This window comes from Cornus florida, unplaced genomic scaffold, assembly GCF_030987335.1.
Source record: "Cornus florida cultivar Cherokee Brave unplaced genomic scaffold, ASM3098733v1 CherokeeBrave_3.0.0_Hap2_Chr06, whole genome shotgun sequence".
Classification (NCBI taxonomy): domain Eukaryota; kingdom Viridiplantae; phylum Streptophyta; class Magnoliopsida; order Cornales; family Cornaceae; genus Cornus; species Cornus florida.
Window position 1 is genome coordinate 18413728 of NW_026775576.1, and position 71712 is coordinate 18485439.

The window sequence follows — 71712 nt, forward strand, 5'->3', positions numbered from 1 at the left end:
TTAATTGAATCTCATAAGGCCTTAAGTCAGTGCGTTGTAAATTTAAGAGGCTTAAACCCTAAGGAACCTTATAGCAGCATATTTATAGTGACATTGAATTGCACAAGGCCTCACACGCCACGGATATACACCTATCACCTTTAGCTAATGATTGAGAGAGCATAATTCAGATATTTTCAGTGCAATGGACCAATGCAGGCCTTCCACCTCAGCTAATTTTGTCACTATTCTACCAGCTACAACAGGTTACAAGTTTGAGTACTGAATTCCATTTATGTCCAAACTTAGCGTCTAAGGAATGAAATATTTTTCCATATACTAGCTCTCTAGGACCCCTGAGACGTGTCACATTCTCCTCTAGGACCACTGAGACGTGTCATTTGAATATTCATTGTATAGCCTTATGTAATGACCTTGTGGGCGGGTGTACTATGGGCGGGTGCGAGAGACACTGTCAGGCTACCACACTAGCGAGTTACAGGTGCACAAGTCCCACATCGCCTGGGAGAGGGAAAAGTGAAGTGTTTATATGTAAGTGTGTCATCTCCAATTGGTATGAGGTATTTTGGGGTGAAGCCCAAGAGCAAAACCGTGCCCGCTCAAGCCCTAAGCGGATAATATCATACCATGTGGTGGAGTGGGTCGTTACAAATGGTATCAGAGCCTGACCCAGTCGGAAGTGTGCCGACGAGGACGTCGGGCCTCCAAGGGGGGTGGATTGTGATGACCCTATGGGTGGGTGTGCCATGGGTGGGTGCGAGAGACACTATCAGGCTACCACACTGGCGAGCTACGGGTGCATAGTCCCACATCGCCTAGGTAGAGGAAAGGTGAAGTGCTTATATGTAAGTGTGTCATCTCCAATTAGTATGAGGCCTTTTGGGGTAAAGCCCAAAAGTAAAACCGTGCGGGCTCAGGCTCAAAGCGGATAATATCATACCATATGGTGGATTGGGTCGTTACAAATGGTATTAGATCTTGACCCAGCTGGAAGTGTGCTGACGGGGACTTCGGGCCTCCAAGGGGGGTCGATTGTGATGACCTTGTGGGCGGGTGTACCGTGGGCGGGTGCGAGAGACACTGTCAGGCTACCATACTGGCGAGCTACAGGTGCACAAGTCCCACATCGCCTGGGAAAGGGAAAGGTGAAGTGCTTATATGTAAGTGTGTCATCTCCAATTGGTATTGCTGTCGGTTTCCTTGATGGAGTCGCCACAACCAACAAAGCTTGAGAGTTGTGTGTGTTTAGGAGGTGGCCAAGTTTTACATTTATAAAAAGCCACTACTACCTTTCTCTATATAAAATATAGATAGGGCGAGTAGGGATCGTCCCAAGGGATTTGATGGTGTATCGAATTGTGAACTATGGTAATTAGGGTTAGTAGGTCAAGTGATCACACAATTGGTTGGTTGGTTGATTAAGCTAAATTGAATTTAACAAAATAAAATAATATGAGGTAAACAAGAGAGAGAGAGGTCTTGGGGTGTAGAGATCACCACCAAGCAATACTTTTCTATACTACTAACAAGTGATCAATTGAGGGTAATGGATGTGTTGCAATATGATAAAGGTGTGTGTGCATTAGGTTGATTCAATTGGCAAGGATGACAAATCAAGCAAGTATTGTCTAAACATCATGTGAAGAGTACAATATATCTAAGTAATAGAGCATATATTGTTTAGACAACATGGGGATAGCACAATAGATCAAAACAAGTCATTAATCCTTCATTAAGCTCACAATCCACATGCAACACAATATTAGAGGAATATGCCATTTGGACTCACAAGCATGGAACATCAAATATCAAGAGTAGATTGTCCTCCCATCTAACATTATACTACCACTACACTAAATCTACACTACTAGCATGAAAATAAAGCTATCTAGACTAGGGGAGAGGCACAAACCATCAAGAATAGGCATAAACCATCAAATGAACCAAAATAGCATTCATTAAGCATATCATCTTGATAATCTCTAGATCTATAGCATCAATACACATAGACATGCATCAAAAACACTAAATCTAGAGATAAGCACATGAATATCCTACTTTAGTATACATAGACATATGGGTAGCATAGAATAGTCAATTGGAAGCATTAAACCATACAAACCATGAAGTAATCAAGATTTATATATATATGAATATCAAGATGTATCACACAACACTAATCCCTCAATAATACACAAGATTAGAGTATAGAAAGCATGCTTGGGGCTAACTCTAGCCCCAAGAAGATGTCTAGCCACTCATGGTAGTGATGATCCAACCCTCAAGGGCTAACTCCATGGCTGCTCCTTGTAGATGAAGATCTCCTCCAATGGTTGCTCTAGCTTCCTCCCTTTTTCCTCTCCAAGAATAGCCTCCAAGATGATTTTCAATGTGTGACAAGAGACTCTAGACTCCTCTCCAAAAAGTGTATCATATTCCTTATATAGGTAGGTCAAATACACCCTATGATGAGCTGTGGTCGTGCAAGGCATATTCTCCAATGATTGGGTGGAGGACGGAATAAATGAGCTGGACTTTAACTTTTTCTCACTGGAGGAAGTTCGATCGATCGAACCTTAACTTGGATCGATCGAAGATGGGTTCGATCGATCGAACTGCATCTTGGATCGATCGAAGTGGTCTGACTCCTCCGGATAAGGACAAGGCTGAGATAATTCGAAGATATTTATGGGGAAAAGGACAAAAGTGGTTGGTAGGCGTACAGCTGTGGATAAGATCAATCATTTGAATAGGACAAAATAGGGTTCGATCGATCGAATGTGATGTTGGATCGATCGAACTTGGAATTTCAGCAAAGGCCAAGGTTGGATCTATCGAGAAGTACTGTGATCGATCATAGATGTTCGATCGATCGAACTCTAAGTTAGATCGATCGAACTTTTCAGCTGCACAACTTTGATTTCTTTTTGCTCCTTTCTTTCTCCACTTTGCTCCCTCCTTTGGTTTATCTTAGGATTGCTTCAATTAAGCTCTTATTTAGCTGAGTTAGCTCAATTTTGGGATTAGTGCCTGAAAATATAATTAACACGTAATAAGTCTAAAACGGCAAAGTAAGATAGATAAAGGTACTAGAATGCTTAAGCTTAACGGGTTTACACCTTGTGACCACAATTGTATATGGTCTTCCAGAAATGCCCTTCAACTTGACACTTGTTGTGCATACAAGAGACTTAGTACTTCTCGGCCAGTTGATACAATGTACCTTCATACAAGGGATTTAAATTGTCTCTGCTAACTAAATTGACCGAGATACCTATGAGGATGTAGCTGAGATTACATAATTGCCCTTCACAGTTGACACTTGTCACTTAAACCAGATGTTGTTTGCAGTAGGATGGCACTTGTCACTTAAACCAGATGTTGCTTACTACAGCCCATTTAACCTTCAGCCTTCGGCCTTCAGCTTTGATAGAAATGCCTTCAGCCCATTTTGCCTTTGGCCCATTTTGCCATCGGCCTTCAGCCTTGTATAGAAATGTCTTCAGCCTTCAGTCTTGTATAGAAATACCTTCAGTTTTCAGCCCTCGGCCTGTACCATTTAGCCTTTAGCCTTCAGCCTTATATTCAAGAACAAACCTCAAGATAAATGATACCATTTAGCTACAGGACTGGTATTTATCATTCAAAGAGCAAACTACATCAATAATCTCCCCTTTTTGCCTTTTAATGAAAAAAACCTAGTCTTCTCGCCCTTTTTGACATTAAAAGTCAAAAGGGCCAAATATCAGAGCCACCAAGATAGAGAGATGATACTAGTAAACTTAAACCTTCAGTGCAGCAGATAGGACAAATTTCATTTGAGGGATCAAAATAAAGAGACAAGGGCCCAGCAATTATGCGAGGCAATGAAACAATTTCAGTAACAAATCATGGTCATGTTGAGTTTGGTGAGAATACGGCTATTTCCAGTGAATTCTTCAGAATAAGCTTTTCAAAGTCATACACAGCATTTGAATAGTAACATGTAGATGCTTAAATGATGAACTTGAGGTACTGAACAACATACCAAGAGATGAAAATCAATTCTTAAGTAATACCATACACTTGAACCTACTATTTGAGAATGCTGCCATCCAGAAATTTTTCTTTGAGTTAAGAGCTCCGAAAGGACTTCCATTGACATGAAACAGCAAACCACTCATGTGAGAAACAACACCAATCAGTGAACAGCAGTTAAATTTTAGAGTTCTTTGTTAAACCAGTCTTAGATTTTGATTTTGTAGCAACAAGTGATTTTCCAAGACAATTTGAATATTTCACCACAGCAAAGACATATAAGTCTGTTCCTTCGATCTGACACCAACTGAATGCACACTCCAAGGAGGATTAGACGAGAAGAAATCTAACTGAAAAGATTTAAAAACCCCATGCTCATATGATAAGAAGCATTAGTAAAACATGGTAGAACAAGGGCAAGTAAAGATTTTTCACCTCACACCAGTTTTCACACAAACTCTATAGAATTATAGTTCAGAGTGCAAATTTGCAATTAAGCTTTAGAGATACCCCAAACATCACTCCCCTAGCCTTCAATAGGCAATATACATATGCTTAGAGAAGTGGAACACCAAGTACAGCAATAAATTGCAATGGCAATACCCAACACAACCTTATAACAAGGTGAACACATGAGTTGGTGTAGTTCAACATACCAGAACCAAAATAAGTTATACCTTAGGCAAAACTTCAACATGTATAGTCACAAACTGACAAATAAGGCATGCTCAGATAATAAAGACTTAGCCCTCAGAAGAATAGTCACATTCACAATCCAAACATAAGAATATATTACAGCATACAACTAAGTATAGTAGGTTTAAGATGCTGAATTTACCTTCACCTTGAGCAAGATCAAGCATATCACTACAATAGATGTTGATTGATGGCTTGCACTAGAATTGACCATGAAGAAGCTCTAAACTTACTTTAAGATTATTTAGCTCTGCAGAACACGTATTAGCACCAACAAATAGCAGTAAGAGGTATTTGAATAACATGAAACAACTTATCTCTGAGAGGAGGTGGCCTTGAGGAGATTTTAAGTTGACAGATAATAGAAAAGCATTGATCATGAAAAGCCTTATCTCTGAGAGGAGGTGACTTTAAGTATGTTGCATTCATAAGGATTTCTTCATTGCAGTTCTGAGAGAGGTACTTATTATAACACTTCTTCTTCATCATGGATTGAATAAGCCTTGAATATTTGACACTTGAGGTTGTGCCATTTCCATTTCTTGATATAGACATGTAACTGATCCTGGAAACAATATGTACCAACATACTCATTGGATGTGCCTTCAAGGGTGACCTCATAATTTTGAGATTAATGAGGAGCTTTTTGTCTTTAACATTGTGGTTGTGTTTGAACAACCTTTTGAACTTGACATCCTTCTAACCTTCTTGAACGATCATTGATTTTCCTTTTGAGGTGTGAGGGAGAGAGCACTTCAGACACAACATTTTGAAATTTGAACAACTTTTAAATGAGTATTCTGTCTTTTTTTTCATCGACCTTAGAGCTTTGCAACCATCCTCAACATCTGAATTAAGTTTGAGTGAATTCTCATCTGTCACAGGTAGTGAAAGACTTTCATTTTTCTCCAAGACTTTCTCTGATCTGATCTTCAATATGTTGAACACAATAAGTGAGAATGAAATCAAAACTAAAACTTTAGTCTTGAACACTTCAGTACAAACATTTTCATCAATCTCATTCCTTTGAACCAAAGACATAGTATTTCTTCCAGTATTTGTTGTTGCAGGTTCTTCAAGCTCATCATGGGTCTCATAAACAGCCCCAAGAATATCCCAAATCTCCTTGGATGAATTATAATCCTTGATAGCCATGAAATCTAGTTGATTCAGCCCTCTGACCAACACTTGTTTTGCCCTGAGATCATTTATAAGATAGTCTTCTATGCTTTGAGATTTGGTACCATTGATTACTGCATCCCATGTATCATAAGAAAAATACATCAAATAAGCTTCCATTCTAATCTTCCAATGATCATAGTTTAAACCGTCTAAGACAGGAGCAATATCTAGATCAAGTCTTTCTTCCATTGATAGGATCTTAGCTGCAGGTGTGTTAAACCTTAAGATAGCAAACCCGAGGCTCTGATACCAATTGTTAGACCAAGAGGGGGTGAATTGGTCTTATAAAACTTTTTCTTCAATGAAAGCAACACAAGTTAAACACCAATTAAGCATTTAACACAAGGTATACAAAGAAACCCTCTAAATAGGGAAAAACCTTGGTTCTTGGCCTCAGCCAATAAAAGCATCCACTAGTTGTATGTATCTTGTTACACACTCAGCTGTCTCACTCTCTGCACATACCCATGCACCAAAATAGACACTAGTTTTCACAACCAATACACACACACTAGTGCACCACAGTGCATCCATGCACTCCCCCTGTCCTAAGCAACCACGCTTGGACTCAATAAGCTCTCAATAGCTTAATCAACAATGGGGTGAAGGATTATGTCTCACTACCATTACCAATAATAGGGTGAAGATGTAAAGCCTCACTACCATTTACAATAAGTGTCAACACACTAACTCATCAACAACACTTACTGTATGCAAGTAGTTACTCACTCAGCTACCCCACTTTCCAACCACCTTATACTCACTAGGACACTGACTTTCACTTCACCTCCTCACACACAAGCTTTAACAATATGCACATATGCACTCCCCCTGTCCGAAGCAACCCTGTTTGGACTTACAGGCTCTTATTAGCTAGATCAACAATGGGGTGAGGAATTAAAGCCTCACTGCCATTTACAATAAGGGTCAATACATAAACTACAATACACTTAAGCTACAACACAACGTAAGAATGCAATACACAGCCTTAAGTGGAACAACGTGATACCCTATTTAACTTCCTTCTGTATTCAATGGATACTTCTTCAATGACACAATGCAGTTTCAACTGATACTCATACTAGGATCCCACAGTCTTGGTTCAGCTTTGCAAACTTGCTCAATTAAGTATTGGACAGTGATTATCAAGTTCCTTCAACAATTCAGCTCAATTAGACTTCAAACCCTCTTCAATGGGTAAATCAGTCAACTCACAAAATATCTTCTTCAGGGCCCCTTTTTCTGACTTCATAGCTTTATAATCTTAAAACACACTTGCACAAACAATGTCTTCAATAAGCTCAGCAAGATTATCACACTTCAGCACAAAAAGCTTTAGTACAGAATATCCTCGGCACAGAATAGCCTCAGCACAGAGTAGCCTCAGCACAGAGTAGATTCAGCACAAAACAGCTTCGGTACAGAATAGCCTTGGCATAGAATAGCTATGTCAACCTTCAGAACAGACCACAGCAGCTTGAAACCCAAAGTCACTACTCAATACTTCCTTTGCATCAGTTAATTTGACAGCAGTCTCATCTCAGTAATCATACGCTCCTCAGAGTTAATTCAATGAGTTTTTCTTGCATAGATCAGCATCAAATAGTAGAGAAAAACTTGCTTGAGCATAGCATGGTATATACTCTTCAAGGCTCAAGTATCAGTTTTTAGGCTTAAACCTCTAATAACATAGATTTACAAGGTCGAACACCAACATGGTTAGGTTTATGGCAACTTTTAAATTTTAATAGCCTCAAATCAGTGATTGAAACTTGCTAGAATGCTTAACATATAACTCATAGCAAGTTATAGGCAGTGTATACTCAAATCAGTAAGCTAAATCATAAAACAGGCTTGACAAATGATTTAAGATGTCAAAACTTACTTCAGCTCAACTTTGTATAAGTGAACAACTCCTGCAGATGTAGAAATCACATACAAACTTGCATGAGCCTTGTTCAAACCACAAAAACCTTCACAGCAAATTTTGAACCTCCACAACCCCTTTCTTACACCAGAAAATCAGAAACACCGGATCTTCAATGCTTTGGTGATTTAGTGTCCTTTTTCTTGTTGATTTCAGAGATTAAATTCAGCTCAGAACCTCACAAATTTTCTCCAAAAATCACTCAACATCTTAGCTCACGAGACTCTCATTCACAGCAGTTCAATTGAATCTTATAAGGCCTTAAGTCAGCGCGTTGTAAATTTAAGAGACTTAAACCCGAAGGAGCCTTGTAACAACATATTTATAGTGACATTGAATTACACAAGGCCTCACACACCATGGATATACACTTGTCACCTCTAGCCAATGATTGAGAGAGCATAATTCAGATATTTTTAGCGTAATGGACCAATGCAGGCCTGCCACCTCAGCTAATTTTGTCACTATTCTACCAGCTACAGCAGGTTACAAGTTTGAGTATTGAATTCCATTTCTGTCCAAACTTAGCCTCTAAGGAATGAAATATTTTTGCATATACCAGCTCTCTAGGACCATTGAGACATGTCACATTCTTCTCTAGGACCACTGAGACGTGTCATTTGAATATTCATTGTACAGCCTTGTGACCACAATTGTATATGGTCTTCCAGAAATGCCCTTTAACTTGACACTTGTTGTGTATACAAGAAACTTAGTACTTCTTGGCCAGTTGATACAATGTACCTTCATACAAGGGATTTAAATTGTCTCTGCCAACTAAATTGACCAAGACACCCATGAGGATGTAGATAAGATTACTCAAATACCCTTGAGGATGTAGCTGAGATTACATAATTGCACTCACAGTTTACACTTTTCACTTAAACCAGATGTTGCTTGTTGTAGGATAACACTTGTCACTTAAACCAGATGTTGCTTGCTGTAGCCTATTTAGCCTTCGGCCTTCAGCCTTCAGCTTTGTATAGAAATGCCTTCAGCCCATTTAGCCTTCGACCCATTTAGCCTTCGTCCTTCAGCCTTGTATAGAAATGCCTTCACCTTTCAGCCTTCAGCCTTCAGCCTTCAGTCTTGTACAGAAATACCTTTAGTCTTCAGCCTTTAGCCTTTGGCCTGTACCATTTAGCCTTTAGCTTTCAACCTTGCATTCAAGAATAAACCTCAAGATAAATGATACCATTTAGCCACAGGACTGGTATTTATTTTTCTAAGAGCAAACCACATCAACATAATGCGCGAAATCTATGTTGGATATTTGACCTCACGAATAAACCATACCTCAATAAATTTGTTGGGTTTTTCCTCTAGCCTTGGAATTAGCTCTGGACGGAAGAAACGTTGAGACTGCTTAATTGGATATGTCCCATGTTTAACAGCAAGATTGTGCACTGTAATTTTAGGGTCAAGACTGGGCATCTTTTTGTATGTCGAAGAAACGACATCCTTGTACTCAGACAATAATTAAAAGTAATCATTTTCTTCTGAGGGATTTAGGAATGTACTAACGAAAAGTGGTTTGGGTTGATCATCAATTCCTAAGTTGATTTCCTTGAGTTTATAAATAGTAGCCTACCCACCGTCTTCTAGTGTTAGTGGAGCTTTCTCGATGTCATCTGATTGTTCAGAATCAGGTTCCTCTTCAACAGTGATGTGGTATGAAGTAACACAAAATGATTCGCCAATGTCTTCCTATCCACTTCTTCTGATTGATTAGTGAATACAATGGTTCGCCTTTGAGCTTTTATTGTAACATCATTGGTGACATCTACCTCTGTTTTACGTTTCATTCGCGAGGGCACCAAGCTCCGAACTCCACTATTTTCACCACGTCGATGTTAGCTTTCTTAAACTTTCCACTCTTGCTGCTTTTTAGCGGTACATCATTGTAGTACCAATTCGAGAAAATATTGACTTTTGAGATTGAGGTTGTGGAGATTTTTTTCCTTGGTCATGAAAGCTCATTCTATTAAAAATAGAGGTATGAGGCAAACTGCTGACTTGAGAATTTGAGACATTTGACCTTTGGCTTGACAACCTATTAAATACAGATATTCGATCACATGGAGCTTCTATACGATCGAAGACTAATTTTTGATGCATAGTCTATTAGTCTTGTTCATCCTTAACTTCTTCAAACCCAATGTAAAAAGTATTTAACTTCTTATCTTTTTTGTGATTTGAATTCGAAGTGGCTCAAAAGCTACGAAACCGAGACCGGACTTGGGTGGAATGATCTTATACCTTTGTTCTTTTAACTTCTTCTGTGTCTTATTGAGGCCATGCACTTTCTCACCGGTGACCTCATAATTCAGTTTTCCAAGGCTTGCAGGATTTGTAAAATCATACCTCGACTTAGCCATGAGTTGGCATGCTATCAAATCCTTCATCAGTCCTTTATTTTGGAAGTGATCCATGTTCAACCAGAGATTGAGAAGGCTGTACGAACCTTTTTAACAGAGGCTTGGAAAATGAAGATTTTTGAATCTTAGTGAGAGGAAGAGTTAACTCTCCCTACAGCTTTTGTAGATCTTCTTTTTCTTTGGTTTGTGACATCTTCAATTTAAATTCCTTGGTTTCAAGTATCTCGATGATAGGTCACTACCCTTCTTGTCATTGAGATTTTAGAGCATACTTTAAAATAGGTTTCGTCCGATGTGCTTTTATCGAGACCCCTCGTGTTTTAGCTACCTTTATAATGTCTGTCACTGAAACATCTAATGGATCACTTAATGCTTCTTTTATTTTCATAGATTGAACCTCTTGTGTATACGGATGGCTTAGGATGGGCACTTCCGAACGTGTATCAAGATCGATATAGAACTTGGCATCGGCAAAATGAAACTCTGCTTCTGTTAATGGTTTATAGTTTGCCTCAACCGTTTGTACTCCATTCTCGTAAAATTTGAAGCACTGAAGAAGAGTCGATGGAATGACACCATTATTATGTATCCAAGGCCTTCCCAATAACAAATTATAGGACGTTTTTGCATCAATAACATGGAATACGGTTTTAGCTTAGAGCTCGCTAATAGTTAGCTTCACTCGAATCATGCCAATAGTTCTCTGTCCTCCTTGGTTAAAACCTTGAATAATAAAATGTCTACGAGATAACTCATCGACTATGATGCCGAGATTTTTCATCTTAAATTTTGGCATGAGATTCACCGCTGATCCACCATCAACAAGAATTCGAGTAACTTTTTGTTCTTTTATATAACCGGAAACGAAGAGAGGATAATTATGCGGCTTTGAACCTAACTGAAGATCCTCATCAGTGAAAACAATTGGTGCATAACATGAATCAAGCGTACCTCTAGCTACTTCATCATCATCGGACTTTTCAATGATGGATAAATCCTTTACATGGTTCTTTATAGTCTGGGCTTCATCTTGATCCTCGTTATTCTCATCATCAGGGCTCGTTTTCTTAGTTGAAACCATGTAAGCTGTCACAACTTCGTCATCTAAATATCTTTCTGGAAAGAACTCTTGCAAAGTAATGGGCTTCTGGATCCCTTTGCTCATAGATTCGTGTTTAGATGACTATGTCTTTTTGACCCATTTTCTATTATGGCCATACTGTCTATGGCGGTATTGAGGTTTCTTCTTCCTTTGCCCCTGTCAGAATAATAACTAGTCTAAAAAAGGTTAACTTGTTGCTTCCGTGGTTTCTTTCTTGTCACCAGAATCCATCCTTCTTCATCATCCTGAGGAAAAACTCTTCCACATGTTGAAACGTCAAGTACACTTCCTTGGCTAAGATAGATGGGGATTGGTTCGAATGAGCTAAACTAGATGGTTTTGCAATATACCTCAGAATTTAAAGGATGAGAACGAGCACTCCCCACAACAGAGGTTACAAAGTAGCAGTAGTATGATTTGAAGCTACAACTTCGTCTGTGTCCAACAAGATTTTTCCTTGTTTTACAAATTCATCACCACCTCCTTGAAGATAAAACACTTCTCACTTGGATAACTGATAATACGATGATATTTGCAGTATTTCGGGTAGTTAACACGTCTCATCTCTTGAGGGCGTTTGCATTCAGGGAAATCTATAACTTTACTTTCGAGTAAACATTCCAATATACCAGGGACATCAGAATCAGGGAAGGGGTATTCCTTCTTCTCTAACTCTGTAATGATCCGATCATTTACCTTCCTTTCCTTTTTCTGAAATTTTACGGATAAATTTTTTCCGTTTAATTTTCCTTTCTGAGTTCTGTTTCTCGTCGTTTAGAGTCATCTCGAGTGCTCGGAAGTGGTTTCTGAGATTCCTTCATTTGGATTGATAACTTCCTTTGAGGATCGAGTCATTTCCACATTTTCACTTTTCGGACATTATTCACTTTTTCTCCTTTTCCCTGTTTCGTCCTTTTCCCTATTTTGTCTTTTCCCCATTTGTCACTTTGTTAGCAGAACCTCACCTTTTGTGCTCGGAGTTGGTTTTTGACTTCACGTGTCTTCATTTGAGGTGGTTTCCATGAAATACTTATCTTTACTTTTGTGAGAAAGTACTCTGGTTGCTCCCGGTGTCTATAGGGGCATGGATGTATAGTTCTTTGGAATTATTTTCTTTTCTTGGGGTGTTTTTCATAAATATCTTTTGAAGATATTTTATTTTAGGGGTATCTAAGAAAATATTTTTGGAAGATATTTTCATTATGGGTCATTAGTGCAATTAACCTTTTTTAGAGGGGCCATTGTGCAATTAACGAAAGTTATTGCAAAAATACCTTGTCTGGAGCCTGGATCCTTGTATGGGATTCATTTTCACATTTCGTCGAGTCGTGTACTCTTAGAATTCTGTTCTGGTCGTTTTTCTCCAGTTTCAGAGTTTCTGACCTCGGTTGCTGCCGAACTTGTTCAGGGCATATCTCTCTGCTCGGGACTCAGTTTTTGACACTGTTACTTCCGTTGTTCATATTTTCTTATTTTGAATCTTTTTCGTTCACAGAGTTTTGTCGTTTGAGCATGTCTGCTCAAATTTCACTTTTTCGGACCCGGCGAGGCCCTTTCAAGGCACTTTTTGAGATTTTCTATAAATAGGGGACTTAAGGAGAAAAATTAGAATTTTCTTCTCTCTCTCCTCTCTCTTGACCGGCAGCCATGCTTCTTCTTCATTTTCAGGCCACTTCCCTCAAGTGAAAACTCTTCGGCCTTAACGTTTAATGCTTGTCTTGACACCGCGCATCTTTCACCCTTATTAGAACCCATTTCTGACCATTACTTGAGTTTGGGTTTGAAGTCAAGTTGTGATTTTCATGGGGCTTCTTGGGGATTCTTGTTCACCGTGTTGTCCCCTACAAAACCCTTCAGTATCGTCAGATTCAGAGCACTTTATTTCGGGGGGCCTTTGAGGTTTTCATCTCAAATTGAGGTAGGGGGTGTTATAATTTATATTCTTGTTATATAGCATGATATTGATGCTTATACTACTTGTTTACATGCTTAAATATAAAATTGAGGGATTTTATTATTTAATTTTCTTGAATGAGATTTGATTTTCCCGGTTGTCCATAGTTTGTTTTAAACATGTGGCATGATAGGATATTACCCCTTGACATGATTATTGACATATATTAAATTGAGAGCTTTTGGATAAGTAATGAAGATTTTATTTAATATTTATCTTGAATAAAATATTAAATCATTTGGCCTTATCTAGCTTTAATTCAACATGTGTTAACATATTATATTAGGTCCTAGCATGCTCTTCAACATAGATTAATTTGAGAGTAATCGGATAGGTTTTGAAATCTAGTAATATTTAATTAATTTGATTAATTAATTTATCCCGAGTGTACTATTCACTCCATTGGAATTCTGACTTGACGTTCTTGATATGCATGTCGTATAGTTTCATATGTATTGAATCTAGAATATTTGATTAGGTTTTGAAACCTTTCAATTATTATTTTTCTAGTATTAGAGTTTAATACTCATGGCCGTACCTTGCATGAAATGTACTTGTATCATACTTTTAAATCAAGTCTTGACATGTTGTATAACATATGTTAGTTTGAGATCATTTAGATGAATTTCAAAACCTAGAGATTTTAATTAAATGAATTAATTAAAATTCATTCAATGGCTCATTGGTCTTGATTAAGTTTCTAACTTGGTAATCATACCTTCCTTGACTAGTTCCTTCACATGTATTAACTTGAGAATAATTAGATAAGTTTTGAAACTTATATTAAATTAATTCCTTTGTATGGAACTTAATTCACATGGTAGTGTCTTATCTGAAATGAACCTGTAACAGGATATTGAACTTTTCCTTGACATGATCCTTGGCATGCCTTATTCATAGAATATTTGGACTTGCCTTGTAATCTTGATAATTTAATCCCTTAAGTATATTACATTCCCGTTTATGCTTCCATCGGTTTAATCATGGACTTGTATCTTTTAGTAAGCATCGTGACCCCATTGTATCTTGGTTTCGTTAAAGTACTTAATGAACATGCATATTTGTCTTAGAATGATTTAATTACACATGTGTTGTTTAGTAGTTAATTAAATCATGTATCTTATACTTGTGATATATTTATTTCAATGGATTCCATGTGCTATATATATTTTGGCTCTAATCTATGTAGATGCATACTACAAATTCTTGACATTTCACATGCCATCATAGTTGAGAACTTAGGGCATGACTTGTGTGTTCCAAAGTCTTGGTTGTGCATGAAACGTGGTTAATACATTTCTTGTATTTTGATACAATCTTGGTTGCACAACTTGTTGATTTTGGGACTTGGGATATCAATCAAGAATTGACATGGCTAAAACTTGGTTCTAGTACGGGGGTATGTCCTCCTACACTATAGTGCACACTAGGGGAAAGGTACCCATGGGTTAGTAGCCCTAAAGTGATCTCAAGAGTACGGTTTTAATCCGGGCGATATCCGAGTTTTTCACATTGGTTGATTTCACTCTTTAAATTTCCAGTTGTTATTCCTTGAAGATTTAAACTTTTTGTGTATGTGAAATGCTCCAATCTTGTTTACTTGCATAGATATTATGCCTTGTTCTTGATCTTATGTATAACTCTTTTCGTGTTTCATGGAATGTTCCATCCTTGTTTAATTGCATATATATTATGCCTTGTTCTTGATCTTATGTATAACTCTTTTCGTGTTTCATGGAATGTTCTATCCTTGTTTATTTGCATAGATATTATACCTTATTCTTGATTTCATGTATTACTCTTGTCTTGCTAATTGGAGTGTTCTAATCTTGTTTACTAGCATAGATATTATGCCATGATATTGATTTCACGCATTTCTCTCGTCTTGTTAATTAGAATGCTCCAATCATGTTAATTGCATTGATAATGTAATTCTTGTTAACTTGTATCCGAGTATGCTTCTTGTCGTGTTGTTTGGATTATTCCAAACCTTGTTTAATTATATTACAAGTGCAATTCATGTTGATCTATTTTCAAGCATCCGCCTTATCATGTTATTTGGATTATCCTAAACCTGATTCGTTGCATATATGTATTTACATCATGATTCTTGTTAACATTGTTCTAAGGTAGCTTAGGATGCTCCCCGAGTCTAACCTTTGACATAGACATTAGGTGGCATGACCCTCTTGAACTATTACATGTCAGTCTAAAAATCTTTAAAGAAATCGAGTCGATACATGCTCATTATCTATGAGTAAACTTGCTTACTCACCCTGAAGTTACTGGGGGATTTGTTCAGGTACGAAGACTTGGTTCGTGATGCTTGTCGTTCATTGGGATGGCTTGTAGCTTCGAGTTTCCATTTCATGCAAGTGTTAACATGAAATATCATTTGGTAGCCTTATGTATCAAACTTGTATTCTTTGATTCTATTTGTGTAATATGTACATAAGTACACTCTTTTCATTGTATTCAACATGTATAACATGAGGCCAAAGGCCAAGCATGTTTATATTTGCACTTGTACTCATTTGGTGCCACCTTTTGTTTAAAAATGTAATTTTTCCTAACTTTGAGGTTTGGCATGTCAAATCTTGTAAATGTGATGTAATAAGGCCGTAGGCCATTGTAGCATGTTTAAAATGCCATATTACACTTGTTTGTATGTTCACATCATCACACATTAGCTTATAATGCAAATTGATCATGCCGTGGGGGATTCAAATGAAGCTTAGGAACTCATTTTAGCCTTGGTGCATAACAAGGTTTATATGCACATTTTTGAGCCATTTCGGTCGACCGAAATGCCAGTTCGGTCGATTGATTCCCTTTATGGTTTCATTTGAACAGTAAAAGTTCCATTCCAGTAGCCATTTTCATAGTTTAGACCTAGTTCAGTCGACCGGTTCTCTATTTCGGTCGACCAAAGCTCCTTTTAACTTCCCTTTTTTCTTGGCTCATTTTGGCAGACCGATGCTCCATTTTGGTCGACCGAAATGGAGCTGTATTGTGGATTTTGTTTGGATTGTTGCCCAGACAGGTTAACTTCGTTTCGTTCGTTCCCACTTGACCTTGTTTATCTTGTTAAGCCATATAATGGTGTACGTGGTCTAGTTTGAACCAGATCTTGTTTCCTTGGGTGTCATTGGTGCCATGGGGTGCTAGTTGACCCTTTTATCTTAGTTTCCGCTTCCGGTTATTTCCTTGGGTTCTGTAACTTCATGGAAGGTCACTTTGCGTCTAAGAGGTGGTCTGTATCTTCTAAGACTTTGGTTTGTCTTTTGCTTCCGCGTCAGTTCTCATTGAGTTCCATGACCTCATGGAAGGTCATCAAAGTGTCTTAGAGGTGTGTTATGCCTTTGGAGACCATTGTCTTGTTGCTTGTTTCCGCATTTGGATCCGTTATCGGGTCAATCTTCGGTTCATCACTAACATATCGGGTTGAATCAAAACCCGGGTCGTTACAAACTCCTTTAGCATAGGACACTGTCTTTCCCTCTCTTCAAACTGGCGAGGCTTTTTATCATCCTTTTTGTCATCTTTAACAGATATCTTGATTGGGGTAGTTGAGATAGCCATGGAATTTTTAGCAGCGGTCTTTGACGACTTGTAACCCTTCTTTCAGTTCTTCTTGTCTTTGCGTGGTTCTATGGTCACCGGACCTTTGTCATCATAGGATTTTATACTGATCTCCATGTCATGGGCACGCATAGCCAATTCTTCAAACGTGTGAGGTTTTATGCCTTGAAGAATGTAAAAAATGCCCCAATGCATTCCTTGCATACACATCTCCACAGCAGAGATTTATGACAATCGGTCCTTGCAGTCAAGACTGAATGCTCGCCACCGATTAATGTAGTCGATTACAGGCTTATCCTTCCATTGCTTCGTGTTAGTTAATTCTATCATACTAACAGTACGACGAGTTCTATAGAACCTGTTCAAGAATTCTCGTTCCATTTGGTCCCAACTATCAATTGATTCTGACTTTAGGTTGGTGTATCACTTGAACGTGTTTTCTTTAAGGGAGCGGACAAATTGTTTAACTAGTAAGTCCCCATCAGTTCCGGCATTATTGCAAGTCTCAACAAAATGGGCAATGTGTTGCTTGGGGTTGCCTTTTCCATCAAATTGCTGAATTTTCAGAGGTTGGTATCGTACATGCATCCTCATACTGTCGATTCTCCTTGTATAGGGCTTTGAGTACATGAGAGTGCTCTGTGAGATGCCTCCATATTAGGCTTGGATTGTATTCGTTATCATATCTTGCAATTGTTCGACAAATAATGAAGAGACTGAAGAAGCATGATTGCTTTGACCAGTCGCCTATTCTGTCACCGGCGCCTGTTTGGGGTCATCCGTGCAAGTACCTTGTGCTGTAGAATTAGGATTCCCAGATAGTGGTGGTATGTAAGTTGCAAGATTCCCAGGTGGTACTGCTGTGGAAGTTGTAGGATTCCCAAACTGTATTGGTGATTCACCGAAGGTCTAAACTTCCAATTTGTTCATCAGTGTAGCGATTTGCAAGTCCTTTTCTTCAACAGTCTTTGTGAGGTTCTCAATGGAACGAGCCATAATTGCTAGTTGTTCTTCCACCGTGGCAGCTCCAGTCATCATAGCAGCGACCACATCTAAGTGTGATAGCCTTGAGAGTCAATGTTCCTTGAAGTGATTGATTATTCTGAAGTCTGATGTGGTGAGTCTGGGGTTGAACTGACACTAGAGTGAGCATCATAGACGGAATGAGGTAAATCTGGTGGCGAAATCTCCTTTGGAACAATGTTAGGGTTCTTGACATGTTGAGTTTTCACGTTCGCCAGCTTTGTAGGATTGGTTTTCAACAAGTCTTGCTGATGTTTAGATGACGCAATTTCCTGGGACTCGCTACATGTCACAGGGCCCGCCAAGGTACTTCCATCACTTGATTTGGCGTTCGTGCCACTTTTCATGGTGGCTTTGGCGTCGACCTTTGCAGTAGCGATATTTTTTGGGCTTTCTTGTCTGTTTGAGTCTTAGGGGGAGCCATAAAATTTGATAGAAAAGAAACTTGATGGTAGGAGAAAGAGATGAGAGGCAAAGGAGGTCCCACCGGGCGTGCCAGAAATTTGTACACATAAATTTTGTAATCTGTTAATAAGAACAAAATATGGAGCAAATAAAATATTTTATTAATTTGGGAAAATTCGAGTACAATCCTCTGTAATAATATTCCAAAGAATAAGATCCTCTGATTCGATCTCCTTTTTTTTTTTTTTTTTTTTTTTTTTTCTTTTGTGGTTGGTTGGATCCAAGGGCTGCACGAGCTTGATTTCGAATCACCGTGGAATTTGATGAAGAACGGCACGATTTGATGTGCTTGTTGTTGATCACCGTGGATTCGATAAAGAACGACACGACTTTAGATGTGCTTGGTGTTCTTGCTTTTGGATTTGGATGTTGGGGATAAGATTTCTCTCTGAAATTTTGGATTTCTGAATTCTGAATTTGATGTCTCTGAATTTCTGGACCCTCTGGAATTTTGAGTCTCTGAATTTCTGGACCTTCTGGATTTCTGAATTTGTGTCCCTTCTTTCTTCCTTCAGGCCTCTATTTATAGGCTTCTTGGATTAATAGGGTGATGACACGTGTCATCTCCTGATAAGGATAAAATAATAACTGGGCCGGGCCAATTATATTATGATAATTATCTCTGGATTTCTAAATTTATGTCCCTTCTTTCTTCCTTCAGGCCTCTATTTATAGGCTTCTTGGATTAATAGGGTGATGACACGTGTCATCTCCTGATAAGGAAAAAATAATAACTGGACCGGACCAGTTATATTATGATAATTATCCTTAAAAATAATTGTTCCAAATATATTTTATTAAGAATAATTATCTTTTTATTTAACCATCTGGGCTGTGCTAATTAAATAATTTAAATGGATCAAGATTGTGCCAATTAAATAACTTAATTAAACATTAGGCCTATATTTAATGGGTCCATTTGTCGAAACCAAAGCCCACTAAAATTTTAGTGTCTACAACATCTCATTCAGTAAATTTGAAAAATGACATGGAATACCATTTTATAAAGTTCATGTTGCTTATCTCTACTTGGGTATACTTCGGCATGCTTGACGCTTTATTAGCTTCTGAGGAGCTCCTAGAAGAATACATAGATTGTTGTTAGTAGATCGTCTATTCTTCGTTTTGCCATTCTTGAGGTTCCTTTTCTTCCATAGCTAAATAAAATAATTATAAATTTGGTGAATCCAAGATATATTGTGCAATGACTGTGAAAACAAGGGAACTTCACCTTTCCATTGGTTGTATCATAAATGTGGGCATTGTGGATCATACAATACCAAAGTAATCAAGGTTGAATTATATTCTAATTGCTCAGTTTTGCGATAGCTTACCAAGGATATATGGGCTCTCCATAGATGATATAGGTATATAAATATCTTGGTTCAACCATGATTATATATGTACTTGTAAATTAAACTGGTGCAGTTTTCTTAAAATTTTGGCATCGTTGTATAAAATCCTCATTTGTTGTACCCCATTGTTCGTTCCACGAGCTGTTATGTCGATGTTATTTTACAGACTTTGTGATTCTTTACCAAGCTTGATACTGGATTTTGTGTAGAATTCTACGCAACAGAAACTGAAAAACAGTCTACCCTGCATTGCATACTATAATTAAAAGCACCTAAATTGCCCGATTAATAAAAAAAAAACTCTGCTAGAAAATATTTTTACTGGAGATCTCTGTTCTTTGAACCGGTAATGTTAGGGTTCGTGGCTTTTGAGAGCCAATCAATGCAAAATTTCAGTCATTCAAATGCACATCACGGAATTCTTGCGTGAAGTGGTTCTTTAATAAACATTGGGGTTTGAGAAATGGCCTTCATCTTAGATATTTAAATTATTTGACTCTTACTTATGACTTTCTCTTGGTTGTTAAGATGGCACAAGATTTGAACTCAGGATTTTGCGTACGCTTGTAACAACTCATTTATGAAATTGAAAAAAAAAATTAAAAAAATCAGGACAAAAGAAGAAAAAAATGAGGAAAAGTCAACACAAATTCTCACTTTATATTATTTATCCTACCTTGTTGGATATGATGGTGTGTAATTACCATCACATCCTGTTACGATTCTATGCAAAATGAAGACGAGACATTTCTTAAAAAACATCACATTTCTTTGTTTAGATTTATTTATTTATTTATTATTATTATTGTTTATCTCTTTTCTCATAAATTCCATTGAGAATTCTTCTATCTCACTCATCTGAAATGATTTAAGTTGGTTTATCAATCTCATCTACTCATTCATATTATGTGCCATTCGGATTATGTGAATAAAAAAAAAGTATAATACACACAACTATTCAATAACAACAGAGAACATAGATACGTAAGGGTAGCACTAATGATTCAAAAATATATTGAGAAGAAAAATAAAAGTTTTCCAAATAAAGAGATACAATTTTAAGAAAATACCAAAATTCTCATTTTAAATATTAATTGAATTATCAACAGTCCAATTACAAATACATACTTTTAATTACGTAATTTTTTTTTTTGTGAAATTAAAAATAGAAAGTGGTTAGTATTTCAATTTACCCATTTAATAATTTTTCCTCTTAGTCAATTTTTTATTTTAAATTTGTTAGGGAATTGCTTGATCCCAACGCAAGTACTTAGTACTGCCAACTAAGGAGTTTATGTTTATGACCTCATATACTACTAGTACTAATTAAATACAGCCTTTTAACAAGCAGTCTTTTTACCAGCGGTAAAGAGAGACAGGGACAAGCAAAGTTAGTACGAACATAAAAACAAAACCGAGACAAAACATAACCGAAATATTCTAGAGAGAGAAACCGGAGCCATAGATTTCAAATCCTCGACGCTTCTTCTCTCAATCTAGACTTTTTAGGGTTTCAGAAGGTTTGAGAATTCTTGATAACTGAGACATTTTTTCTCCTTTTTCTCAAGAACCAGGAGGAGGGGTTTGTGAAGAAAATATTTATGTCTTCCGGATCCGAATTGTTGGTGACTGGGGCGTTGAAGCTCTGGCATTCCGTCTCCTCGTTTTTCTTAGCTCTCCGCTACACCAATTTCGCAATTTCTACGCGTTTGAGGCCAAAAAGGTAAAAAAAATTCTTAAACCCTATTGGGTATATGAATGTTTACAGATATATACATATATGCGTATATTTTTGATGATTTTGTGCACGATTTTGTGCACTGATTTGAAGTGGGTTTAAGCCTATTTGTTGGGGTTTTGGTTGCAGGAGTTGTTCTGGATTAGGGTTTTTTTGGGTTTTTCATATTAAGCGATTTGTTCTTGAGAGGGGCCTCTTGCCGGACAAATTTTGATCTTGAGAAGGATTCTTCCCTTCTGGTTCTGGTTCTGTTTTTGTTTCCTATTTTGTGGGTTTTGGAGAGGATACATCTTGGCAAAGATCGTGTTTTTATCAAACCAAATCGGCAAACCCATGAGGAAACTTCGGGTGTTCCGTTACGATGATGACGCCACTGATTCGTCCGATGATGAGCCTTGCAAATCAAAGAAGCGTTTCATTAGAGTGATTAATCTCCCAATGGCTGGTCATCAGCAGATTAAATCTATGAAAACGGATAGCAACAATGGCTGCAAAAACCCTAGAAAGAGGCTTTTGACCAAGACTTTGAACCAACAGGGAGAATCTGGCCTGAAACACAGAGGCATTCGACAGAGGAAATGGGGCAAATGGGCTGCTGAAATCAGGGATCCCTTCCAAAGAAAGAGGGTTTGGTTGGGTACATTTAATACTGCAGAAGAAGCGGCAGCCGCTTACGATAACAAGAGACTTGAATTCTCTTTAATGGCTATTTCTTCCCCCGAGAAGAGGTGCAATCAACCTTCCTTGATGGCTGTCCCAAAATCTTCTGAGGACTCTTATGGTATAATGCCGGACATACCGTCTCCGTCATCTTCTCTTGAGTTGGGGTCTTCAAATACAGCCTCCGCTTTGGCATCACACAATGATATGATGAAAGATGTTGTTATTGGTGCCAATGTTGGTGAGCAGCAAGTGCCCAATTTGGTTTCTGTGGATGCGCCATTGATGTCTCTTCCAATTGGGGAGGGCCTGGACTATGCACTGGAGCTTGAGTTGATCTTCGCGGAAAATGGTTTTGGACAATATTTAAGCGACAATCTTGACTATATTGGGAACTGTGACATGGACAATCTCCAGATATGCGGGTCTGATGGACGACCCATTGAGCTTCCAGACTATTTTTGACAGTGACCAGCTGGATCAAGAAAAGTCTGCTTGGGTGGATCAATTTTTGGCTATGGTGAAGCCCTTCAATATATCACGCCCATAGGATTTGTAGCAAGTAGGAGGTAGTCATTGTGGTAGTCTCAGGGACTGTAACCTGAACTATTGAGATATTTTGTTGAGGGAGTATGATTTCTCTCTTTATTTAGAAGTGTGTGTAATGTGTATTAGAGCCGTCCGAGGGTTGTTTGATGGTAAGAGGCAATTACTGTTGCCTCTTCAGAGTTTTACTCACATTGTTTTAGTTTCAAGCTTATTATGAATTGATGAACTATTCTTTGGTCTAAATAAATTGCAATATATTCCCATGTGCTATCGTTGCTCAATTTGGGTTCTACATTGGAAGTACAACCTAATTCATTGGGCTGCATTCCACTGGAGAGCAACAACATCAACAAACTAGCCCTATCTGCCAGTCTACCATTTGTGGATGATGGAGAGAAACCAAAGAATTTTCAAAGGACTGAAAGGAGTTCACAGAGATTGTTTGGCTCCATGCCAGATGTTAGCAGTTGCATTGGTGGTAACTGCCGGATTGGACGCAAAACCTAATGTGATGACAACAATTTTTTTAGATTTTAATAATATTAATATGAATGGTGTTATTATAGTAAAAACAGAATTTGAATTTTATGAGTTTAAAATGAAGTTAATCTTTACATTATGTTGCCAATTACTACAGGTATGTTATTTTTTTCCCATGTACATTAGTGACATATTTAGCTATTTGAAGGATTTGTGGACTAAGTAAAATATATTATTCTAAACATTTTTGTGATTTTGGTTTAATTAATTGGGTTCGTCTGAATTAACAATGCTTGATACCCATGTGAGGTAATTGTTTTAGACCTAACATGAAGTACTTTCAAGGGTTTTTGAATTTTTTTGCCTTTGGAACATTTAATTGTGCAATAGTGGAGGTTGTAGGCAATGACTTAAAGTCTTAAAACTTCTCTATCTTGACATTGGTTGCAATAAGGTGGCTTTGTATCACTTAAATCTTTACATTCGCTAATTGTTTCTAAATTTTATCATTAATGCTCACAGTTCCAGTTTCACTTCCTTGAAGATAAGGTTTGCTTATTTTTATTTATTTATTTATATATATTTTTTTCAGTCATCTTCTTATGTATGGCATTGTAGCTTAAGTTGTAACAATGTTGTTTCTACGATCTCATTTAACCAAGTTTACTTTATGTAACAATGTTGTGTTTTTCAGGTAGTTCTGATTAGGATTGATAAGTTTTAAGTACTGGATCTGACTCCATTATTTTGCCGGAGAGGATCTCTAATACTTGGGGTAAGTTGCCTAATGCCAATATCTGGCACATCCTTTGGTATTGTGTGTTGGTTAAGTTATTTGATATGTTTAAATAAATGAAGTGATTATATTTTCTCTCGGTAAACAATTTAAATGAATTGATATTTTTAGATTCCCTCTCAATTATGACCATATCAAAATTTTGTGAAACCACATTCTGCCATAACGTAAGTTACCGCTTGAGTACTTTAAATCTTATGGTATCGGTTGGTTAATTTAGATCTTAATTTAGAGAGATGAAGATTTGAAATCTTTTAAGTTGCTTTATTCGAGTATTTTAAAGAAGTCTAAACAAAATAGCTATGATTTTAAAGCAGGAAAAAAGATAAAAAGTCACAAAAATAAATGTCTTATGGATTTGGATCCCTTCCTAGACCCTTTTAGAAGATATTGTATTTAGCGTTTATAAACCCTAAATGCATTCCACCAGAGAATTTCTCTCTTTAAAATTATTCATTCAAGTCTTCCACAAAATTCTCTGTCTAATCTCTTACAAGTCAAGTTTAAGCTTTAAAAATCTCTACAATGGGAAAGAAGTGAGAAAGTAGATCATGGAAAGGAGAGCATAGATGTTGAAAACTGAAGGAGATACACTTTTGAAAGTTTTTTTTTTGAAAAAGATTTTCATCTCTGCATCAAGAGTTTTCATGCTTCCCAAAACATCAAATACTCATTTCATTACAAATTACATCTTTGGACATTGAAGATTGGTGGATCAATAATGTGTTATAAGGAAGAGGAGATCTAGCAAGCAAGGGCTTGGAGTTCCGACGATCTAAGAGCATCACAAGCCTTTTTGGCCAATGGCTTGCACTGTAACGAATTAAATCCCTTGGGTTGGGCTTCTCCATTTGGTGTTTTCCACACCAAATTCCACACTGCACTTGTGGAGTAGCGCCCTTGATGTATGACCAAGGGCCTAAAATGGGCCCTTTTGTATATTTTTTGTTTTTTTGTTTTTTTATAAAAAGTGATGGTGTGTGAGACAAATAATAAAAAGTATAGGGCCAAAAAATAATAAAATAATAAAGTGGAGAGTGGGAGAGAAGAGTGCATACCAAGAGGAAGGACTTTCCAAAAAAAACGTGTAGAGCCATATTAGCAATTGTGGAGCCAATTTGCGTCCTACCACATGGATGCTCTAAATGTGAGATTGAAGATTGGAAGAAAGTATTGGCCTTTGTGTATGAGACCACATCATTTTTTTTTAATGAGATTTCTAAGCCTAAATTCGTGGGAATCTAGAAATATAAAATTTGTAGGACTAGAGTGTATTTCTCTATGTAGGCTCTCGAAGAAGATGTTTTAGGGTTTAGAGCATCCCGTTTGCAAAAATTGGCTCTACACTTTATTTGGAGAGTCCATCCTCCTAGTTCTCTCTCCCGCTTACAACTTTATTATTTTATTATTTTTAGGTTCCACACACCATCACTTATCTTTTTAAAAAAACAAAAATATACACAAGGGTTCACTTTGGGGCCTTGGTATACTGCACTCCACAAGTGGAGTGTGGAATTTGGTGTGGGCTCCACCAAATGGAGAAGCCCACACCATGTGCAAGCCATTCTCCATAAAGACTTGTCGTTGGCCAAAACACACTCTAGATGCAATAAACAAATTCCAATCAGGGATTTTAGTAGCAAATTTAAAGTGTAAAGTTGTTTTAATATAAAATAATTCATTATAGGAAGGCATTTGGTTACTTATTAGCATGTAAGTATTAAATTTGGGAATTATTCATTTTGTCAGTACTTTATTGTTTAGAATAATTTTGTTTGGGTTTCATTACTTATATCTAATTTTCTAAAACTTTTTTTAGAGATTTACCCTCTTCTAGATTGAGCAGTAGATAGAAGTCAATATCTGAAGGCACTTGCCTCTTGTAATGGGAACCGTTGGTTGGTCGTGATTGAGCCAATTATTCTATTTTTAAACGTGTTTCGAGTCCTATTCAGTTGTGGTACGGGTATTTTGAATGGAATGGCTATGTTTAAGGTCTTGTTTGGAATTGTTTTTGGCTTATCTGAGTGAAAATGAAATGGAAAAAGAAATTATAGTAACTTGTAGACATTTAGCTGAACAACTATCATACTGAACTGCTTCATGATCATCTTACTTCCTAGAATAATTCGATGATCAAATGGATTGCCAATCATTTTTCTAGGTTTTGGGGTATTCGCTTTGCTCGCTGGGCTATTGCTCAGTGTGTGTATCCCACTTGCTGAACAAATGCCCAGTGCTCACTGGTCATTTGCCCAACAAGTGAGGTCCACTAAATGGGTAAAGGCCCAACGAGCGCTATTTAAGCTGGACTTGCCCAACTTGCTTTGCAATTTTAAAAATATATATTAATAAATAGAATATAAAAGATGAAAATGAATATAATAAAAAAGGTGACCTTATCTCACATGCACGTGTTCCTAAAAACACATATATCATCTTGCATGCTATTTTAGAAATTTGTTTACAATCTTACCTTTTGATTCTGGTATAAGAAAATAGACTTGCTGTTTGCTGACGACACTACTGTGTTTTGTGATGCTAGTGTGAATCAAGTGAGACACTTGAGGTGTGTTTTGGACTGTTTTCAAGTGGTTTCGGGGTTGAAGATTAATATTGGAAAGAGTGTGATTGTTCCAGTAGGGGATGTGGGACATATTCATGAGTTGCAGCTATTCTAAGTTGCGGAGTGGAGGTTTTTCCTATTTCTTATTTGGGGCTGCCATTGGGTGCTTCTTCAAGGAGAGTTGCTGTTTGGGATCCAGTGGTGGAACGTTTTCAAAAGAGGTTATTGGGGTGGAAGAAGCAATATTTGTCGAAAGGGGGAAAACCTAATTGCTGAAGAGTACTTTAACTAATCTTCCTACATATTTCATGTCTTTGTTTCCAATCCCTAAAACAGTGATTGGTAGACTTAATAAGATTCAGGGGAATTTTTCGTGGGGCGGTGTAGGGGAGGAGTTTAAGTACCAACTTGTGAATTGGGAGAAAGTGTGCACCCCGATTCAAAGAGGTGGATTGGGGTTGCGCAGGTTGGATATGTTTAATAAAGCTCTGTTAGGGAAATGGTTATGGAGATTTGGATGTGTAGGTCCGTGTTTTGGAGGCGTGTTATTGCATGCCGGTTTGGGGAAGAGGAGGGAGGTTGGGTGGCCAGAGGTGTGAATGCAGCAGCAGGTATGGGATCATGGAAAGTTATTAGGAGGGGGTGCGACGAATTCTCTAAGCGGATACGGTTTCGAGTTAGGGATGGTAGTTTTGTAAGGTTTTGGACGGATGTTTGGTGTGGGGATGTGGCGTTGGATTGTAGGTTTCCTAGACCTTATAGGATGGTTGAGGTGAAGCATGTGGTGGTGGCAGATTATTTTAGGTTAGAGAATGGGAGAGCTACTTTGGATGTGAGATTTCGCGGAAATATTAATGATTGGGAGTTGTTGGAGTTTACCGAATTAATGGGATTAATTTATAGTCAAGCGGTGGAGGGGGAAGGAAGGGATGAGATGGTGTGGAAGGGGGATTCTAGAGGGGTGTCTAAGGTGAGGCTGTTTTATAAAAGTCTTATGAATTCGATGAGCAACGGGTTTCCTTGGAAGGCTGTTTGGAGGACTTCAGCTCCAACAAAGGTGGCTCTTTTCACGTGGACAGCGGCGCTTGGCAACATTCTTACTTTGGATAATCTCAGAAAAAGACGCCAAATAACAGTTACATGGTGTTGCATGTGTAAGAAGGTGGGTGAATCGGTTAATCATCTCTTATTGCATTGTAGAGTGGCAGCAGATGTGTGGAGTCTGATGCTGAATGTATTTGGGGGTGGAATGGGTTGTGTCAAGTAATACGAGGGATATGTTAGAAGCTTGGAGAGGGAATAGAGTGGAAAGTCAGGTTAGGAAGGCGTGGAGGGTTGCACCTCTTTGTATTTGGTGGGCGTTGTGGCATGATAGGAATAGGAGATCTTTCGAAGGACAGGAATCGTCGGTGTGGGTTATCAAGGCAGATATTTTGCATTCTCTTTATTCTTGGGTTAATGGGAAAAATTGCCCATCTGTAGATAGTTTTTTGGATTTTGTTGACAACTTATCGTTGTATTGACGCTTTTTGCGTTTTTGTTTATTGTTTTGTAAGGGTTTGCTCCCCTCTGAGCGTGTTTGTTTATACATCTTTACTTATTAAAAAAAGAAAAGAAAAAAGAAAATAGACTTGTGCAGAAATGGAATTTACCTGTAAAGAAAGTTTGCTAGAAGGAAGATTTTCTGAGATAGTTATTCCAATGTTGGATTTGCTTATATATATATATATATATATATATATATATATATATATATATATATTGTTTTTATAAGTTTATTATTATTATTTTTGAATATTTGATAGACATGATGTGCTGTGAAGATCTAATTATCGTGTTCCAAAGATAGTGTCTCTCATGACACTGTCTGTGATGGCACACTATCCTCTAAGAAGTTCTGAGCACAAAACTCGTCTGCTATTATTCTAATCAATTTTAAATCCTCTTATTTTTTTGCTAGTGATTTTAGGATTTCTTCTGAATACAAGCCTTTTTGTGATTAGTTTTTTTATCAGAAATTTGGGCGGAAAAAGACAAGGTGACGAAGAAATTCATTGGTCTGTCAATCCACTGGCATATTACTGTGTGATGTTAATAATGAATCCCGACAGTTCTGATCGTCTCTATCTTCCCAGATCCAAAAAACACACAATTCATCACACACAAACTCAAATCTCTGTATTATATATATATATATATATATATATATATGTATGTATGTATGTATCTATCTGTGTGTACGTAAGTTTATTATTATTTTCTTTTTCATGGGCATATGAGATTCAAACACAAAATTCATCACACACAAACTCAAATCTTTGTATAATATATGTATGTATGTATGTATGTATGTATCTATGTGTGACAGTGTGAGTATGTTTATGTATCTTATCTTCTTTTTCATGGGCATGTGATGAATCTCATAACAAATGGGTAATTTGCATCTGATGTTTCAGTGATGCTAAATCACCTTGGAGAACTGATGCCTTTTTTTTTTTTTTTTTTGTTCATGTTCTAATACGGAAAATGTTGCTTTTGCCTCATTAGCTTCTTTTTAGATAGTGTGATGGCAACAACTGATTTTAGGTTTTAAAAAAGGTCAATGCTACATAGATCTAAAACTTTAACCTATAATGGATTGATGAAAATTCCTTGGCCAGGCTTCTTGGTTAGGTTTTAAGGCTTAGAGAACCATTATCCTTTAATAAATTTGTCAACATTATTCTTTTGCATTGGGTAGTCAAATATATGAAATGGAGTTGTTTTTAATATAGGCATATGATTAGTTGCTTGAAATTGATGCTTAGTTCTATTTTTAAGCTGATTTTTTTAATAAGGGTTATTAGTGGATAAACTCTAATTGTGTAAGACATGTGTGAAAACACTAGGCAGTGTGTTGTGTTGGTGCAGTACTCTCTATTTATAGTGTTTGCTGTTCCATTTGCTGCACCAAGGGATAAAAATTCTTAGGCTAAACTTTATCTACTACGTCAATATTGAGCATCTGAAATAGGTAGTTACGCAAATCTTTAGCCAAGCATCTGAAATATAGTAGATATTCTTACAAGTATTTTAGTAATTTAGTATTGAGTAATTGTAACCTTATGAATTACTTATTTTGTGCATAACATCAAACTACTTATAGGTTCATTAAGTAGACTGCAGTCAATCATCAATGGAATAAAAATGACATTAAATTGTTTGCTTCTTGTCACCATATTGTCATTAAGTGATTTATTTATTACACTAAGTAGGTTCATTAAGTATGTTTGAATTTTTGTGTAGTTTTTTTCTAAAGATCTAATGCAATAGGTTTGTGTAATAAAGTTGGGTCAGTTTGTGTAATAAAGTTGGGTTGTTCAGGTGGTGGTAGGTAGTTGTCATTAGGATTGGTGGGTGCAAGCACTGCTAATGTCATAAGCAAGATCAGTACTGCTCTTACTCTTATTCTGTGTGTTTTAGATTTGTGACTTAGCCGTCTATTGACATTGAAGCTAATGTCTTTTTTCTTTCTATTAAGGTAATTTAAATGAGTTGTTATCTTTAAATTCTCTCAGTTAAAATGATTAGGGGCACAACAAATTCACAAATTCAAACCTTTATATAATATGTATATATATGTCTGTATCTATGTGTAAACAAGTTTATGTTAAATTATTTTTCATGGGCATATGAGATTCAAACACACGCAAACTCAAATCTTTGTATAATATGTATATATGTTTGTATGTATCTATATGCAAGTATGTTCATGTTCTTAAGTATGTTTATGTTTTAACTTTCTTTTTCATGGGCATGTGATGAATCTCATAACAAATGGGTAATTTGCATCTGAATGTTTCTGTGATGCTAAATCACCTTGGAGAACTGATGCATTTTTTAATTTTTATATGTATATTTTTACTACATGTATAAATAAGAAAAATGTTGTTTTTGCCTCTTTAGCTTCTTTTTAGAAAGTGTGATTGCTGGCAACAACTGATTTTAGGTTTCAACAAAGCTCAATGCTACGAAGACCTAAAACTTCAACCTAGAATGGATGTGTAATAAAGTTGGGTTTTGTGGACGGAAGTCTAGAGGGTAAGTTGCCTAAAGCTAATGTATTTTTTCTTTCAATTAAGGTAATTTTTTTTTTTTTTCCTAGTTGGGTACTCACACACGCATGCCTCCACGGAGGCTCGAACCCCTGACCTCTCTTTGAAAAGTAGGGGCTTGGTACCGCTAGGCCACTAGCCTGTTGGTAATTAAGGTAATTTAAATGAATTGATATCTTTAAATGAAGCTGTCATAGGGCTACATTCTACCATAAACACAAGTTTGGTAGTTTAAATCTTAATTGAGAGAGATGATTTCAAACCATTCAAGTTGCCTTAATTGAGAGATAACAAAGTTTAAACAAAATTGAGACTAAATTTGGAAAAGGAGAAATAATTGGAAAATTAAATGTTGATAAAGTGATTTCTGAATGCCTTAGCACTAACCACAATTATATAGACACCTTAGACTATCATAATAGTTTTAATGTTTAAGGTTACAGGTTTTTATTTGAAATTGATTTTGGGTTATCCTGGAATGCCATACTGTTAATCCAATTCATTTTCATTCGATGAGTTATAGAAAATAAACTTGGAATCAAATTTTATTTTCTAGGAATAACTACTAATTTGTTGGTGTTATAGGCAAACACAAGCCAGAGCAAGCTTTCCTGATTGTACCCCTCCCCTTCCATTCTTCGATCAAGTCTATTATATTCTACCTTTAAATCCTTTGTATTTTTTGCTCTATCATTATTTTATTTGCTAGTGATTTTAGGGTTTCTTCCGATTTAAGTGATTTTATTCGGTTTTGATTTGACATTGGGGAGGAAAAAGACGAGGTGATGATGAAATGCATTGGTATTTCAATCCACTGACATATGTGTGATGTTAATAATGAATCCCGACAGGTTCTGATCGTCTTTTTCTTCCCACACCCAAAAAAGCCTACAAATTATCACTTGCTAACTCACATCTTTATATATATATATATATGTATGTATGTATGTACTTAATATGTATGAGTATGTTTATGTTCTTATTTTCTTGGTAATGGGCATGTGATGAATCTCATAACAAATGGGTTATTTGCGTCTGAATGTTTCAGTGATGCTAAATCACCTTGGAGAACTGATGATGAAATTCATTGGTATTTCAATCCACTGACATGTGTGATGTTAATATTGAATCCTGACAGGTTCTGATCGTCTTTTTCTTCCCACACCCAAAAAAGCCTACAAATTATCACTTGCTAACTCACATCTTTATATATATATATATATATATGTATGTATGTACTTAATATGTACGAGTATGTTTATGTTCTTATTTTCTTGGTAATGGGCATGTGATGAATCTCATAACAAATGGGTAATTTGCGTGTGAATATTTTCAGTGATGCTAAATCACCTTGGAGAACTGATGCATCCTTTTATTGCGTGTTTAGCTTCTTTTTAGACAGTGTGTGACGGCAACAACTTTTTTTTAGATTTTAATAATATGAATGTGAATGGTGTTATTATAGTAAAAGCAGAATTTCAATTTTATGAGTTTAAAATGAAGTTAATCCTTTACATTATGTTGCCAATTGTCACAGGTATGTTATTTTTTTCCCATGTACATTAGTGACATATTTAGCTATTTGAAAGATGTATGGACTAAGTAAAATATATTATTGTAAACATTTTTTTGGTTTTGGTTTAATTAATTGGGTGGTTCTGAATTAACAATGCTTGATACCCATGTGAGGTATTTGTTTTGGACCTAACATGAAGTACTTTCAAGGGTTTTTGAATTTTTTGCCTTTGGAACATTTAATTGTGCAATAGTGGAGGTTGTAGGCAATGACTTAAGTCTTAAACTTCTCTATCTTGACATTGGTTGCAATAAGGTGGAAATGTATTATTTAACTCTTTTATTTGCTACGTATGGGGATGTGCATATTCTAAATTTTATCATTAATGATCTCAGTTCTTGTTTCACTTCCTTGAAGATAAGGTTTGCTTAATATTTTTTTTTTCAGTCATCTTCTTATGTATAACATTGTAGCTTAAGTTATCAACAGGCCTGTGGCCTATCGGTACAAGGCTCCTACTTCCCAAAGGGAGGTCAGGGGTTCGAACTTCAGTGGAGGCAGTGTGTGTGAGTCCCAATTAGGAAAAAAAACATTGTAGCTTAAGTTGTAACAATGTTGTTTCTAAGACTCATTTAACCAAGTTTACTTTATGTAACAACGTTGTGTTTTTCAGGTAGTTCTGATTAGGATTGATAAGTGTTAAGTACTGGATCTGACTCTCTTATGTTGCCGGAGAGGATCTCTAAAATTATTTGTACTTGGGGTAAGTTGCCTAATGCCAATATCTGATGCATCATTTGGTATTGTGTGTTGGTTAAGTTGTTTGATGTGTTTAAATAAATGAAGTGATTATTTTTTTCTTAGTAAACAATTTAAATGAATTGATTTTTTAGATTCCCTCTCAATTATGACCATATCAAAATTTTGTGCAACCACATTCTGCCATAACATAAGTTACTGCTTGGATACTTTAAATCTTATGTATCGGTTGGGTAATTTAGATCTTAATTTAAAGAGATGAAGATTTGAAATCTTCTAAGTTGCTTTAATTGAGTATTTTAAAGAAGTCTAAACAAAATAGCCATGATTATAAAGCAGGAAAAAAGATAAAAAGTCACAAAAATAAATGTCTGATGGATTTGGATCCCTTCCTAGATCCTTTTAGAAGACATTGTGTTTAAGTTTTATAAACCCTAAATGCATTCCACAAGAGAATTTCTCTCTTTAAAACTATTCATTCAAGTCTTCCACAAAATTCTCTGTCGAAATCTCTCACAAGTCAAGTTTTAAGCTTTAGAAATCTCTACAATGGGAGAGAAGTTAGCAAGTAGATCAGGGAAAGGAGGAGAACATAGAGCTTGAAAGCTGAAGGAGATACTTTTGAAAGTTTTTTTGAAAAGGATTTTCATCTTTGCATCAAGAGTTTTCATGCTCTACCCAAAACATCAAATACTCATTTCATTACAAATTACATCTTTGGACATTGAAGAATGGAGGAGCAATAATGTGGTATAAGGAAGAGGAGATCTAGCAAGCAAGGGCTTGTAGTTCCTACGATCTAAGAGCATCGCAAGCCTTTTTGGCCAATGGCTTGCATTGGGTTGGGCTTCTCCATTTGGCGGAGTCCACACCAAATTTCACACTCCACTTGTGGAGTAGCGCCTTTGATGTTTGACCAAGTGCCTCAAGTGGGCCCTTGTGTACATTTTTTTTTTTTTAAAAAAAAAAAAAAAAGTGGTTTGTGAGACAAATAAAAAAAAGAAGTGTAGAGCCAAAAAATAATAACATAATAAAGTGGAGACTAGGAGAGAAGAGTGCACACCAGGACTCTCCAGAAAAAAAGTGTAGAGCCATGTTAACAATCTTTTAAAAAAGTGTAGAGCCAATTTGCTTCTTCCACACAGGATGCTCTAAAAGTGAGATTGAAGATTAGAAGAAAGTATTAGTCTTTGTGTATGAGATCGCATCATTCTATTTATGAGATTTCTAAGCCTAAATTCGTGGGAATCTAGAAATATAAAATGTCTAGGACAATAGTGTATATCTCTATGTAGTCTCTTGGAGAAGATGTTTTAGGGTTTAGAGCATCTGGTGTGCAAAAATTGGCTCTACACTTTTTTTGGAGTCCTTTCTCTTCCGCTTTCTACTTTATTATTTTATTATTTTTTGGCTCCACACACCATAACTTTTTTTTTTTTTTTTGAGTGTGCTATAACGCCTCACCAACGGCCCAAAGTGAGCCCTTGTGTATATTTTTTTTATAAAAGTTATACCACACTCCACTCGTGGAGTGTGGAATTTGGTGTGGGCTCTACCAAATGGAGAAGCCCACTCCAAGTGCAAGCCATTGGCCAAAAAGGCTTTCCGATGGCCAAAACACTCTCTAAACCCAATAAACAAATTCCGATCAGGTATTTTTGTAACGTTTTAAAGTACAAATTTGTTTAAATATTAAATAATTCATCATAAGAAAGGCATTACTTAATAATTCCCTAATTTAATACTTAATAAGAAAGGCATTATTTAATATGCTAATAAGTAACCATTTGAGAATTATTCATTTTGTCAGTACTTCATAGTTTATTAATTTTGTTTAGGTTTGATTACTTATATCTAATTTTTCTTTAATTCTTTTTAGAGGTTCACCTCCTTCTAGATCGAGCAGTAGATAGAAGTCCATACCTGCAAGTACTTACCTCTTGTAATGGGTACTGTTAGCTGGTCATGATTGAGCCAATCATTCTATTTTTACATGTGTTTTGAGTGCTAGTCAGTTGTGGTATGGTTATTTTGAATGGAATGGCTATGTTTTAAGGTCTTGTTTGGAATTGTTTTTGGCTTATACTGTGGAGTGAAAATGAAATGGAAAAGGAAAATAAATTATAGGAACTTGCTCCATTATCATCCCTACTAGAGAAGCTTAACTTAATATTAAAAAAATAAAATATATGTATGAAGATTCTTCTTTTCTTAAGTAAAAAAAAAAAAAAAAAATTCATAGAAATAAGAGAAAATTAAACTAAGAGAAAGTGATAAAATTTCAATTTTACAAGTTCAATTTATTGTACATCTTTTTAGTTTTTTTTTTCTTTTTCCTCATTTACTAAAAATTACTCAGAACCATTCGTGAACTTCGTGCGCTTTCATTCCAACGTTCCGCGCAATTTCGCTCACTCTCTCATCACTTGAATAAATAATTATGTGAAAATCTGGAAACGAGTTAAGGAATTAGTGACACGTGCGTGCCTATAAGTACTCCTCACTCTTCTTTTTGCTTAATTTCTCACCACTTGCCTCCTTTCTAGTCCGCCCTCTCGCTATACAGCAGTCTCTGTCTCTATATTAGCAATTTGAAGGTTTTCGTAGATCTATGAATAAAAATATATATATATATATATACTTTTTATTAGTTTTATTTTTCTTGAATATTTGATAGACATGATGTATTGATGTGCGGTGAAGATTTAATAATCGTGTTCCAAAGATCGTTTCTCATGACACTGTTTGTGACGGCACACAATCCACTAAGAAGTTCTGAGCGCAAAACTAACCTATTTTGCTAGACTCTATAATATTCTAGTTTTAAATCCTCTAGTATTTATTTGCTAGTGATTTTAGGGTTTCTTCCAATTTTATTCGGTTTTGATTTGAAATTAGGGAGGAAAAAGATGAGATGATGATGAAATTCATTGGTCTGTCAATCCACTGATGTGTGTGATGTTAATAATGAATTCCGACAGGTTCCGATTGTCATTTTCTTCCCACACCCAAAAAAGCCTACAAATTATCACACACCTAACTCACATCTTTATATAATTATATATATATATAATTATAAACACGTACTTAATATGTATGAGTATGTTTATGTTCTTATTTTCTTGGTAATGGGCATGTGATGAATCTCATAACAAATGGGTAATTTGCGTCTGAATGTGTCAGTAATGTTAAATCACCTTGGAGAACTGATGCTTCTTTTTATTGCGTGTTTAGCTTCTTTTTATATAGTGTGTGATGGCAACAACATTTTTTAAATTTTAATAATATTAATGTTAATGGTGTTAATATAGTAAAAGCGGAATTTGAATTTTATGAGTTTAAAATGAAGCTAATCTTTTACATTATGTTGCCAATTATCACAGCTATGTACGTTAGTGACATATTTAGCTATTCATTTGAAAGATGTATGGACTAAGTAAAATATATTATTGTAAACATTTTTGTGATTTTGGTTTAACTATTTGGTCCTTCTGAATTAACAATGCTTGATTCCTATGTGAGGTTTTTGTTTTTGACCTAACATGAAGTACTTTAAAGGGTTTTTTAATTTTTGCCTTCGGAACATTTAGTTGTGCAATAGTGGCTTTGTATCATTTGACTCTTTACATTTGCTACTTGTGAAGCTTGCTACTGATGGGGATGTGCATATTATAAAAATTTTCATTAAGGCTCTCCGTTCCTGTTTCACTTCCTTGAAGATAAGGTTTGCATAATTTTTTTCATTCATCTTATGTATGACGTTGTAGCTTAAGTTGTAACAATGTTGTTTCTAACATCTCATTTAACCAACTTTACTTTATGTAACAATGTTGCTGGATCAGACTCTCTTATGTTGCCGGAGAGGATCTCTAAAATTATTTATACTTGGGGTAAGCTGCCTAATGCCAATATCTGACCCTTCACTTTGGTATTGTGTGTTGGTTAAGCTGTTTGATGTGCTTAAATAAAATAAGTGATTATTTTTTCTCTCAGTAAACTATTTAAATGAATTGATATTTTTAGATTCCCTCTCAATTATGACCATATTAAAATTTTGTGAAACCACATTCTGCCATAACGTAAGTTACCACTTGGGTACTTTAAATCTTACGGTATCGGTTGGTTAATTTAGATCTTAATTTAGAGAGATGAAGATTTGAAATCTTTTAAGTTGCTTTAATCAAGTATTTTAAAGAAGTCTAAACAAAATAGCTATGATTATAAAGCAGGGAGAAAGATAAAAAGTCACAAAAATAAATGTCTTATGGATTTGGATCCCTTCCTAGATCCTTTTAGAAGATATTGCATTTAGAGTTTATAAACCCTAAATGCATTCCACAAGAGAATTTCTCTCTTTAAAATTATTCATTCAAGTTTTCCACAAAATTCTCTGTCTAATCTCTTACAAGTCAAGTTTAAGCTTTAAAAATCTCTACAATGGGAAAGAAGTGAGAAAGTAGATCAGGGAAAGGAGAACACAAAGCTTGAAAGCTGAAGGAGATGCACTCTTGAAAGTTTTTTTTGAAAAGGATTTTCATCTCTGCATCAAGAGTTTTCATGCTTCCCAAAACATCAAATACTCATTTCATTACGAATGACATCTTTGGACATTGAAGATTGGTGGATCAATAATGTGGTACAAGGAAGAGTAGATCTAGCAAGCAAGGGTAGGAGTTCCTACGATCTAAGAGCATCACAAGCCTTTTTGGCCAATCGCTTGCACTGTAACGAATTAAATCCCGTGGGTTGGGCTTCTCCATTTGGTGGAGACCACACTAAATTCCACACTCCACTTGTGGAGTAGCACCCTTGATGTATGACCATGGGCCTAAAGTAGGCCCTTGTGTGTATATATATATATATATATTTAAATTATGGTGTGTGAGACAAATAATAAAAAGTATAGAGTCAAAAAATAATAAAATAATAAAGTGGTGAGCAGGAGAGAGGAGTGCACACCAAGAGGAAGGACTTTCCAAAAAAAAAAGTTGTAGAGCCACGTTAGCAATTGTGGAGCCAATTTGGTTCCTTCCACACAGGTTGCTCTGAAAGTGAGATTGAAGGTTGGAAGAAAGTATTGGTCTTTGTGTATGAGATCACATCATTCTATTTATGAAATTTCTAAGCCTAAATTCGTGGGAATCTAGAAATAGAAAATGTGTAGGACTAGAGTGTAAATCTCTTTTTAGTCTCTTGGAGAAGATGTTTTAGGGTTTAGAGCATCCCGTGTGCAAAAATTGGCTCTACAGTTTTTTGGAGAGTCCTTCCCTCCTAGTGTTCTCTCCCACTCTCCCACTCTCCGCTTTATTATTTTATTATTTTTAGGCTCCACACACCCATCACTTTTCTTTTTGAAAAAACAAAAAAATATACACAAGGGTTCACTTTGGGCCCTTAGTGAGCTGCTATACCACACTCCACAAGTGGAGTGTGGAATTTGGTGTGGGCTCCACCAAATGGAGAAGCCCACACCAAATGCAAGCCATTGTCCAAAAAGACTTGCCATTGGCCAAAACACTCTCTAGATCCAATAAACAAATTCCAATCAGGGATTTTCCTAGCGTTTAAAGTGTAAATTTGTTTAAATATATAATAATTCATTATAAGAAAGGCATTACTTAATAATTCTCAAATGGTTACTTATTAATGTGTAAGTATTAAATTTGGAAATTATTCATTTTGTCAGTACTTTATAGTTTAGAATAATTTTGTTTGGGTTTCATTTCTTATATCTAATTTTTCTTTAATATTTTTTTAGAGATTCACCCTCTTCTACATTGGGCAGTAGATAGAAGTTGATATCTGCAAGTTGTTGCCTCTTGTAATGGGTACCATTGGTTGGTCATGATTGAGCCAATCATTTGTTTTTTACATGTGTTTCGAGTCCTAGTCAGTTGTGGTATTTTGAATAGAATGGCTATGTTTAAGGTCTTGTTTGGAATTGTTTTTGGCTTATCTTGAGTGAAAATGAAATGGAAAAAGAAAAGAAATTATTATTAACTTTTAGACATTTAGGACTGAACAACTATCAAACAGAACTGCTTCATGATCATCTTACTTCCTAGAATAATTTGATGATCTAAAGGATTGCCAATCATTTTTATATGTTTTGGTGTATCGGCTTTGCTCGCTGGGCTATTGCCCAGTGAGTGGATCCCACATTCCCACTCGCTGAACAAATGCCCAGTGCTCACTGGCTATTTAAGCTGGACTTGCCCAACTTGCTTTGCAATTTAAAAAATATATATTAATAATTAGAATATAAAAGATGAAAATGAATATAATAAAAATGGTGACCTTATGTCACATACATGTGTTCCTAACAACACAGATGGTAGTTCATCGAAAGACACAAATATCATCTTGCATGCTATTTTAGAAATTTGGTTAAAATTTTACTTTATGATTCTGGTATAAGAAAATAGACTTGTGCAGAAATGGAATTTTTACCAGTAAAGAAAGTTTGCTAGAAGGAAGATTTTCTGAGATAGTTATTCCAATGTTGGATTTGCTTATATGTATATTGTTTTTATAAGTTTTTTTTTTTTTTTTGCCTTGAATATTTGATAGACATGATGTGCTGTGAAGATCTAATTTTCGTGTTCCTAATTTAGTGTCTATCATGACATTGTCTGTGATGGCACACAATCCACTAAGAAGTTCTGAGCACAAAACTCATCTACTATTATTCTAATCTAGCTTTAAATCCTCTTAATTTTTTGCTAGTGATTTTAGGTTTTCTTCTGAATACAAGCCTTTTGTGATTAGTTTTTTTTTTTTTTTTATCTGAAATTTGGGAGGAAAAAGACGAGTTGACGAAGAAATTCATTGGTCTGTCAATCCACTGACATATTACTGTGTAATGTTAATAATGAATCCCGACAGGTTTTGATCGTCTCTATCTTCCCAGATCCAAAAAACACACAATTCATCATGCACAACTCATTTCTAACTGACCTAGATTGACCTGAATGGATGAATTCGTAACTATATTCCGTATTGGTGTTAATAAAAATACATGACTCAAACACCAAGTTCAACACCACTAATTATAGACCTGAACCACTTAACTGCCTATGAGTCCTTTAAACTATTATTACGAATTCGATATCTTGTATTGTTCGAGTTTCATTCTCATATAAACATATATGGTTAATCTTCAATAGTTACAGAGTGGAAGTACTCCAAACTATTGACAAGCTGCTCGGTTACACCTACGGTGGTGGTTTTGGAGAGAGGAGCAGACAGTTTGTGAATTTGATTAGTGGAAGTTACTATTTTAATTCTGAAACACTATGTTATGTTCTTTTTTTATTATGGGGAGATCTTCAGTTAACGGATCCTTTTGTTTGTTTTCTGGGATATGATAGATTGTACTTTATAGTTTACAATATTTTTGTTTAATTTTTTTTAGAGATTTGCCTCTTCTAGACTGAGCAGTAGATAGAAGTCTATATCTGCAAGTACTTTTCTCAGCAGTAGATAGAAGTTGATAACTGCAAGTACTTGCTTTTTGTAATAGGTACTGTTGGCTGGTCATGATTGAGCCAATCATTCTATTTTTAGATGTGTTTTGAGTCCTAGTCCGATTTAATATTCTTGTTCCAAAGATTGTCTCTCCAATGACACTGTCTGTGACGGCACACAACCCTCTGAGAAGTTCTTAGCGCAAAACTAACCTATTTTACTAGATTCTATTCTATTCAACCTTTAAATCCTTAGTAACTTTTGCTCTATAGTTATTTTATTTGCTAGTGGTTTTAGGGTTTCTTCCGATTTTAGTGATTTTATTCGGTTTTGATTTGACATTAGGGAGGAAAAAGATGAGCTGATGATGAAATTCATTTTTCTGTCGATCCACTGACACATTCTTTCTTCCCACACCCAAAAAAAGGCTACAAATTATCACACACAAAGTCTCATCTTTATATAATTTTATATACATATATATTATGTACTTGATATGTATTAGTATGTTTATGTTCTTATATTTTTGGTAATTGGCATGTGATGAATCTCATAACAAATGGGTAATTTGTGACTGAATGTTTCAGTGATGCTTAATCACCTTGGAGAACTGATGCCTCTTTTTATTGGGGGGTCTAAATGTTAATAATATTAATCTTAATGGTTTTGATATATAGTAAAAGCAAAATTTGAATTTTATGAGTTTCAAATGAAGTTAGTTTTTTACATTATGTTGCCAATTATAACATGTATGTTAATTTTTTCCATGTACATTAGTGACATATTTAGCTATTCATTTGAAAGATGTATGGACTAAGTAAGATATATTATTGTAAACATATTTGTGATTTTGGTTTAATTAATTTGGACCTTATGAATTAACAATGCTTGATACCTATGCGGGGTATTTGTTTTGGACCTAACATGAAGTACTTTAAAGGGATTTTGAATTTTTTGCCTTCGGAACATTTAGTTGTGCAACAGTGGATGTTGTAGGCAATGACTTCTTAAACTCCTCCATCTTGACATTGGTTACAATAAGGTGGCTTTGTATCATTTAACTCTTTACGTTTGCTACTTGTGAAGCCTGCCACTGATGGGGATGTGCATATTCTAAATTTTATCGTTAATGCTCTCAGTTCCAGTTTCACTTTGTTGAAGACAAGGTTTGCTTAATTTTTTTTTCAGTCATCTTCTTATGTATGACTCTGTAGCTTAAGTTGTAACAATGTTGTTTCGTTGTGTTTTTCAGGTAGTTCTGATTAGGATTGATAAGTGTTCAGTACTGGATCTGACTCTCTTATATTATGTTGCCGGAGAGGATCTCTAAAATTATTCATACTTTGGGTAACTGTCTAATGCCAATATCTGACACATCACTTTGGTATTGTGTGTTGGTTAAGTTGTTTGATGTGTTTAAATAAATGAAGTGATTATTTTTTTCTCTTAGTAAACAATTTAAATGAATTGATATTTTTAAATTCCCTCTCAATTATGACCATATCAAAATTTTGTGAAACCACATTCTGCCGTAATGTAAGTTACTGCTTGGGTACTCTAAATCTTATGGTATCGGTTGGGTAATTTTAGATCATAATTTAGAGAGATGAAGATTTGAAATCTTTTAAGTTGCTTTAATTGAGTATTTTAAAGAAGTCTAAACAAAATAACCATGATTATAAAGCAGAAAAAAGATAAAAAAAAATCATCAAAATAAATGTCTGGGATCCTTCCTAGATTCTTTTAGAAGATATTGTATTTAGGGTTTATAAACCCTAAATGCATTCCACAAGAGAATTTCTCTCTTTAAAATTATTCATTCAAGTCTTCCACAAAATTCTGTGTCTAAATCTCTCACAAGGCAAGTTTAAGCTTTATTAATCTCTACAATAGGAAAGAAGTGAGCAAGTAGATCAGGGATAGGAGGAGAACATAGAGCTTGAGAGCTGAAGGAGATGCACTCTTGAAAGTTTTTTTGAAAAGGATTTTCATCTCTGCATGAAGAGTTTTCATGCTTCCCAAAACATCAAATACTCATTTCATTGCAAATGACATCTTTGGACATTGAAGATTGGTGGAGCAATAATGTGGTGTAAGGACGTGGAGATCTAGCAAGCAAGGGCTTGGAGTTTCTACGATCTAAGAGCATCGCAAGCCTTTTTGGCCAATGGCTTCCACTATAAAGAATTAATTCCTTGGGTTGGGCTTCTCCATTTGGTGGAGTTTACAACAAATTCCACGCTCCACTTGTGGAGTAATGCCCTTGATATTAGACCAAGGGCCTAAAAGTGGGTCCTTGTGTATCTTTTTGTTTTGTTTTTTTTTTTTTTTTCTTTTAAAAAAGTGATGGTGTGGACAAATAATAAAAAGTGTTAGAGTCAAAAAATAAAAAAATAATAAAGTGGATAGCGGGAGAGAAGAGTGCACACAATAGGACGGACTCTCCACTAAAAATGTTGAGCCACGTTAGCAATTGTGGCTCTACACTTTTTTAGTGTAGAGCCACAATTACTTCCTTCCACGCAGGATGCTCTAAAAGTGAGATTGAATATTGGAAAAAAGTAGTGGTCTTTGTGTACGAGATCACGTCATTTTATTTATGAGATTTCTAAGCCTAAATTCGTGAGGAAATCTAGAATTATAAAATGTGTAGGATTAGAGTGTAGATCTCTATGTAATCTCTTGGAGAAGATGTTTTAGGGTTTAGAGCATCTCGTGTGCAAAAATTGGCTAGTGTTCTCTCCGGCTTTCCACTTTATTATTTTATTATTTTTTTGCTATGCACACCATCACTTTTCTTTTTTTGAAAAACAAAAAATATACACAATGGCTCACTTTGGGTCCTCCGTGAGGTGCTATAACCCACTTTACTTGTGAAGTGTAGAGTATGGAATTTGTCGTGGGCTCCACGAAATGGAGAAGCCTACATCAAGTGCAAGCCATTGACCAAAACACTCTCTAGACCCAATAAGCAAATTCCAATTATGGATTTTCGTAGCGTTTTAAAGTGTAAATTTGTTTAAATATAAAATAATTAATTATAAGAAAGGCATTACTTAATAATTCTCAAATGGCTACGTTTTAGCATGTAAGTACTTAATTTTGGAATTATTCATTAAAATAATTTTATTTAGATTTGAATACTTATATCTAATTTTCCTTAATCTTTTTTACAGATTCGCCCAAATCTAGATTGAGCAGTAGATAGAAGTCGATATGTACAAGTACTTGCCTCTTGTAATGGGTACCGTTGGCTGGTCCGATCATGATTGAGCCAATCATTCTATTTTTATTTTTTACATGTGTTTTGAGCCCTAGTCAGTTGTGGTATGGGTATTTTGAATGGAATGGCTATTTTTAAAGGTCTTGTTTGGATTGTTTTTGGCTTATCCTGTGGAGTGAAAATGAAAAAAGAAGAAGAACTGAACAACTATCAAACCGAACTACTTTGTGATCATCTTACTTCCTAGAGTAATTTGATGATCAAAAGAATTTCCAATCATTTTTCTAGGTTTTGGGGTATTGGCTTTGCTTGCTGGGCCATTGCTCAGTGAGTGGATCCCACTCGCTGAACAAATGCCCAGCTCTCACCTGTCATTTGCCCAACAAGTGAGATCCACTAAATGGGCAAAAGGCCTAGCGAGCGCTATGCATGCTGCACTTGCCCAACTTGCTTTGCACTTTAAAATAGATATATTAATAGATAGACTATAAAAGATGAAAATGAATATAATAAGTGATAGAAAATCCGAAACAAATACCCGAATGAATTACCGAATGTGACTGGGCTTATCCACGTCGGACTAGTAAAATAAATATTACTTTACGCGATAAAACTGAAATATATATATATATATACACACACACACACACACACACACACACACACACACACACACACACACACACACAGAAACAGGGAATCAAAGTGCCTACGATTTAACTCTCAAATTGATTATTTTCAGGTCTCATCTTACACATATATATAGTATGTATAAGTATAAAGCTCTTGACCTAATTTCTGTATTTTTTGTGAACACAATGTCTTACAAGAGATTCACTATTTCAGGTTTTATACTTTTATCTGTTATATACATATGTGTGTTTTGTGTGTGAAATTTATCTGACCCAAGAAGAACAAGAGACCAAGATACGCTTTACACTTCAAGATCCAAAAACCCATTCGAAGGACGAGTCCAAGAAGATCAAGAAATCCTTTCGATCATGGTGATGGGGTTGTCGTGCTCACGCGGACCAATGTCCAGTCCGATGTATATTACTAAAAGCTGGAGTGGTTCAGCCAAGCCCTACCAGACCACCAACTGGCCGTCGTCGGAGTCGCTTAGTGGAGTCCAATCGCCTACGTGGATGTGGCAGGTGGAGTTACCGTGCATGAGCCGTCCATGGATTTGATCTGGTTTTCCCTGAATTTTATTCTCTCGCGTAGAGAGGACGACGTTGAAAGATGCTGACGTGGCTAAGCCACGTCAAGTTTTCGGTACTCATTCGGTGCCAAGTTTTCGGTTCCTATATCATTATTCATAATAAAAAGGTGACCTTATGCCGCGAGCACGGTTCCTAACAATACAGATAGTAGTTAATTGAAAGACACAATATCATCTTGCATGCTATTTTAGAAATTTGTTTACAATCTTACCTTGTGGATCTGGTATAAATAAATAGACTTGTGCAGAACTGGAATTTTCACCAGTAAAGAAATGGAAGGAAGATTTTCTGAGATAGTTATTCTTGGATTTTCTTATATATATATATTCTTGAATATTTGATAGACATGATATGCTGTGAAGATCTAATTTTCGTGTTCCAAAGATAGTGTCTCTCATGACACTGTCTGTGATGGCACACAATCCTCTAAGAAGTTCTGAGCACAAAACTCATCTACTATTATTCTAATCTAGTTTTAAATTCTCTTATTATTATTATTATTATTATTATTATTATTATTATTATTTTGTTAGTGATTTTAGGGTTTTCTTTTGAATACAAGCCCTTTTGTGATTAGTTTTTTGATCTGAAATTTGGGAGGAGAAAGATGAGCTGACGAAGAAATTCATTGGTCTGTCAATCTACTGACATATTACTGTGTGATGTTAATCACGAATCCTGACAAGTTCTATATATATGTGTGTATGTATCTATATGCAAGTATGTTTATCTTCTTACTATCTTTTTCATGGGTATGTGATGAATCTCATAACAATGGGTAATTTGCATCTGAATGATTCTGTGATGCTAAATCACCTTGGAGAACTGATGCCCTTTTTTTTTTCTTCGTTTTTTTTCTTTTTTTTTTTAATTTTTACTAATTGTACCAATACGAAAAATGTTGCTTTTGCCTCTTTAGCTTCTTTTTAGAAAGTGTGATTTGCTGGCAACAACTGATTTTAGGTTTCAACAAAGCTCAATGCTACATAGACCTAAAACTTCAACCTAGAATGGATCGATAAAAATTCCTTGAAGGGCAGGGTTTTTTTTTTTTCTCTCTCTCTCTCTCTCTCTCACTCAAATCTCATGTAATCAAATACCAAAAGACCAGATAGTCCAGTTGTATCACCCCTTCCTCCTCAAAGGAGAGGTCAGGATTCGAACTTCAGTGGAATTAGGGTAGGTGTAATTATTTAACTTCAAAAAAAGAGATCTCATGTAATGAATGTCATTTTGTGTAATAAAGTTGGATTTTATGGACAGAATTCTAGAGGGTAAGTTGCCTAAAGCCAATGTATTTTTTCTTTCAATTATGGTAATTTAAATGAATTGATATCATTAAACTTTAAATGAAGCTATCATTGATTCAGTCTTAAACACAAGTTTGATACTTTAAATCTTAATTGAGAGAGAAGATTTCAAACCATTCAAGTTACCTTAATTGAGAGAGAACAAGCTTAACTTAATTGAGAGATAACAAAGTTTAAACATAATTGAGACTGTAAATTTGGAAAAAGAGAAATAGTTGGAAAATTAAATGTTGAGAAAGTGATTATTAAGTGCCTAAGTAATCACAATTCTATAGACACCTTAGACTATCACAATTGTTTTAATGTTTAAGGTTACAAGTTTGTAGGAATTGATTTTGGGTTATCCTGGCCATACCGTTGATCCAATTCATTTTCATTCGATGAGTTATAAAAAAAAAAAAAAACTTGGAATCAAATTTTATTTTCTAGGAATAACTACTAATTTGTTGGTGTTATAGGCAAACACAAGCCAGGGCAAGCTTTCTTGATTGTACCCCTCCCCTTCCATTCTTAGATCAAGGACCCTCCCAACCCTTCGATTGTTAGGTCAAGGTAGGATCCTCCCAACCCAATGGTGTTTTCAATTTTTTTTGGATAATTACAAGAGGTGATTAGTAAATAGGACACTAACCTACATTAAGTATTACAATATTATTGTAATTATACTTTAGAATTCAAAAATTACAAGGAGGTCATATTTTACTAAATAATTATATTATTTAGGGATGTGATTATTCTTGACAACGTTGGTGTTCTTGTTTTACATTGTAGTAAGATCAGTTATTTTTTCAAGATAGCTCTTAGTGATCTTTCTCTTTAACTATCTTTTCGGGAAGGAAAGGTCTCTAGGAGTTATCTTGAGGAGATGGCGGATAAGGGTTAGTATTCTATTTCCTTCTACTTCATCTTTTCTACCGAGTTTCTTCCTAGTAGGAAGATCTTTTTATAAGAAGATGATGTAGAAGGAACACTTTCTGACAAAACTTAAAGAGCACTGGTAGCCAATGTAGCCAAAGGAATAAACACAGTTAAATACCAATTTAGAAACAGAATTGCAGCCACAGGAAAGATTGGCACAGGTGTGAGTTTGTTGTGCTTCTAAATGATATGTTGGATGTTTGTTAACAATTTTAAATGAATCTTGGAAGTTATACCAAAAAAAGGAAATATTAAAAAAGAAAAAAAAAAACTATTGGAATTTTCACCAATAAAGAAAGTACACCAGAAAGCCAGAAGATTTCCTGAGATAGTTATTCCATGTTGGATTTGCTAAACTGGAAGTATATTAGTCCATGCTGAATATCAAGTTGAAGTAGGAACAATCTCTATCAAGTTGAGCTAGTACGGTAGATTAAAATTATTCGGTAGTCATGCATATTTAATTTTCATATGATCCAATAGGCTTTTACCATCAAGTTTGGTACTTATCACCAGTCTCACATAGTCCTCGCTGCTCAATGTCTTATAATTTGCTCCATTCTCCTCCATGAGATCTGTTAAAGGACCAACCACAGCCCTAAGGTTTGGACTGTGAAATGCAGCAATGGAAAGGCGCTATTTCTCCGAGTTCACAACGGCTCTCTGCTCAATGCTACTGTATTCTCCATTGCTCATTATCTGATTTCAAAGAAGGTAAAAGTGTTCAATATCACAAAATCTTCAATGAAAAAGATGACCAACAGCAACCCCTTTCTTGCTTGAGTGTTGTTGTATTATGGTCTAATTACCTCCATAACATCACCAATGTTGAAGATAATCGCACCGGGAATAGGTTTAACAGGTTCCCACTTACAGTTTTTCTTGATCTGCAGCCCTTGCACATCATTGACTTGAACCAGCAAGGTCAGTCCCGTTGCGTCCGAATATGGAGTGAGACCCATGACCTTATCTGCAAGCACACAAGGTGGATAGTAGTTCATTCTTATCCCATGTGTGCAATCCTCAAACATACTTGTGAGTTTCTCAGGGTCAATCCCAAGGTTTTTAGCCATCAACATGAAAAGGCTGATTGATACTTTGTGCAGCTCTGATGAGTACTTCTCCAAGGTTGATCTGATATATATATATATATACATATATATATATATATATACATATATATATATACATATATTTTCTTACAAAATTTCATTGTATTTAAATTCACTTGATCAAAATTTTTGTTTTAAAATGTTTTGTTTACCTGAAAGAAGGGGCAGTTTTAGGCCAGAGGCTCAACTTTCTCTGGGAGATTGGTAGGGGTAAAAGGAAGGGCATGTCACCCCAGTCAAGCTTTTGATCTTCAGAGACAACAAAGGCTTGGCCATAACCTTCAATACTGTTTGGTGGCTGTGCATATTGTCACGGGCCTAGAGATTTGGCGCAGCGGCACGGCCTGTGCGGCACCAAGGCGTTGCTTCAGCTCGCGCAAGCGCCCTGGTCAGCCACCACGACCTGCCCTCCCAAGGATACATGTTGACTGGTTTCGGCCTGCCATGACCTCGTCAGGGGAACGGCTCCAGCTCCCGACCAGTTTGTGCAGGGATGGCCAACTCCCTTCTTCATAGTCAAGTCCACGACCAGCGACAAGCACCTCGAACTGAACCGAGTCGACCTGCCTGAACTCTGAAGAGGTACCATCCTGTGGTCCTGCAAGCCCCTTCCCTGTAACCATTCCCAGTCAATGAATGTTCTTAGCCAACCAGCATGCGTGTCTTCTATGCTCATGGCGTCGTTAGGAATCGGATCGTGACAATATGCTATCTTCTCCTCTAATGGCAGCTTAAAGAACTCCTCACTGACCACTTTCATTTTCTCAATTGCCTCTGATACTCCTTGATTGATCAACTGTTTTGCCAACACAATTATGTTACAATTTATCCCTTTAATGAAGCATGATTATACATATTATGTACTATAGTCTTTATTGAAGATGAATTTATAAAATTAATTGGAAGTTAGTCCAATTATCAAAGGGTAAAGATGACAACCTAAATGTTACACTTATAATGTAATAGTGTAACTCATTTTTTTCTAATGTTTGGGAGCACGGTGTCTTGGACTTGGGATTTTTTAAATTTGTACTAAATTTTCTCTAATACCAAATTCGGTGCCACCAAACATATATATATATAAATGTTAACATGATTGAGTATCTAATTGTGTGCCTCTTTAACATGATTGAATATCTAATTGACTGATTAAGAAACATTGGGCTATAATGGGTTGTGAACAAAAGTGCGATATACCTGAAACAAACCCGAGTCTTTAGCATGACGAAGTTTTGATAATTCATCAATGTCACCGGGACGTTTACTCATGTCGATGACCGGAATTTGTAAAGACTCATCGACGGAAATTATGTCAAGTTCAACCTCCGGCTGAATATACCGATTGGGAATGTCCTTGGGCTTCTTGGATGCCAGTGTTTGCACATTATCAACAGGGAGTGAACCACCAAAGTCCCTTATCCCCACCTCAGTCTCCATTGCTCTATACTTGTCACACTTCTATTGCTAATGTTTTCTTCTTATATTTGGATGATCAATTTTTGTGTTTTATTTTTTGTATTTTTGGATGGATTAAAATGCCTTGAAATTCACATATTCTTGCCGACTACTATTTTTTGTTTTTATTTTAAGAAGAACTAGTATAACAACGTCCAACTGGTATGAAGAAGCCGTCTAGTTTTGGAAGCTTTTGAGCAAGTATCAAATTGCACAAGATTCTTCTCTCCTAAGAACTCTCATTCCGGTTTTAAGCAATGTATGTTGGTTATTTCTATAAAAAAAATATTTAGCCTGGTTTAACCTCTCCTCTCTCAAAGTAGAGGTGAGAGGCGAGGCCCGCTAAATGAGTATTACTTGACGTAAAACAGATAGTAAATTTGTTTTTACAGTTTATGAAATGATAAAAGGAAAGGATAAGCTCGGCCTAATTAGGTTCCTCTACATATTGCTTGACGTAAAATATATAATGGATTTGTTTTTACGAGTTTATGAAATGTTAAAGAATAAGATAAGCTCGGCCTAATTAGATTCATTCATATATTGTTTGACGTAAAAGAGATAGTGGATTTATTTTTACGGGTTTATTAAATGATAAAGAATAAGATAAGTTCGGCCTAATTAGGTTTCTCAATGTCAACGGGCCATCTCCGTCCGGTTTGGCAAAGTAAAATATGTAGCCTGTAAAAATAGTTTATTTACCCACTAGCTTGTAACTTGTAAAAAAGGATAATTTGCTAGTCCAAGTACAACATTTTGAAATGCATATAAATGGTACTTCTACTTTCACCACCTAGGTGTTTACAAATCTGCAATCTCTCCCTCTTCTCCAGTGAGTACATTGATGTTCCCCATCTTGGCCATTGAATCCATAAATGAAGTAAAGAAAAGTTCTTGATTATAGGCATAAGTCCACACATTTTTTTCTCTCTCCTTCAAAATCTTCATTGACCAACACATTATCGGATATTAACGATCCATCTCCTCAAATGATATTGTTGTGGAAGTAGTGGTTGTCGAACCTAGCCGGAGTCATCAAATCAAGTGGTGCCAATTCACTGTCTCTCCCTGATTTCGGACATATAGATCGTAGGATTCTTCTGAACTGTGTTTCTCTTACGATGGTACAAGTGTTCTTCAGTGTTTTGGTCATAAACTCTTTGCCTAAAGCTTAAACATCTTGCCTTTCCCATTGTGTGACTACCTATAGACAAACCCATGAAGATTACAATGTGATGGAAACTAGAAAGAGAAGAGAGGATAAAATTTTCCATAAATAAAACTGTTAAGAGGTTATTTTGTTCTTATCCGGTCATGCTATAGGGTTAAAGAGGTCTTTTGTTACAAAGGGTATTTGTCCCCATATCGGATTCGGATGGAAAGTGAAATGGTATAAATGGGTGGGTATGCAACATTACCCAAAAGTTTAAGTTTTTGGGTAAATGGGCAAGTGCCCACCTGTTACAGTTGGTATCAGAGTCACATCCAATTCTTGATCCGATGTCACGACAAGCGCCTGGCCTGGAGGCGGCTTGGTGTGTCATTTGGATAGGTAGGATGGCCCGACCGCGCAATGGGGATATTGCGAGTTCGGGTGGGGGAGAATGTTAAAAGGGGTATTTGTCCCCACATCGGATCTGGATGAAGAGTGAAAGGGGTATAAATGGGTAGATATGCAACATTACCAAACAACTTAAATTTTTAAATAAATGGGTAAGCGCCCACCCGTTACATCTTTTCACTAGGGTTTTAAAAGGGTCTTTTCGTGTGCTTTTCAAACTGCTAAATGACCATGGGTTGGTAGAAATCACGTGAGTGTAGGTTTCTCTCCGGAGGGTCTTAATGTAATTTACCCCAAAGATAATGTTTGGTTGGTGAGAAAATGACTAATGAAAAGCGTTCAAATTGGAATGTTATGAACTAACATAGGAAAGACCACATATAGTATTAAGATCACAAACTCCCTCTCATTTCCAAGTCTTCCATGACACAACATAATATTCATTTAGACTCATATATTTCTATATTTGCAGATTTGTGGAATGTGGATGTTCAGAAAATTACCTGATAAAGCAACCAAGTCTTTGATGTCAAGACCTGTTGTTGAAAATTGGCAATGAGGGTCTCTAAAGAGGAATTTGGAGCAGGTATGAATTGGTTGGCACCATTGAAACTTGCTTTTAAAGAGTCTCTCCTGCCCAAATAGACATTCCATCTGGGACCACCTCTCTGTTATATAAAAACAAAAAACCCACCAAAGATTGCTAAGAAGTATGACAGAGTATCAAACGTATGTTAATGGGATGACATCACGTGACACACACATAGAATATATTTATCGGTCACATTTGATTTATGTTGATTAATAGACCTATTTCAATATATATTAAGGAGGCTGCATCAAGTTAGACTCACGCGAGCTTTTCAAAAAAAAAAAAAAAAAAGTTAACTCACACGAGTATATCTATTATTATTATTATTATTATTTTAATTTATTTGCGTTGTTTAATCTGCCTATTTTGTGCTCAAGTAGCATTACTATATATAATATACATGCATGTGTGTGTAAAAACAAGACCTCGTCAAATAATCTGGGTCTAGCCCAGTGCAATATTTGTGAAAAAACAGCATTAACCCCCTTTTATGGTTCAATTTTTATTTTATGTGAAATTCAATTTTCACTTTGCAAGACTAATCATTTAGGCTTGTTTGATACACGATTTATTTTTGGTGTTTTGTTTTAACTTGAAACAAAATACGAGTTTTGTTGTAGAGTGTTTTGAATAGTAATGGAGAGCATGATTGGTAAAGTCCATTTGTTACAAAATTTTTGAAAACAAAAATATAAAAACGTGTTTGGTTAAAAAAGTTACAATTTTGAAAATATAATGGTTAGTTTAACAACGTTATTTAAAAAAAAAATAAAAAATAAAAAATAAATAAATTTTTGTTCATCGCTACATTACATAATTGGTGTTTCATACAAAACAAAATAGATTTTATCAATTATATTTTTTTCACTTTTTACTATTATAGTAGTCGACAAAAACAAATCGTGTAATAAACAGTCTTCCTGCTTAGTATGCGCTTTGTTTTAGGCGTTTTGTTTTTTACTAAAATAGAAACAGTATTTTTGCTGTAGGAGTGTTTTGAAAAAAAAAAAATCGAAAGCACATTGCCGAAAAACAAAAAACAGTAGAACAAAACCCATACAAAATGAGATTATTATTAGGTTTGTTTTTAGACAAATTATAGCCCTAGTAAGTACAAAATCTGTATGTTCATCTCCCTCGTGACAAAAACTAGCAATTAATTATCTCCAAAGCAATGAAAATTATATGCCCCTTATTAGCGGAATAATAATTTAAGGACTAAATTCGGTAGTTACCAAATTTAATTTATGGAATAGCGGAACCTATCATAATGTGTTATCATAACGTCATGTAATGAAACTCACAACCTCTCACACATAAATTGAATTTAAATGTTATCAAATTCAATTTCTAAATCACTCCTCATATCAAGTTTGCCATTTTTATTTGTACATTGGAGTCCGGATTTAAAACTCACAAGAGAGAGAGAGAGATGTACCGAAGCAACAGCGTCAAGAGTAGCAATGGCTAAAATATCAGCACATGAAAGAGTGTATGGACATGCCTCCTCCAAAATGTACTTAATCTCATCAATCACCTCAAATCCTCTTAGAGAGTCAATATTAGGCCCTGTTTGTTTTTCACTTACTATGCCCCCATAGTTGTCCAGTAAAACTGATGCATCACATGCCTGATAAATCAAATCAAATTTCATTATTCTTTTTCTACAAAAAAATTTAATCATATACTACGTATCAGATATAATGCTAGTCATTTGACTCTCCACATTTATAAATGTAGAGCTCCACGTCAGCCATATATTCATATTTGTGGCCAATCCAACCAATATGGTTGTCGCCAAAGGAAGAAAGGGCTTTTGGAGAAACATATTTCATGGGAAAATGCATAGGGATTGTCTAACGGCAAACACTCTCACCTCACATTTTTGAAGTAGAGAGTTCGAATCCCTTAAGACACGATAATTACCGTGCCCCGGTGGTGGATTATCAAGGGGCTCTAAGAGCTCCAACACCACCATCTTTGACAAATATATAGAAGGCGGACATTTCACCATGAAATTTCATGGGAAAATATATAGGTGATTGCCTAACCGCAAAACACTTCACCTCGTATTTTTGAGTTTGAAAGTTCGAATTCCTCAAGGCAAAAAATTTTCTCAGTAATTGCTTAATGCATGTGGGACCGTCCCTAGTGGTGGATTTTATAGGAGTGCTCTAAGAGCTCCGATACCACCTCCTTTGACATATATATATATATATATATATAGAGAGAGAGAGAGAGAGAGAGAGAGAGAGAGAGAGTTCACTATGACAAAACAATCTGAAAATGCAAGCGAAGGAGTGAGGCAGCCATCCGAGGATCTCTGAACACCGCAACTTGGACTTGGCGTCGAACAATCTTTTCCAGCAAGGGGCATGTTCGTTTGTAGTAATCCAGAACCAGAGGTAGTCCATCATCATAGCTCAAGCTTCTCACGCCATGGAAGATCAAAACTACTAGCACTGTAATGAATATTGATACTCTTCCTGTAAAAGCCATTACTGAAAATAGGTTCACGTACAGAACATTGCTCAGATTGAATTCAATGGCAAGGAAATGAGCTAGCAACCTAGCTAGCGCTATTATATTTATATATATAGATGGATATATACATAGTATATAGTTTGGACAAAGACATGGGAAGTTTTTTTCTAATGATTATGATGTCTGAATCTTTTCGTTTTTTCAAACCAACTTTATCTTAAAGACATTCATTCCTTTAATTTGGGCCTTAATCAAAAGTAGATGCAACCAACTGGGACTAATTTGTGTTTGCTTGGTTTAGGCATATATAAGAAGACATACATTATATATCTCACGTACAAACTTCCAATTATATTGTCAGCTGGGCCCAAGAGAATATATTCTAGTTACAACATCACCTAATTCATAGTTAGCCAATACACAAAACATATATATACAATGGTCAAATGGGTCCAAATCCAAATAATTCCCATAAGTAAGACATTTTTATTTGTCTTTATTTCATTATTTTTTTTTTGGAAAGTTTTAGCAAAACTCACAACATTTCACGGTAATACTATGCTTGGTTGGACCGTTGGAGGGGTATGGATTGAGGAAGAATGAAAAAGAGGAGGGATGTATAGCATTCTCTTATTTAGTTGGAAGGAAGTGAGAAAAAGGCGGAAGAAAGGAGGGAAAAAGTGAATAATTACTTCAAAAGAAAAAAAACTTGTTTTTTATTTTAATTTTCAACCAATCAAAAAAAAAAAAAATAAAACCCAAAAATAAAGGTTTCATCCATCATTTCTACAGTCTCTTCTATTTCCAATCAATTATACAAAAAGTGAGAAAACATCTTCCAATTTATAAGAATGTCTTGTCCATCTCTTGAAAGTAGATATCATACATTCATATCATCTGAACTAATGATATTGAGCTCCATTTGTTTCGATATAAAATATTTTTCTTAACAAATATTTTCTTTTTTCAGGTAAATTATTTTATTTATTTATTTATTTTTAACTTTTTCTGTGTTTGACAAAGGTTTAGATCGAGATTGAAATTGAGTTCATCGGGCGGGGCGTGTGAAATAATTTGTTAAAAATTGAAGAGTGAGTTATTTTTATTATGTTTTAATATATATATAAATTTTTATAAATATTTTACGACAACCAAACACCAAAAAAATAAAAAAATATTTTCTAAAAAATAATTTACATACAAACAAACTGAGCCTGATAGTGGATAGATATTACAAAAATGATTGAATTTGGGTTGGGTCGGGTCAAAATAAAAGCAGGGAGAGGTATCACATGTTTCTCAGCTAGCAATCCAAATAAAAAATGACTTAGCAAAAAATAAAGTTAACTAAATCCGTAATAAAGAAAGCAGAAATATACTAGAAGCAACATAAAATAAATAAATAAACAATGATAGATACTGAAATTGCCTTGATTGTGTTGATATTGTACGTATTGATTGGGATGACTTGTATTCAAGGTTGCTTTTGTTGAAAGATCAAATAATCATATTTTGACAGCACTTAACCGAAAAAAAATTAAAATAAAAAATAAAAAAATAGTATGAATAAATAATGTAATTAGGCATGACTGGCATATATAAATATTGCAACTTGCATATTAGTATATACTTTGACTGACGAGATCTAAGGGACACTTCAAGATTACTTATAGCAACCAACATACTGAAATTGGAGGAAACAAAATAAAAACGAAATTATATATGTTCGGTTAGTTTTTTGAAAATCGTTCTTGAGAATTTAAAAAGTAATTTTTAAAAAAAATATATTTTCAAAAAGTAGTTCTCATAAAAGAAAATTCAAAAACTGCAACAAATATAATTTTACGAAAATATTGTTGATACACTCCTAAGAATAACTTTTTGATTTTTCTATTTTCATGAGCCGAAAATAAAAAAATTGTATAAAAACATTTTTTTTCCTATATAGTTTGATTTTCTCCTATTCTGGCATAAAGCGGGGCTAAAGCGAGTACAAATTCGAAAGTGGGAGTGTACAAAGGGCAAAATTAAATCACAAATAGTGGAAATGGGAGCGAGAGTGAGCGTGAGAACGGAAGCGCACTCGGAACATAAGAGCGACACCTATTGAGAAAGATTATGTGACTTGTGCTCCGTTTGGTAGGAATGAAGGAAAAGAGGTGGATGAATGGTAGGAAGGAAGAAACAAATTTTCTTCGTTTGGTAGAAGAGGCAAGGAGAGAAGTTCGATGAGCCATCCTTCCTATTTCACAAATTTTTATCGTGTAAAACACGAAGGAAGAAAAAGAGGAAAGGACATAATCTCTTCCCAGATGTTTTATTTATCTCTTCTTTTCTCCATTCTATCCAAATTTCTTCCATCCTACCAAATGGAAGAGTCTAATATAGAGTCCAAATTTTGAAGTAAGGAGATCAAGCTTATTACTGTAGTTTCTTTTGTCAGCACCAATATTTGATATGTTACGTCTGCATACACTACATTATGTAAACTCAATTACTTGAGAAGTTCAAGCTTAGCATTTGCCTCTTTGTGTGTCAATTTTAGCAACATCAAGCCTGCTTTTATTAGTTATTTGGCAAAATTAATTGTGAACAAAACTTGTGATTGTTATTGTCACCTAAAGCGAAAGAGGAAAAATAAAATAAAAAATAAAAAAAGCAAAAGAGGATAAATAAAAGGAAAGAAGAAAGAATAGTCGGGCAAGCATGCATAACAATTTTGTATTGGCTAAGTTCACGAGTTGGAGATAAGCGGACTTAAACTGCTAGCATCGATAGCAAGGGAAACCACTGCCTCTCAGGTCCCCCAACTGATTCTACCACATAGGCCAATGATATACAATAACTCTCCCGAACACAGTTTACGCCTTTCATCATACTATGTGAGTCCACCACAATGCATCCCATGGGTGCAAATGGTTCCGCTGAAGTCTTGTACTTAAATACGGAGTATCATTATTCTAAAAAAAATAAAAATAAAAAATAAATTTAAGTGGTAAGAACATATTGAATGCATACTTCGTATGTGCCATGGTGAGAAAAAGAATATTGTTTTATGTAGAAAGTAAAAAACAAAAAGATACATCAAAACTAAAATAGAATAAAATAACAAGAAATTATTTAAAAATTTAACATAATAAGAAATATGATTGATAATAGAAAGGAGTAATTTAATAAACGACAAGTTATTTGTGTCGTATTACAAATACGACCATCTTCAAGAAGTATGGATGAAAAATGCCACTTTAACAAAATGTATTACAAAATATATGACAACTTTGTATTAGTAAATTTATTTATTTTTTTTTTTTTCGGAAGGTTTTGTTTTAGTAATTTCGTATTTGACAAATACCTATACATTTGGATCCAAATTACCCATCACTAATAATTTTAATTCTCTCTTTCTGAAAATACCTATACAAGGGCTAGACACCCGTCCAACACTCCTTTGAGTGTGTCCTGTATTTTTTTAATATATTGGTTATGGCGCGACATGGCTAGGACATGCCAGAGAGGAACAAGAAGAAGAGGATCGCGCCGGAGGACATGCCGGAGAGGAAGAAGATGAAGAGGGACACTGATGTGCGATGAAGATCTGTGCAACAGTTAATGCGGCTATCATGCATATGTCCAAATCATATATATATGATTATATATATCAATTAAAAGAAAAGATTGTAAAGAAATAGTAGGGATGAGAGAGCATCACCGAAAGAACATTGCCGAAAGAAGAGAGTAGTGGGGCATGAACTAGTGAGATGAAGAGATAGAAGAAGGATTAAAGTGGCGCGATGTAGAGGCATGGAGACAACATCTTCTCAGCGGACATACCTGAGGCCACAGTAAGAAGACACGCTTCTTTAGGATCTGTTTGGCAACAAATAATGTGTTTTGTTGAATATATATATATATTGTAACGACCCGGTCCTTTGCCTTCCTTTCCTTTTTCCTGAAATTTTATGAATGAAATTTTCGTTTAATTTTCTTTTTTGAGCTCTGTTTCGTGTCGCTTAGTTTCATCTCGAGTGCTCAGAATTGGTTTCTGAGACTCTTTCATGTGAATTGACAACTATCTTTGAGAACCGAGTCATTTTCGTATTTTTCGTTTTTCGGACACTATGCGCTATTTCGTCTTTTCCCTATTCTATCATTTTCCCTATTTCGTCTTATCTCCGTTTGTCAGTTTTTGGCACAACCTCACTTCTCATGCTCGAAGTTGGTTTTTGACTTCACGTGCCTTCATCTTGAGTGGTTTCCTCGAAATACGTATCTTTACTTTTGCAAAAAAGTACTCTGGTTGCTCCTTGTGTCCACAGGGGCATAGATGCACAATTCTTCAGAATCTTTTTCATTTCTTGGGGTGTTTTTCGTAAATATCTTTTGAAGATATTTTATTTCAGGGGCATCTAAGAAAATATCTTTTGGAAGATATTTTCATTCTGGGGCAATTTCGCAGTTAACCCTTTTTGTAGGGGCCATTGTGCAATTAACGAAAGTTGTTGCAAAAATGTCTCGTCTGGAGCCTGGATCCTCGTACAGGATTCATTTTCACTTTTCATTGACTCATAAATTCATAGAATTTCCTTCTAGTCATTTTTCTCCAGTTTCAGAGTTTCTGGACCCGGTTGCCGCCGAACTTGTTCGAGGCATAACTTTCTGATCGGGACTCAGTTTTCAACGTCGTTTCTTCCGTTGTTTATATTTTCTCATTTTGAATCTTTTTTGTTCATGGAGTTTTGCCATTTGAGCGCGTTTGCTTAAAATCCACTTTTCCGGACCCGGCGGAGCCCTTTCAGGGCAGTTTTTGAGACTTACTATAAATAGGATACCCTAAAGTGAAAAATCAGATTTTGGTCATCTTCCCCACCTCTCTTGGCCGGATCTCCTAGTAGCCATGGCTGCCACTTTCTCTCTCCTCCTTTGGTCCACTTTTCCTTGGTAAAAATCATTCGGCCTTAGCATTTATTGCTTCCCTCGACGTGCTCTACCTTTTGCCCTTATTAGAATCCATTTCCGACGATTTTTTGAGTTCGGGTTTGGAGTCAAGTTGAGATTTTCATGGGGCTTCTTGAGGATTCTTGTTCACGGTGTTGTCCCCGACAAAACCTCTCGGTATCGTCGAATTCGGAACACTTTTATTTTGGTGGGCCTTTAGGATTTTCATCTCAAATTGAGGTAGGAGGTGTTATAGATTTAATTCTTGTTATATAACATGCTATTGATGCTTATACAACTTGATTGCATGCTTAAATATAAAATCTAGAGATTTTATTATTTATTTTTCTTGTACGGGATCTAATTTCCCAGTTGCTCATGACTTGGTTTAAATATGTAGCATGATTTTATATTACCCCTTGATATGCTAATTGTCGTGTATTAAAATTGGAACATTTGAATAAGTACTAAAGATTTTATTTAATATTTATCTTAGGTGAAAGATTAATTCACATGGCCTTAACTAGCTTAAAATCAATATGTGTTAGCATATTAAATTAGGCCTTAGCATGCTCTCTATCATAGTTGAATTTGAAAGTAATTGGAGGTGTTTTGAAAGTTAGTAATTATTAATTAATTTAATTAATTAATTTGCCCCGAGTGCACTATTCACTCTATTTGAATTCCGACTTGATATTCTTGATTTACATGCCATATAGCTTCACATATATTTGATTTAGAATATTCGGTTAGGTTTTGAAACCTTTTATTTAATTAAATTCCATGTTTAAGATTTAATCCTCACGGTGATATACAACTTGGAATTGTATTGTGCCATGCTAGAAAATTAAGTTTAGGTATAGTTGTCCGCATATATTAAATTGAGATTAATTGCATGACAATTGCAACTTTTAATTTATATTTAACTTTAGTGAAAGTTTAATTCGCATGGTCGTAAATTGAATGAAATAAACTTGTAATGTGATATTACATTAGTCCTTGGCATGTTTTTCAACATAGGTTAATTTGAGAGCATTTGGTTAAGTTTGAAAATCTAGAGATTTTAATTAAAAGAATTAATTAAAATCTATTTTGTGGTCCCATTAGCTTAATTAAGGTTTTAACTTGATGTTTGTATTGGCTATGACTTGTTACTAGTATATATTAATTTGGGACTATCTGAAGTTGTTTTAGAACCTTGGGATTTAAATTAGTATTATTTAATGAAAGTTCTACTTTGTTGTTCTAACAACCTAATTGAGTTTTAGAATGAATATAGGTGGTGACATTGTCATGTCCTTTAACATGTATTAAATTGAGGTTAATTGGAATTGAATCAGAATCTTGAGAATTTTATTTTGTTTATCTATTTAAATTCTATCAATTTGCTCCATGATCTAGTTGTGTTTTAGAAGTGGTTTCTATATTCAAATCATGGACTTAGACTTGTTGTATATTTATTTGGTTATGTTTTGAACATTAGATAATATAGTTGCTATATTTGTACTCATGAGAATAGGTTTTACTTATTGAATATATTGTTACATTGTGTAATGATTTGCACACTTCGTATTTAACATCTTTTATGTATAGCGTGTAACGAATCGCACACTAAAGATTCGACATTCATCATATCATATTAGTTGTGGATTTAGAGCATGTATTGTATAGGTTTCCAAATTTGGTTGTGCTTGGTAGATAGTTGATTTTCTTGCATATTCCTATTGATATATGCGTTGTTGCACAACTTGTTGATTTTGGAAACTTAGGGATGTCATTGTTTGACTATGGCTAGGACGTGGTTCTAGTACGAGGGATAGTCCCTCTATATAGTCTAGTGCACACATAGGGAGGTTACCCATGGGCTAGTAACCCTAAAGTAACTATGTTGTCGGTCTGATCCGACGTGACGTCTGAGTATCCACTTTGTTTGACTTCGCATTTCATTTTCAAGTTGATAACTAGATGATGTTGTAACTTGTTGTTCCTTATTTGTCTTTCCATTTTAAGTTACATGATGTTAACTTTGCGAAATTGTGCTTTATGTGTTGTATTGGAAGTCCCAATGTTGGTTAAAATACATCGATATTGAAAATTGTGTTTTGACGTTCTAACATAGCTTAGAAATGATCCTATTGATTCATTTAGAACTTAGATGCTAGTTGGCATGACCCACTTCGGTTATTTTGTGCTTTAGATTCTAAGTTGATGGTTTTGAGAACTTATACCTTGTTGCATTGTATAACATGCTCTTTTGATGTTGAATTACGTGGATAATGTAATTCTTGTTAACTTGTATTCAAATATGCTTTTGTCATGTTGTATGGATTTCTCTAGACTTTGTTCAATTACATTGATAATGTGACCCGTGGTAACTACAAGCTTGTTGTATTAATCGGATTACTCCAACTTTGATTTGTCTTATTCATGTATTATATCATGATTCTTGTTGCTTTGTATAACATGTTTCTATGTTGTTAAAATGCATTGATGAAGTGATTTATGCTAGAAACACTCTAAGGTAGCTTAGGATGCTCCCTGAGTCTCATTTCGATATAGACGTTAGGTGGTATGAACCCCTTTAACATGATTCACCTTAAGGTGATAAATTTATAAAATGCTAGGTCGATACATGCTCATCTCCTACGAGTAGCTTTATGTTACTCACTCCTACGATACTGGGGCATATTTTAGGTACGAAGACTTGGTTTGTGAAGCCTAGCATTCCTTGGATGTCGTGTAGCTTTCAAGTTTTCATTTTATGCAAATGTTAGCATGAAATGTCATTTTGTAGACTTATATGTCAAAATATGTATATTTGATTCCATGTATGTAATGTGTACTTAAATACACTCCTTTCAATGTATTTGATATGTATGAGATGAGGCCGGAGGCCAATGACATGTATATTGTATTCTATGCAACTTTTTAGCTTCATGAAATGTTATGAAAACCTTGAAAAATCGCAAGCCATTGCTTCACCATGGTTGCATCGGGTGTGGGAATTCCATTTTCATTCTTTTATAGGGTCTTATAAATCTTGTTTGAAGTGTGGCCAAGGGTCAAACGATCATTTGATCCCATTTTGTATTTTTGGATTCTGAGTTTTCATTCCAAGTTCCATTTTCGCCTTTTTGCCCGTTGGAGGGTCGGATTTTGTATCGGTGGTATTTTTAAGTCGTGGACCATTGTAGCACATCCAAATAGATAAGTTACGTCTGCGTGCATGGTCGTTTTCGGGCAAAACCTTATCGTTTGTGTTTTGAGCCTCTTGTGAATTCATTTCGCACTTTTTTTGCATATTCTGATCTAGGGGCATTATAGACTTTTCACGGTAGTTTTATTTTCTTCTTTCAACATGGTTGAATAGAAACATGATTTTAAAGGGGGTTTCTTTTCCGTGTTTTTCCAGAAAATGTCGTCTTGATATCGGAAATCGCTTACGAAGTTCAACTCTTAGTTTTTCAATTTAGCAATTTTTTGGACCTCTATGACCAGATTTCATGGAGGGGCATTTCGGGCATTCTACATTGCGTTTTTTTTTTTTTAATTCTCCACATGTCATGTAGAAAACTCAATTTTGAGGGGGGTTTATTCTTTCTGTTTTTGCAAAAAAATTCATCTAGGCCTCCAAATTCAGCCTCTGTTCTGGATTTTTCTGAAAAATAACCCCACAACAGCTTTATGGGCTGCTGCTGCCAGCCATGTGTGCACCCAGCGCGCGAGCGGCGTGCATAGGCGCGCGCATGGGCATGGGGGCTGTCATGGCCTCCTCGTCGGGCTGCCGCGACGTCAATTCTTCTTTTGGGCTTTTCTCCTTCGTCCGGACTCCGATTCAAGTGAATTTTTTTTTGAACTTGACTAATTTTTCGTTGTCTTTCCAACGGTGTGCTTGGTTGCACCCGATTCTTCCTGGATAATTACCAGTTTACCATTTTTGCTTTAAGTGCTTGTTTTTCTTCGTCATGCCGTTTCTCCTTCGTCTGGACTCCGAATCATGCGATTCTTGAGTCCATCTTGATTAGTTTTTCGTTGTCCTTCCAGCGGTGTGCTCTGTGGCACCTGAATCTACAGTTTTTAGAAATAACTATTTTGCCCCTGGGGGCTTATTTGTCATATTTTCGATCTTTTGCTTCCACATCAGTTATTGTTGAGTTCCACGACCTCATGGAAGGTCGCTTAGACTTCTTAGAGTTTTGTTTTATGTTTTCGCTTCCGCATTCGGATCCGTTATCGGATCATCGTTACGGTTCATCACAGGACACGCTGGCCTAAAAACCAGGGTTGTCACACACACACACACACACACACACACATATATATATATATTTGTATGTTAATGTAATTTAGGCTGCGAATCTTTAAAAAAATATACAATCTATGTGCTTGAACTAATTTAAATGTGTTTGGTTTATTATAAATGCATAAGAAATTGAGTAAAGGTTATGTTTTTTTTTTTTTTTTTTTTAGATAATAAAAAATATTATTATTTTATTGCCGTGTTTGTATTCTATTTTTTTGAAATTTGTCGTATCGCTTTATCCGTGTCGAATAGTACCCGTGTCCGTGTCTGTGCTTTGTAGCTAAAACCTTATGAACCACCCACCATTTTTTCGGCTAGAATTGGTTTGCACAATGGTAAGACTAAAATATTTACGTTAATAAAATTGTGTGCTCAACCCTCGATTTTCTACAACCAAATTGTGTGCTCAACTTTGTTAGAATTCTCCATCTGCATGACACCGTTTTCATAGCTTCACTGCTTCCGTAACCTTCTCTGTGTTAAAATTAAATTCATGCCATGTTTACAGGGGCAGCTCGAGTCTTAGGCGCTTAGGCGGCCGCCTAAGGCCCCAGCCAATAAGAAGGCCCCAAAATATTATAGTTCCCTATAAGTTATATTGTAAGTGTTTCATAACATTATTAAACACTAATTCCAAAGAATTTATTTTCTAAAATAACTTTTTTTTTATTCTCTCTCTCCTCATCATCATTCACGTTTTTTAATTAAGCTTTAACCAAGTTTATCTCCTAAAATAACACATTTTTTTCTCTCAATTTCTCTCTCTCCTCCTCATTCACGATTGTTTAGTAAACCCTACCCAATACACACACTTAATATAGGCCTAAATATTTATATTCTTAAATAATAATTTATTCTCCCCTCTCTTAGCAAACTTAAAAGTTACAAGTCATCTCCCTCCTTAGTTCTCTCTTATTACAACTTTACAATTTTCTTTCTTTTTAACTTGAGGAGCGCTGAAAAGTGCGCATTTAAACCCCTTAAGCTTGAACGTTCTGGTACCTTATTCTATCTTATTTTCCCATTTTAGTCTAATTTTATGTTATTTCCCTTTTCAGGCACTTATCCCTAAAATAAGTTAATTCAGCTAAATTAGAGCATAAAAGATGCAATCTCAAACTCAATGGAAGAAAGGAGCAAAATGGAAGCAAGTTGGTGAAAGAAGCCCTCTTAGATCGATCGATCCAATCTCAGATCGATCACACAGTGATCATTCCAACCATGCCAAGATGGATCGAGCCTTTTGTCTTTATCCTCAGCAAAATATCTTCTTCGATCGATCCAACATTCCTTCAATCGATTGAACATCTTTGATCTTATCCTCACCTACCACTTTTGTCCTCTTCCCAAAAATATCTTAACCTTGTCTTTATTCTAAAAAGGCACCGCTATAGTTCGATCGATCGAATCAACTTTGTGATCGATCGAATCTCCTCAAGTTGAGTGTAAAGTTGATTTCAAGCCAAATTAAATGTGTGCTCATGGTACAATCATTTGGAGGTCCTAGTGCACTAGGTTTAACCATTGGGGGTGACATTTGAGCTACCTATATAAGGATTTTGGCTATTGTTAGTAGAGAGGTTGGTTAGTTAAAGAGACTTGGCTAGAGATTAGAGAGAGATATACACAAATTGGGAAAGTTCTTCCTCTCTTCTAGGGTTTCCACCAAGTAGGAAGAAGATCATTTCTAGCATGGAGATAGCCCTTGAGGGTTGGATAACAACATCAATGAGTGGTTAAACATCTTCTTGGGGCTAGAGTTAGCCCTAAGCATGCCTCTTAGACCTTGATGATTTGTAATTAATGGGGATTAGTGTTGTAATTCTTACCTAGATCTTTGATATATATATATATATATATCTTATTTTTACAATAATTTGTGTAGTTTAATACTTCTAATTGATCATTTAATTCTATTCATATGTCTATGTATGCTAGAATGGATGTTCATGTGTTTATCTCTAGATTTTGTTACATTGATGCGTGTCTATGTGTGTTGATATTATGAATCTAGTGATAGTCAAGGCATGGTGCTTAAATGGAGTACTCTTGTGTTTTATTTGAAAGTTCATACTTATTTCTTGATGGATTGTGCCACAACCTTAGTTTAATTAGTTTAATTTTCATGTCACTAGCTTAGTTGTAATGTAGTTGCTTCACTTTCTTAGATAGGTGGACAATCCATTCTTGTTGTTTGATATTCCATGCTTATGAAAGCAAGTAGTATATTTCTCTAATTTTATGATGTGCATTGATTGTGGGCTTATGAAAGGATTAATGGCTTAATTTGATATGTTGTTCTATTCACTAGATTGGCTAGACAATGTATTCTTACTTGGCCATCCATGCTAATGTTTCAATCAATGGCACAAATTTTCATTTACAACACAATTTCCCCTTAATCCATCATAAATTGAATGTCTAGGAAGGTGGTGCGTAGTTGTGAACTCTATGACCCAAGACTCCTCTCTCCTATTCTCTACACCTTACTTAATTTGGTTGTGTTACATTGCATTTGTTTAGTTTAAATTGTAATTTAACTCAACCAATAAACCATCTTTTGATCACTCGACCTACTAATCCAACATTGTTTCCATACAAATACTGCTTCTTTTCCCTTGGGACAATCCCTACTCACCCTATCTATATTAGTAGTTAGAGGTAGTAGTGGCATTCTATAAATTCAAAATTTGCCAAACTACACACTTTTTTGCTTATTACAAGACGGCATACCAAGTTTTGGCGCCGTTACCAGGGATTGGCAACGCCGTATTTTGGAAACAATTAGGAATTAGTACTCTTTTGATCGTTTCTTTATTTTCTTTTACTTTAGTTACTTATTGTGTTTGTTCTTGATTGGCTAGGTGCATTGAGTAAGGGAAGTTTAGTAAAGGGAAATTCCAAAGTAAGAAGGAGCAAGCTAAGCTATGCAAAAGCATAAAAAGCTAAAAATCTAAAAATTTGCAAAGCAAGGCAAAGCAAAACTTGAAAAATAATTTGAAGTTGCTTAAGGATCCTTTGTAAGCTCTTCCAACTCTATCTCTAGTTAAATCGTCGGCCCGCGTGGTGGCAAGTTTTTAAACTCTTAGCTAAATCGTAAGCCTGCGTGGAGGCAATTTACTTTTCTTGCATACTGTTCAAAGCATGGGAGTATGGGAACAATGTATGTGGAGGTTTGCTGATTGATTTATTACGGAGGCGAAGTGATTGCTACGTACTTGTTGCTAGTTGTTGTTTTGTTCGTGCATGCATGGTCGTAGGTCGTTAAAACCTACTCTTGTCCCACTTGATTTTCATCTTGAATCGGTTGTTCGTAATCCTAGGGGAAGGGGTAGCTCTCATCACTCCATTTCATCAATGGAGGACATTAATGAGGACTATGTGGAGGACCTTGGTCACATTGACCAACAAGGTATCCTCCACCCAAATGTGCATCATGACAACATTCAAGTACCATTTGGCATGCTAAGACCATTCATTCCACAAAAACAAGGCTAAGTTCCATTGGGAATGCGTCGACCAATTTTTGTTACACCCACACCTCCTGTTGCTCAAGTGAATCATGGTGCTCATGTCGAACCACCAATTATGAATCCTCCTCTTGCTTTAAGAGATTGATACATGCCAAATGAGTACAATGCACCGACATGCATTCAATTACCCCCATTTAGAGCACACCATTATGAAATTAAACCCCAAACCATTCAAATGCTTCCCAATTATCATGGACTTCCAAGTGAAGAACCTTACAAGCATTTGGATGAGTTTCTTGAAGTGTATTCCCCTATGAAATACATTGACATACTAGAAGAAGTTTTAAGACTCAAACTCTTTCCTTTCACCCTTAAAGACAAAGCAAAATATTGGTTCAACAATCTAATACCTTTTTCTATAACTTCTTGGGCAAAAATACAACAAGAGTTCTTGAAAAAGTATTATCCTGTTTCAAAGACCAATTCAATGAGAACCTCAATTCAAGAGTTTTCTCAAGGGGATAGGGAATTATTTCATGAGGCATGGGAGAGACTAAATAACTTGCTTAGGAAGTGTCCACATCACGACATTCCTAAATGGAAATTGGTCCAATTTTTCTTTGAAAGTTTATCGGACAATTTTAAAGGAATGGTTGATGCTTCTATGGGTGGTTCTTATCTTGATAGGCATGAAGATGATGTATGGCGCTTATATGAGAGCGTGAGTGAGAATTCAATGCGATCCTTGTCTTCCTAAAATGGTAGAAATCTAGGTGGAAGGAAGAATGTCGGCTTATATCAAGTTAACAATTCCAATGACATAGCTGCCAAAGTCAAGTCTTTATCTCAAAGGTTTAATTAATTTTTTATCAACCACAATTCGGTGAATCAAGTGTCTTCCTCTCTTAACCATTCTCATCATAATTCCAATGAAACTTACATGACTTGTTCTAGTGTCTTACATTCTACTTCCAATTGTCCCCATGGACATGTGCAAAGTGAGCACCATGAGCAAGTGAATGCCGCATTTGTCAACCAAGGGAAAAATCGCTATAGCACCCATTACAATGCCGGGTGAAGGAACTATCCAAACTTCTCTTGGAAAAGCCAAGGGGAAGGCTCAAACCCTCCCCAAAGTGGTTTTCAAGGAAAGTATGTTCTGCCCCCAATGCAAAGCCATGGTTCCTAAGGTTACAGATCATCATACCAAGCACCACACAGAAACCAATTTTCAAACACTTATTTTCCAAACCAATCTTCATATTCTCAAAGGAATTCAAGGAGTCTCGCATTTGAGGAAAAAAGTGTTGACAACTTTGGGTACTTTAGAGGCAAACACCCAATTACTTCATTCTCATTCCCAATCTATTGCGAAGCTAGAAACCCAAGTTGGGCAAATAGCTAGTACATTGAATGCTAGGGAAAAGGGGAAGATGCCTTTGAATCCACCACCAAAGTAACAATTTGTTGTGGAGACCAATTCCTCCTCGGAAGGTCACACAATTGAACATGTTAATGCAGTGACAACTTTAAGAAGTGGAAGGATTATGGATAATCAAGTTGGTATTCAAAATGAAGAGAGTGAACCGGTGCAACAAAAAGTTGACATCCATCCCGTTTCACATCCTATTCCTCCTTCATTGCATGTGAAAGATTCTTTTGTTGACAATGATTTGAAAAATTCTTGTGTTGACAAAGCTGTGAAAAATGATTTTAACAAAGTTTTCGAGCCAAAAGCTCCATTTCTGGATGCCTTAAAAAGATCAAATTCTCTTGAAAAACAACAAGGCAAAGTAAATGAGATAATTGATGTGTTTAGGCAAGTGAAGATCAATCTTCCCCTCTTGGATGTAATTAGACAAATTCTGCCTTATGCCAAGTTTTTGAAAGATCTTTGCACCCTTAAGAGGAAGAATAAGAGCCAAGCACCAAAAAAGGTTGTTTTAACCGAGCAAGTAAGCTCCATTTTGCAACATGACACACTTCCAAAATTTAAAAACCCCGGTTCACCTACTACTTCTTGCATCATTGGTGACCATGTCATTAATCGAGCTCCTCTTGATTTAGGAGCAAGTGTGAACCTTCTTCCATATTCAGTGTATATTCAATTGGGCTTAGAAGATTTAAAACCGACGTCGGTAGTGTTGCAACTAGCCGATCGATCCATTAAAAAGCCCTAGGGTATAATTGAGGATGTGTTGATCAAAATTGATAAGTTTTTCTTCCAGGTCGATTTCGTAGTCATGGATACGGAACCAGTCGCAAACCCTAACAGCCAAATTCCTGTTATCCTTGGCCGTCCCTTCTTGGCAACCGCTAATGCCAACATAAATTGTAGGACGGGGATAATGAAAATTTCATTTGGGCATATGAAGGTGAAGTTGAACATTTTCAATCCAACTCCCAATTCTTTGGATAAGCATGAAGATGTGTGTGTTGTTGAACAATGTCTTGAAAATGAATCTACCAAAAAGGAGTCTTTGCTTGATATTAAAACTTCAAAAAGGTTATCTTCTAACAAGTCTTCGAAAGATGTTGTTTTTAAACTAAGTGTTGCAAGGGCATGGAAGCCCAAGGATTTGTTTGTTAAAGGACCATCAACTCCATTTGAATCAAATCCAACAAGTTCTCTAGGGAATAGTTTGTTGGGTAGGGTTCAAAGTTCATTTTACCCCATCAAGGAGGGGATGCATAACAAGATTTTTGATCCGGGCTAAAAGAGCCCAACGTCTTGTTAGAGACGTTAAACACTAGTGATTCGTAGGGTTTATAACCCTATTCCTCCCTCATTTCTATTTTACTTTCATTCCTTGCATCGTCTAGATATATTCTGGGATCATAAACATTGTTTGGGATTTTGATAGAGAATGCATGCACTTTCATTTTTGAATTAGGCATTTAGTGCCTGTTCGATCGATCACAAAATAAGTTCGATCGATCGAACATCATCTCTGCATACAATCATTTCTCTGTTCCATCGTGCGAAAATTCTCTGCATATTTCATCTCTCTATGTATCGTGCGAACTTTATCTCAGATCGATCTAAGAATTCCTAGATCGATCCAGTTTTCCCTTGGATCGATCTCAATTCCATACTTAGAAAAAATTTTGAAACTTTGAAAAATACCTCTCTGTGTATCGTTCGAAGATCTTTGCAGGTTTTCACCTGTTAGATCGATCGAGTTCCGATCAATCAATATCCGATCGATCTATGTTCTCTTATTTAACTTTGACTATTTCAATTTCAAATTTCAAAAATCCAAAAATATTTTTCAATTAAAAAATAAATAATAAATAAATATATATATTTTTCAAAAATCCAAAAATATTTTCAATTTTCAAAAATTCAAAAATATTTTGTCGTCTTGTGGGTTCGATTGATCCATTCATCCTCATGATTGATCAATTTTCGATCGATTGAACATGTCAGGATTAATTTTTTTTAAAATGACCCAAGGGTCATTTAGATTAATTCTTACATCGATCTAAAGCTCTTCCTCTATTTCCTGGCGACATTCCTTCGTTTTCCCCACCTCTGGCGAAACTCTGGCAACATCTCAGAAGCTTCAAAGCTTCCTTCTTGGTCCCGATCTCATCTTCTCTCTCTTGGTCCACTGCTCTCCCATTTTTTTTTTTTTGGTAAGTTCTTGGTTTATCTTTCCATTTTCGAAGTTAAAACAATTATTATATCTTGCCATGTTTGATTTTGAGCTTCTATGTTTGAATTGTTTCCATCTTTTTAGCTTGAAAGCATGTGTATACATATATGTATATATGTGTATATATTTTGTTTTTAAATTTGATTTTGGGGGTCACGTGGCGATTTAAGCGACCATTTGTGCTTTGTTGAGGTGTAGAGGGTGTCACGAGATCATTTGGATGCCCCCGTGTTGTCTACGTCACGGATCTGTGACCGTTCATCTTTTTCCACAGGTTCGATCAATCAAACCAGTACCATGATCGATCATGGTACGATCGATCCAACTTGGATCGATCACATTTTTCATGATTAATTGAACTTCACTGTTTTTGTATATTGATGCCCTTGCACCCTCATTTGTGTTCAAGCTATTATGTTTATACCCAATTCCTGTGTTTTCCACATTGGTTGCATTCCACACTTATCATGTCTAGCATGTTTCACATGTTTGAACATTTAAAGTTTATACTTGGCTGCATTACCACTTGCATGAATAGGTTCATGTACATATATTCTGAGTTTGTCTATCTTCACCTGACAAGCATGTTTCTATCTATTGTGCTTCAATTCTGTATTTCATATACTATTTCCTGTTACTAACTTCATTTGCAAGTGTTTCTTTCTTTTTGCAGACCATGACTCGGTATAAGACCATGGCAAACCGGACATATGATCGACGAGTCTGGCAGCGGGTAAAGGAGCCTGAGGAGCTAGCTCCTGCTCAGGAAACCGAGCGCTCCTCCTCTTCTGCAGCTGCCTCTTCATCTTTATCAGCTCAGGAGGCCGAGCACAAGCCACTTCCTTCACCTATTCTAGCACCATCACTGGCACAGCCTGGCATGGTCCATGACCGGGTTGAGCCCAGATATTCACACCTTTTAGTGGCGCACGAGTCAGTATTTGATGAGACATTTCTTGCCCGGTGATAAGCGCCGAATATTGCATATTTAAGCGCCCTTATTTACATTAGTTGAGTCCATTTATGGTTTATATGTATAAATTTTCTCTAAGTTCTGTGTTTCTATGAATTTTCAGGTTGCATTCCAAATTGGAAATAAAATGGAAGTTTTGAGGCTTTCTGTAAAGATCAGGTCATTCCGGGCTGTTGCACCCGATG

General features: G+C 35.8%; 1 protein-coding gene, 16 non-coding genes and 2 pseudogenes across 17 annotated transcripts; 17 read left to right on the top strand and 2 right to left on the bottom strand.

The window, feature by feature from the left end:
- Positions 1 to 21099: 21099 nt before the first annotated feature.
- On the top strand, positions 21100 to 22891 carry LOC132311152 (ethylene-responsive transcription factor ERF119-like). The gene is made up of 2 exons (XM_059808914.1): positions 21100 to 21404; positions 21549 to 22891. Exon 2 carries the CDS (start codon positions 21753 to 21755, stop codon positions 22542 to 22544), a length of 792 nt encoding a protein of 263 aa, XP_059664897.1. The 5' UTR covers positions 21100 to 21404; positions 21549 to 21752; the 3' UTR covers positions 22545 to 22891.
- A 5391-nt stretch (positions 22892 to 28282) lies between these two features.
- LOC132315508 (small nucleolar RNA U61) lies at positions 28283 to 28375 on the top strand. The gene has a single exon (XR_009483695.1). It is a non-coding gene; the product is annotated as a small nucleolar RNA U61 (small nucleolar RNA).
- Positions 28376 to 28503: 128 nt separating this feature from the next.
- Positions 28504 to 28591, top strand: LOC132315526 (small nucleolar RNA snoR14). Its single transcript, XR_009483709.1, has one exon. It is a non-coding gene; the product is annotated as a small nucleolar RNA snoR14 (small nucleolar RNA).
- A 280-nt stretch (positions 28592 to 28871) lies between these two features.
- LOC132315493 (small nucleolar RNA Z101) lies at positions 28872 to 28961 on the top strand. The gene has a single exon (XR_009483680.1). It is a non-coding gene; the product is annotated as a small nucleolar RNA Z101 (small nucleolar RNA).
- A 1297-nt stretch (positions 28962 to 30258) lies between these two features.
- On the top strand, positions 30259 to 30349 carry LOC132315497 (small nucleolar RNA Z101). Its single transcript, XR_009483684.1, has one exon. It is a non-coding gene; the product is annotated as a small nucleolar RNA Z101 (small nucleolar RNA).
- A 992-nt stretch (positions 30350 to 31341) lies between these two features.
- On the top strand, positions 31342 to 31426 carry LOC132315518 (small nucleolar RNA snoR14). Its single transcript, XR_009483702.1, has one exon. It is a non-coding gene; the product is annotated as a small nucleolar RNA snoR14 (small nucleolar RNA).
- Positions 31427 to 31556: 130 nt separating this feature from the next.
- Positions 31557 to 31647, top strand: LOC132315503 (small nucleolar RNA Z101). The gene has a single exon (XR_009483690.1). It is a non-coding gene; the product is annotated as a small nucleolar RNA Z101 (small nucleolar RNA).
- Positions 31648 to 31844: 197 nt separating this feature from the next.
- LOC132315502 (small nucleolar RNA Z101) lies at positions 31845 to 31935 on the top strand. Its single transcript, XR_009483689.1, has one exon. It is a non-coding gene; the product is annotated as a small nucleolar RNA Z101 (small nucleolar RNA).
- Positions 31936 to 35531: 3596 nt separating this feature from the next.
- LOC132315510 (small nucleolar RNA U61) lies at positions 35532 to 35622 on the top strand. Its single transcript, XR_009483697.1, has one exon. It is a non-coding gene; the product is annotated as a small nucleolar RNA U61 (small nucleolar RNA).
- A 126-nt stretch (positions 35623 to 35748) lies between these two features.
- LOC132315522 (small nucleolar RNA snoR14) lies at positions 35749 to 35831 on the top strand. Its single transcript, XR_009483706.1, has one exon. It is a non-coding gene; the product is annotated as a small nucleolar RNA snoR14 (small nucleolar RNA).
- Positions 35832 to 35966: 135 nt separating this feature from the next.
- Positions 35967 to 36057, top strand: LOC132315501 (small nucleolar RNA Z101). The gene has a single exon (XR_009483688.1). It is a non-coding gene; the product is annotated as a small nucleolar RNA Z101 (small nucleolar RNA).
- A 3359-nt stretch (positions 36058 to 39416) lies between these two features.
- Positions 39417 to 39509, top strand: LOC132315511 (small nucleolar RNA U61). Its single transcript, XR_009483698.1, has one exon. It is a non-coding gene; the product is annotated as a small nucleolar RNA U61 (small nucleolar RNA).
- Positions 39510 to 39646: 137 nt separating this feature from the next.
- Positions 39647 to 39735, top strand: LOC132315520 (small nucleolar RNA snoR14). Its single transcript, XR_009483704.1, has one exon. It is a non-coding gene; the product is annotated as a small nucleolar RNA snoR14 (small nucleolar RNA).
- A 1102-nt stretch (positions 39736 to 40837) lies between these two features.
- Positions 40838 to 40928, top strand: LOC132315495 (small nucleolar RNA Z101). The gene has a single exon (XR_009483682.1). It is a non-coding gene; the product is annotated as a small nucleolar RNA Z101 (small nucleolar RNA).
- A 4175-nt stretch (positions 40929 to 45103) lies between these two features.
- Positions 45104 to 45196, top strand: LOC132315507 (small nucleolar RNA U61). Its single transcript, XR_009483694.1, has one exon. It is a non-coding gene; the product is annotated as a small nucleolar RNA U61 (small nucleolar RNA).
- A 163-nt stretch (positions 45197 to 45359) lies between these two features.
- On the top strand, positions 45360 to 45448 carry LOC132315527 (small nucleolar RNA snoR14). The gene has a single exon (XR_009483710.1). It is a non-coding gene; the product is annotated as a small nucleolar RNA snoR14 (small nucleolar RNA).
- Positions 45449 to 45499: 51 nt separating this feature from the next.
- LOC132315500 (small nucleolar RNA Z101) lies at positions 45500 to 45589 on the top strand. The gene has a single exon (XR_009483687.1). It is a non-coding gene; the product is annotated as a small nucleolar RNA Z101 (small nucleolar RNA).
- Positions 45590 to 47430: 1841 nt separating this feature from the next.
- Positions 47431 to 49687, bottom strand: LOC132313847 (S-norcoclaurine synthase 1-like; annotated as a pseudogene).
- A 653-nt stretch (positions 49688 to 50340) lies between these two features.
- On the bottom strand, positions 50341 to 54199 carry LOC132313848 (peroxidase 20-like; annotated as a pseudogene).
- Positions 54200 to 71712: the final 17513 nt, after the last annotated feature.

What these genes read in the sequence shown, in the direction of transcription:
- LOC132311152 (XM_059808914.1), top strand. Translation starts at nt 21,753, where the DNA reads ATGAGGAAACTTCGGGTGTTCCGTTACGATGATGACGCCACTGATTCG.